The following is a 72,089-nucleotide window of genomic DNA, read 5'->3' as shown; positions in this document are numbered from 1 at the left end:
AAGAAATGATTATTTCATCATTATAGTGTATAGCACAATATAACCAGAAAGCATTTGTTAAGGAAAAAAAAATTCCCATTATTTGTTTTGCTTGTCTGTATTTAAAGCTGCATACCACATCTTACCCACCCTATTGTCTGTTTTCTCATTTGAAACATTTCAGTAAATGTGTCAGCCAGCAAAGTTTTACAAAATAGCCTGCTTTCATTCATTGTGCTTTCCAAAATATATCTCACAAATGCTAACAACAAAACACAACTTGAAACATCTGTGGATTTTTCTATTTATGGTGCAAAGAAATCACTTTCCATAATCCCTAGAATCAGCTCTTCACAGGCATTAAATGGTCTTTCACTTCCATGTTTTAGAACAGCAGCATGTAACAATGGTGTACATGTTAATTTGTTCACCACATCTGGTTTGTTTACAGCAAGGACTGACTTCATGGAAGATGGTAAAAGATGAGTTGAGCAATTATGTAGTTTAAAAAGGCTCTGAGTTGGGGATAAAGAATATCCATTTATGTGATTAATATTTAAATTTAGTTCTATAATGTATACTCCTTCAATTTTCTGGCTAACATGTTCTACACACTAAGTATTTTTAAAAGAAATATTGTACGTTGTTTCCTTGGTGACAACATAATTGGAAGACTTAAAATTTTCCTATACCATGGCCATCTGAAATGAGATGGATGTACTTAGGTTAGCATAAAGAAATTTTGGGACAGCATTGATGTTTGAATCTTGGATGGGATTTAATTGGGAATTGTGAAAGGCTTTCATAGTATGAGAAGAAAAACAAAAGGCCATACTAATACTTTTATCTGCCACATTGTTTTATTAGTATATTCAAACACACACATATAAACACACAGATACACATTATGAAGACCCAGTCAGTCTGAAAGAAAAATTTTTAATAGGAATTCCCTAAAATATTTAGTCTGCTGAGATCTGATTAGAATTTACAGAAATATCTATTGGCTTCCACTCCTAGACAAGTTATTATCATTGATGAAGATGTTGCCATTTGAATTTAGAATACCCCAGAAAGACCTATGTGTTAAAGAAAAATGACATTCCAATTCCTCCCAGACTGTGGAGCATACCTGAATAGTTCTTCTGTAGATTAAGTTATTCAGAGTGAAACTCATGAGAAAATAGACTCTCATCTTCTTTCTTCTTCTATCTTTTAATCATTCTAGGTAAAAAACATTTCTCTTTGGCATACTTCCCTCCTTGACATTGTCTTGTCACTGGCCCCCAAAGCAATAAAACCAGCTGAACATACACCGAAACATTCAATCTTGTACATCTGAGTAAGCCTCTCTGCTTAATAAGTGGACAATATCACTTATTATGGTATGTTATCAAACTAACCCCAAGTTCTAGTCTTTCTAACAATGTGGAGTATATTAAAATGTGCTTCATTATAAAATATCTAACTCCATGTTGTATATTGTGTTTTTTTTTCTGTTGATCCTAGCGCTTACAATCAGGGCCTAACTGTAAAACAGTTTGCAATAAATAATCACATTACTTTTATGATTCCATAATTTTACTTGTTTTCCTACAAATTCATAGAATAGTGTAGCTATGGAAATCAATAAATATTGAATTTTGATATCAAATTATCTATCACTGCAAGTGTTGTCAAAATTTATCTACACTGAAATGATTGCCATTGATATCTTTCTCAAGATGTTTATACTTTCAGCTGACCTTTTACAAAACTCATACCCCAAACATAATTTTTAGTTTGTTCATGCAATCATAAATATATGGCACAAAAAGTTAATTAACTTTATTTGCTGTCACTAATGGAGTATACCTAATAGAATTAAGTATATACCCTCAGGGAAATAAGATATTTCCTTCTAAATCCAGACTTGCAGGCAGACAGACAGACACCCACACCCACACACATACACACACCCACTCTCTCTCTCTCTCTCTCTCTCTCACACACACACACACATACTTACCACTCTGACTCAGGTTAGGTTCCAGACATTGGGTATCAGACAATGATCTATTAATCAAACTTTCTTGTCCAGACATAAAATACATTAATAATTCCACACATATAGAAACTCCAGATCATTCAAAATAATGAGAATATTTAACAGAACCACCCCGCTCTGAGCCATCTACTCCCTGATTTCATTCACTCATGTCGATGCATTTTTCATATCATAATTAAAAATCTTTTTGTATCTCTCTGATTAGCAGAAAATATGTTATCATATAAGAGAAAATGTAGGTAAAATTACTTTTTGCATATGAAATAATGACATTCCTGAGGATAAAACATGCCTGTTTTTCAGTTTGTTTGCCAAAATGGAACTATTAGATCTTCTGAGTATTTAACTTTATACCTGAACCTTCAAATTTCACTAGGATTTGAATTGTGTTACTTACAACATTAATGTAAAATAAAAGCATTACTAAATATAAAGAAAATTATAATTTTATCACACTTTAATCCCTGAATTGACTTTATTATAAAAACAATTACATTTATATAACATGATAAACATCCTGAAACAAATTATGAGGTATGGAAACAGAAGAGTCCGTTTTTTGTTTACTGTATGTTGTTGTTATTTATAGTTTGTGATGATTCTGTCTTCTTTACCTTATGCATGGTATATTCATTCTATGTCATCAGGAAGGTGGGGGTGGGCACAAAGCTTTAGGGAAAGGGGGAAAAAATGAAGCAGTGAAGTTCCTTGAACATTGATGAAAGTGAACTATTTAACACATGGGTGGGGAAAGAAGTGAGGGAATGGGAAAATATGAGGGAACTGAAGACATTTCATAAAAGGAAATGTACACATTACTTGACTCATGTAATTGTAATACCTCTATAAATCAACTTAATAACAGGGTAAATTTATTTTAAAAAGGCAAACAAAATATCGTTTCTTAGAATCTTACAAGTATGTTTTTTTCACTGGTTTGAGCTGGTTGAGTCTATCTCTGAAAATAGCTACATTTACATTCATTGGGCGAATTTTTGAGCTACTGGTATATAAAAGTCAATTATGATTGTATGTTTTTTGAGACTGATTCATTTATTTCTTTATCTAATTTGTATAATTTCTATCTACCAGTTTTTGAATTGGCTTGTTCCTGTTTTTCAAGGACCTAGTGGTGCATTATTAGTGCTGATTTAAGATTATTCTAATTTGTTGATGTACATACTCAAATCTATAAATTTTCCTGAGTATTGCCTGTGTTCTTGTGTCCCAGAGGAGGTAGTATTTTGTCTGTTCACTTCCACTGAATTCCATAAACGTTGGAACTTCCCTCCATATGTCTTCAGTGACTCACTGATGATTTGGAAATGTGTTACTCAGTCTCTGTGAGTTTCAGAATTTTTTGTGATGCCTTTTGATGATGAGATCTAATTTGGTCCCATTGTCGTCTAACAGGATATAGGGAGTAATTCCATTTTTATTTTTGAATTTTCACAGATTATCTTTCTGATCTAAGATATGATCTATTTTGGAGAACGTTCCATGAGCTGTTAGGTATAGCTTGTCAAAACAAGTATTTGGTTTTGATTTTTTGCTAGATTTTGACCTGCATGGCCCGTCCAAAGGTAAGAATGATGTGTTCAAGCAACCAACAATGTGTTTGGATGTATGCATATTTTTAGGGCAAGTAGTATTTGTCTGATGAATTTGAGAGATCTATGATTCAGGGCATTGATATCTAGCATTGTTATATCCCCCTGATGGAGAGTTTCCTTCATCAACATTTAATGTCCTTTTTAGTCTCTTTTTACCTTTATACCAATTTTAATTTAAAGCCAATCTTATCTAATATTAATATAACTAATCTGACCTGTTAATGAGGTCCATTTTTAGTTTGTAAAGATGATATACAGAAGGGATCCAATTACATAAGTCAGATAATGAGCACATTTCTTTTTCAACAATGTCACCTCTTCCCACATGTTGTCCCAGTTTTTCCCTTTCAACCCCCCTCCCTCCTAAGTTGTATAGTTCATTTACAAGGTAGTGTCTATTGAGTGGCAGTGCTACATTTGTTTACACTTTGTCCCACCATTTCTGTGTTTCCCTTGCCCTTTCCAAACTTATATATAAACCAAAGGTGTAGAAATTAAAACGAAATAACAGCATCCGAATTCAGATGGAAAAAGCAAAATAATAAAAAAAACTCTCATTATCATTTCTTGGAGGTCAATTTGATGAACATTATTTTATATGATAATATTCATATAGCTATTGATCCTTTGTGATCCTCTCCAAAGGGCATCCTCCTTTGATCTCACTGTATAAATATTTAGAATCCCATGTAATTTATCATGTCCAAATGTAATGTTTTCTCTTTTACCATCCAAGTGTGTTAAGTTGTAGAATTAGAGGCACATTCTAATACAACAAATGAGGGAAATCGGGCAACCTATATTGCTTTGAGTCTGACATTCTTCACTTAATATAGGTTTGTTCCAAGTCTTTCCATTTCCTTATGAATGGTGTAATATCACTTTTTCTGGGTGAATAGAGTTGCATCATACTTAAGAGTTTCTTCATGGCAAAGGAAAAAATTAGCAGGATATATAGAAAGAGAATAGAATGGAAGGAGATATTTACTAACTAAGCATTAGACCAGGGTTTACATAACTAACCCATATTTAGAGATCAAATAAATGCTCAAATCAACAAGAGCCCTATTAATATATGGGATAATGACTTAAAGAGAACTTCTTAGAAGAAAAGTAAAAATGACAAATAACATATCTCTCTCCATGAAAGAAATGTAAATCCAAACAACACCGAGATTCTTCTCACCCCTGTTACAATGTCATTATGAAAAAAAAGAACAATCACATTTACTAATAGGGATGTGGTCCAAAGGAAACTCTATTACATTGTTGGTAGAAATGTAATCTTGTTCAACGACTTTGGAAAACATTATGGAGGTTGCTCACAAAACTGAATAGAAAGCTACCTATGCTCCAGCAATTCCACTTATGGGCATTTATCCAATAGAGCAGAAACAAGGCCATACTGAAGCTGCCAGCACAATCATGTTCATTGTTGCATTATTTTCTGTAACCAACATATGGAATCAGCCTAGATGCCTCTCACTGCAAAAAGGGATCAAGAATTGTGTGCGTGTCTGTATATGAATTATATATATATATGTATATATATATATAATTTCATTGATCCCTATTTACAAATATGTATGTATATATACATACATAATCAAATTTTATTAATCAATCAGAAAGAATCATATTGCACCATTCTTTTTTGGGGGGCGGGGGGGTCCAGTCGTGGGACCTGAGCTCTAGGACTTGGGCACTGTCCCTCAGCTCTTCAGCTCAAGGCTAGCGCTCTACCACTTGAGCCAGAGTGCCACTTCCGGCTTTTTTTCTTTTTGCTTATGTGGTGCTGAGAAATCGAACCCAGGGCCTCATGCATGCAAGGCAAGCGCTCTACCACTGAGCCACCTTCCCAGACCCTACTGCCCCATCTTAAGGAAAATGAAAGACTTAGAAATAATCATATTAAGTGAAATTAACTGGACCCAGAGAAAGTTAGGTTGTATGACTTTCCTTATGTTTGGTAGAGAGAAGGTACACATAAATGTAAAGTTAAACATACTGGATGATATCCAAGGAGGTAAATGAATTATCTGAAGTGTCAGAGTCCATGGAAAGTGTAAATAGTATAGTTCTCTTCAAAGATTAAGTCAAAACCCAACAAAATAAATACCAGTAAATGCCGACTACAAGAGAGGACAGTGTGGGGCAAGGTGAGAGGGGTAGGAAATTGAAAAGGATAGAGTACAGGCAAGAATCTATTGCATACTTCCCAGAATTGAAATAAACAAAATAATGGATAGTATGAAATGGGGGTGAAGATGTTGAAGTGGTAACACAATTCCAGGTGTACTGTATACACAAAATGATTTGTTAAATGGCAAGTAATTCCATACATAACATAATGTTGAGATAAGTATGGACTTTGTTGATTGGGAGGGGTGGATGAGAATGTTGAATGGAGTGACATTAATCAAGATGAATTGTATTCATAAACTGTTTCAGTGAATGGCAACTCCTTTGTACAAATACTTAAAGATAATAAAAGTATTCAAAAGGTTAATTATGATAGTTGAATAGAGCGTTGAACCTCAATTCAATTCCCATTTAATAATATTTGTAACTTGTAGGTTTTGAGAATAAAGTTCAAATAATAAAACATTATGAATAGTTTTTTTCAAAAATTTGACATTTAAATCAATACTACTTTGCTTTTTGTCCACTATTGGGCTGTTATAAGAAAATACTTCAAAGTAAGTTGATTAAAAACATCAGGAGTATATTACCCATACTCTAGAAGCTTGAGCATTGATTATAAAAATGATTATTCAAAGCAAATCTTTGTCTTATGGGGGTCTACTCTCTGGTTCATTATAATCTGTTTGCTGGACATTCACATGGCAGACTAGTTATATTGGGCTTCATTTATCAGGATCATTATTGCAGGGTAATCTCTGAAAGGCTGATTCTAATGTCATCAGACAGGGGAATAGAATTTCAATACGTGTAATTGGAAGGAGTTACAGTGTCCAATACTTTTTGCAACTTTTTCTTTAACTCAGTGTAGTGTATCATTTGGATATTATTTCATAGAAAATAATAACTTAAGGACAAACCTATATCGTGTAAATTATGTGAATGATTCTTCTTATAATGGGAATAATTGTAGTGATGACAAAGTGAAGTATGATTGTTTTGTGGCTCTTGAATCACATCATAGGTAATCATGTAAACATGTTCAGCCTTTCTAAGGCCCTTCTGATGTATTTGAGCAATCTGCAATGAGTTAACTGATTTCAGAAATACAGATCTCCTTAGATTTTAATTGCTGTCTGCTATTAAGACTCCCACTGACACCAAAATCAGAGTATGATAATTTCTCTGATAAAACATATAATATAAATTGTTATAATTAATATAATATGAAGACTGTAATATTAATAGCACTATAAATACTAGTGGTCACATTATATAATATATTGACATCCTTTGGTAACATCAATTTTTAAAATATTTATAACAATGTAAATAGTTTGCAAATAGTTATTTGATGATGCATAGAAAATGAGAAAAAGATTTGTGTACATATTTACTTGAGATGCAAACAGATTTTTCTGGTTATTTCTGATCCTTCCTTTGTTGGTTTCATTCATGCATGGAGAACATGCAGCAAAGTGACAATTGTAACCTTGCGTTTACAAAAGGGTTAACTTACATGAAGTTTATGTTGGGCTAAATAACAGATTTTATAAATTAAATTGGTTTTGTCCCTTCCTTCCTTCGTTCCTTCCTTCGTTCCTTCGTTCCTTCCTTCCTTCCTTCTTTCCTTCTTCCTTCCTTCCTTCCTTCCTGCTGTCTTTCCTTACTCCTTCCTTCCCTCCATCCCTACCTCTCTCTTTTGTTCTCTTCTTTGTTCTTTCCTTCTTTCCTCCTTTCTTTCCTCCTTTCTTTCTCTCTTTCTTTCTTGCTTTTCTTCTATTCTTCCTTTCTTTCTTTTACAAATAATATTTCTTAAGTGTATACATAAAATACCAATGTGTTATGGGTAATTAAAAATATTAACTAGATTAATATTAATTTTAATGACCTATGTTATATCTTAAAGCAAATTGTACTAAAAACCATTTCATAAAAGTTGCAGGATATGAAACAAATATTACTATTCATGATATTGTGTATTTCTTTAAACTAAAATAAGTATCTAGACATAATATGCATGTGTGCATGTGGGTGTGTGTTATTCTTGTGATTTGAACTCAAGGTCTATGCCTTAGTTTTTTTCACTCAAGGTTAGTTTGACCCACAACTCCACTTCTGGCTTTGTGTGTGTGTGTGTGTGTGTGTGTGTGTGTGTGTGTGTGTGTGTGTGTGTGTGTGTTTGTGTGTGTGTGTGTGTGTGTGTGTGTGTGTGTGTGTGTGTGATTAATTGAGATTTGTCTCAAAAACTTTCTTGTCAAAGCTGGCTTTGGTCCCCAGCTTCCTGAGTAGCAAGGATTACAAGCTTTAGACACTCATATTCAGCATAGATATATCTAAGAATAAAATAAATTTATTATTTGAATTCTAGAGGCTCAATTTAATTAATTAACATTTAGATATTTATTTAGTTGTTAAATCTGAACCTGCACTGTGGAAAAATACTGTTCATTTTTATGAAAAAATATACACTTGAAGGTTTAAATTACAGAATCTTTGGACAAATTGAAATACTCTATTATTCAAAAGCGACAAAGAGATCATTAATCAAATTTCTCATGTAAGATAAAATCAATAGGCTCTGTCAGGATGAATGAAGCAATTTGTCATTAACTTTGATTATTATCTACTGATGTTACATGATTTTCTCTTTTTTTACCCTAAATTTTTGACATAAAAATGCAGATTCATACATTTTTTGAGTGTGAAGAAATCATAGTTACTGGTCATGTATTTCTCAGGTTTGAGTACCAAGTCATTTCAGAGAAAAATTGAATTTCATGCATTTTATGTCAACAGTCATTTTTAGAAATTGAATCAATCTTAATATAAGATAACTAAAGCAAGATATTCCATGACTTTTCCAATTATTCTTATAGACTTGAATATAACTTATATTTGAATGGCAGGAAATTCATATTATACCTACTTTCTATAGAATAATTAAGAAATAAATGATCGTGATAGCATTCATTTTTCCTTCACTAGAAAGAATGAAACTTGCTATAGACGACAAAATACTTCAATGGAAATGCCAGAAAATTATGAAAAATTCAAGTCACTATAAGTTGAATGAAATAATCATTTTTGAAGGTAACAAATTGTAATCTCTTGAAGCTTCTTTATCTGTTAAATAAAATGTATTTGCGTTCAAAATATTTCATTCATCTCTCCAACAGTGGTATAACCAAACCAACTCCATGCCAAATAGCTTATCTGATTAATTCAAGTAAATATTTAGGAAGAGAAGTTATCACACTTGTATAGAAATATCTACCCACCATTCTAGAAATTAAATCTGAAATCATAAAAGATTGGGATTAATAATTAGCTTTCACTATGTTGCCATAAAGAGGTGGCGAACCTTTTCAAGTGGGCACAGTTGTAGAGGTATGGTCACTGAGAACTTGTGATCAATGAAGATGTTAAGATAAATGTCCTTTCTTTCTCTTCCTTCTTTTCCTTCTCTGTCTCCTTCTCCTTTTCCTTCTTCCTCTTCTCCTCTTTCTCTCTCTCCCACACCTATTCCTCCTCTTCTTTACTTTTTTCTTCCATGAAAACACATACTCTATCAGATGTTCCTGACATTGGGTTCTGTGCCACCACCAACCCAAAACAATGAGGATAAGAAACATAAACTGAAATGTATAAAATCAGATGCCAAAATTAATCTATCCCCCTTATTAATTAATTTTATAAAATATTTTGTCATATGAATAGGAGACTGACACAGCATGCTCTCATTTATTATAAGGGATAGGATTTACTGGAAAAAAATCTGACTAACATCACCCTAGTGAAATGATTGATTTAATAAATATTACATTAGGACAAATCTACTTTAAAATATCAGATATACTTCAACAAGAGGCAAAAAATTCACCTCTATGGTTTGCTAAGAAAAGACATCAGAATTCAATCTGTTCCTCAAGGAAATTGACCTATAATTGGCAGTATTGTCAATTTCATAAATAATTTAAGAAGACTGAAGAACAAATTTCAACTCTAACTAAGAGATAAAATTTACTTTGTCCCTGTAAACAACCTTTGTATTCTATTTATGTTTGGTCCACAAAATGACTTGTATTCTATTTTAATCATATTTTAATTGACTTGAAGTAGTTGCATGGGAGTTGCTGTTTGACCATGCAATTTATGAATAGTGTTTAGTGAGTTATTTTCCTGTCTTTCTTCTCTCCTGAGGTTTGAACTCGGGGTCTGGGCGGTGTGCGTGACCTCCTTTCGATGAACAGTAGAAGTCTATCACTTGAGGCACAGCAGGACTTTGATTTTTCTGACATTTAATTGGGGATAAAATCTCACAGACATTCCTACCTGGGCTGGTTTCAAACCTCCATCCTCAGTCTCCTGAGTATCTAGGATTACAGGCATGAGCCGTTAGTGCCTATCTTAATACAATGCATCTTTTTCTTTTTGACCCTCCTGGGGCTTGAACTCAGGGCCTTGGCAATGTCCACGAACTTCTTTTCCTCACATTGGCACTTTATGACTTCTGTCACAGTGCCAATTCCAGCTTTTTTTGTTAATGTAGAACTGAGGAATCAAACCCAGGGCTTCACACCATTCCCCTAAGACTACTACTAAGCCATATTCCCAACTCAATACAATGCATCTTGATGATCATTATCCCTCATTCTTTTCACTCCTATCTCATTCCTCAATTTACATAATTTTGTAGAGTATTCACTGACTTGCAGTGCCATATACAGTCACTCAGAGGATATATCACGGATCATATTTTATTGACAGTCTTATTCATCAACATATTAAACGTGTGCATTATAGAATTCTGTGATTTTAAATTCTAAATTATTACTCAGATTCACCCATTACTATTCTAAAATTTTTCTTAAGGTTAATGCAAATGCAATCTGCAATTCTTCGATAAAGTACAATGATTAATAGAATGTTAAAGAGTTGGACTATGAATATCATCTTCAGTTCTAGAACATTTTATCATAGCTACACTCTAAAAGTACTTCAATATCTATTATTCAACACTTCCTGTCATCATTTCAACCTACCCTCCACTTGACCAACCATTACTTCATAGTCTACCACTACGTCTGTGTCCATTTTAAAAAGCTGATATAATTAGAAATTGGAGTCTATTTTATCCATTCTTCCCAAGTAAAATTAGCTTCCAAAACAAGTCCATATAAATTTTTCCCAGGGATATACCATATTGATTTGTATGTGTGTGTATAATTCTATAATCCCCTCAATGGGCATTTCAATATTTTATTATATGTTATTATAAAAGGTTTTCTTATGTATATAATTGTACATGTGTTTCATTGGACATATGTTGAAATATATTTTGTATAGAAAATTATAATTCAAGGGCTGAGAAGTTGGCTCAGTGGTAGAGCGCTTGCCTGGCATGCCTGAGGCCCTGGGTTTGATTCCTTAGCACCACATAAGCAAAAAGAAAAAAGCCGGAAGTGGCGCTGTGGCTCAAGTGGTAGAGCATTAGTCTTGAGCTGAAGAGCTGAGGGACAGAGCTCAGGCCCAGAGTTCAGGCCCCACGACCGGACCCAAAAATAAAAAATAAAAAAAATTATGATTCAAAATGCTGGATCATAGAGGCAATTCTATGTGTAATATCTTAGATTTCCAGTATTTATAACAAACGGACTATATCACTTTAAGTGCCAAGCACCAATATATAAAGATTCCAATTTCTACATATTGATTGTGCACTGCTATTCTATTGTTTTTTCTATTTCCATTAATCTCTATATGTATGCAGTGTATAGGTATGGTATGATTTTTCCATATATTATTTGGATTTTGGTATATCATTATAAAGATATGTATTTGGATTTTTCGATAACATATTCAGGATACTTTCAGCTTTTCATAGGCAGGATGGTTAAGGGTTTTCATAGGCATTAATATATTTCTTATTCAAGTCTCTTTAAATAAATGTATATGTATACACACTATGTGCATATGCATATATTCATACTTATATGTGTACATACACAAATACCTATACATGTATACATATATATCAATATACAGATGTATATATACATGTATATAGACATACCTGTTTATTATTATCTTCATTTGTCTGTAAGTTAGCATTTTACTTTATTTGCCAAACGTGTCGTTTATTGATTTTACTTTATTTTATTTTATTGTTAAAATGTTGCACAGAGGGATTACAATTACATAAGTAAGGCAATGAGTATATTACTTGTTGATCATTATTACCCCTTTCCTTCCTTGTTGTTATCCCACTATCCCTTCCCTCCCCCAGCTCCCACATTCCTTTCTCCCCACTCTTCGAAGCATGAAGTGGTAAGGTTCATTTCCAATATAGTCTTATTGGTATCTGTGTTGCAGTAGGTCATCCTGTTTCCTTGTTTCAGCGTTTTGTAATTCCCATTACCCTCCCCAGATTAGACATGTATATACAAGATGCAAGGTATCAAAATCGAGAAAAGTGACAACAGGGGATATTCCATAGAGGAAAGAACATACTAAGGAAACAACAACAACAAAAATGAATAAAATGACATTGTACATTTACAACAGTAACAATACAGACAGAACTCCTAAACATGTCCCTTATTACCAAGCTAGTTATTGCAATTCATGTCCTTATAATTTTTGGAACTTCACTAAAATGTATTGTAGCCTTCCATGTGGACTTATATGTTTAATTTTTCCTAAATCTATCTACTCATATGATACCAGGCAGCTCTCTTCTGAAGCCAAAAAGGCAGCCTTCTACAGCTTGGTTCCAAATCACTTGTATTTTTTCTTTGTACTAAGAATACTGATTAAAGCCTAGTGCCTGTGGCTCATTTTATAATTGTAGCTACTCAGGAAGCTGAAATGAGGATCATGGTTCAAAGCCAGCCTGGGCAGAAAAAGTCCATGAGACTCTTATCTCCAATAAACCACCAGAAAACCAGAAGTGGCGCTATGGCTCAAGTGGTAGAAACCTAGCCTTGAGCTGAATAGATGAGGGACAGCGCCCAGTCCCAGAGTTCAAGGCCGACGACCACCCCCAGCAATAACAACAACAATAAAGAGAATATTTACTCAAAAGGCAATACCATTAAGCAGTCTTAAAGATAGGCTGAAGTCTAACATTTTAGTCTTATCTTAGATACCAAGGGCCTTCTATTCTAATGAGCCATGAGCCCTCAGAATGTTGACCAAATTCTTAGTTTATTTACACAATTACTATAAGTATGTATTTTCTCATTTATCTTTCATTTCACCACAAAATCTGTATTTATCCTTTATGACATACTTGAATACCAATGCCTTTGGAAGATATTTATTAATTGGTGTATATTAATTGTACAAAGAAATCTTATTGAAATATCTTACACACTCACATATTGATCAAGGGCTTGATTAATCCATTTCTGTCTGTCTCCATTCCCATTGCCCCTTATTTTTCATCTGTTTTCTGTGAATTTCTTTGTGTCATCTCCACATATTGTCAAAATGTATTAAAGTGTTGTTGACTTTCCCTCAATGAAAATTATGCAATGCTGAATATAAAAGCAAAAATATAAGTAAATGGAGACTTATACTTTTTATGTATTGGAGGACACAATTGAGCAAAGATATTAATTGTCCCCACCCCCCTTTTTTGGGGGTCATACATGGGGCTTGAAATCTGGGCTTGGGCACTGTTCCTCAGCTCTTCAGCTCTAAGTGAGTGCTGTACCCTTTGAGCAACTGTGCCACTTCTGGTTTTCTGGTGGTTAATTGGGGATAAGATTCTCATAGACATTCATATTCCAGCTGCCTTGAACCACAATCCTCAGATCTCAGCCTCCTATCCAGCTATTATAATAATCGTGATCTAACTGTGCCAAGCTTCACAGTTTTATTTATAAGATTATGAAAATTTCTAAAAAAAACTGACAATCACTCTTTGACTCATGGACAAAGGAAAATAAACTTGAATATATTTCTCTATCCAATATTAAAGCTGCTAGTGTAAAATTGTTATATTTGTAGAGGAAAGATTATACAGCTCAATGTGTCTGTAGGGCACCAGATTAGAGCCACATAATTATTATCAAGGAATATTTAATAAGAGTGTAAAACCAAACACTTGTGGAGTGACATTGTCTTTAATAAGTGGTGATAGGTTAGACAATCTTGGGGAGAATTAAAAAGTGAACATTGACTTAAAATAATTTATTCAAATATTAACTTCAAGCAGGATTTGAAGGTGGCCTATAAAACAAATAGAGGGATGTAAATGTATAACATAGGAAGATGCCTTGACAATTTTCGAGATGAAGCATACCTAAATTTGGCATTAAAATTATAGGAAAGGAAAACTTGATATAGTAGAACTCAAAAATGTATAAAATAATTTAGACTGTGAAAGCTCATATGCAGGGGACTCATGTATCTCAACCTAACTACTTGTTAGGCTGTGATGTGAGTATTGCTGATGGATGGCAGCCCACAAAATAATGTCCCTGAAAATCTTATCTCTGATTAATCAGCAAAAAAGCCAGAAGTGAGGCATGACTGAAATGGTATATTATTAACAAGTTGCGACTAATCTCAAGGATCCTGTGTTCATGTCCCAGGACCATACATACATGTACAAAACTAATGGTAGTAATACTACTAATAATGATAATGATGATGATGATGATGATGATGATTATGGTGATGATTATTGTAGGGCACATGGGCAGCAAAGATGGTGCTGAGAGGGAGTTGAGTGGGCAGAGCTCAATTTGCTTTATGTTAAGTGTGTAACCAGCCCATGGAAGCTTAGGTTCATGATAAGGTGTGACCTTGACAGTGATTGGTTTCTCTTCCTCCCTTGTCATGCCACCTGCTCTTTTTTGCTTTAAAAATGCTGTTCTTTGTTAATAAATGAGTTCTTCCTGCTTGACTTGACCTCCTGCTGCGTCTGATTTTTTTTCCCCGCTGAGGGAGGCTGGGTAAAGGGCCAGCGGCCGCACTTACCTTTCCTCAGACCCCGTCCATCTTTCATGGGATGGACAAAGACCCAACAGATGATGATAATGATGATGATGAAGATAATGTTGAGGAAGTGTACCGATAGTCAAGGATAAAATATTTGCAAATCCTATACCTGAAGAATGTCTCAAATTAGACTCTACATAGAACTCTCAAAAACTAATGTTAAAAAGAACATCAATTAGAAACTAGCAAAATACATCTTGTGAAAAATAAGCCCAAGAAAGGCATCATCAGTCACTAAATAAAGGTACATTAAAACAAAAATGACATCATAAAACATGTATGAGAATTACTGCACATAATACAATATTGACCATACTGAATGCTATCAAGAAACAGAGAAACTGGATGCTGGCAGGAATCTCAAATGGGAAAGCCACTTCTGAAAACATTTTGACAGGTTTCTAGAATATGAAATATGCAACCACCTAGAGTATAGCACAGGAATTGAGCTCTTCAGGTTTGTCTCATAGAAATAAGCTGTAACATTCACCCAAAGGCCAAAACACAGAGGATTATAGCAGCATTATTTCCTCTAGTTAAAGAAATGGAAATCAATTCAGGCTTTCTTCAGGTGAATGGGAAACGAATTGTGCTACATTCTCTAATAACAGAACCAGAAGGCTAATCGAGTGAATACAATACAATATTACGGCATACAACAACAGGGAATAATCTACCATAGATTTGAGGGCAATCCTAAAAGCTTATTTATTGCATGACCTAGAAATCGGAGAAAAAATGTGTTTTGGTTTCCAGGATGAAACAGGTTTGGGATGGGACCAAGGGAAGTAGTGGATTTAATTATAAAAGGGAAGCATGAGACAAACTTAAAGAAACGTGTCTGTAACTATTCATATAGAGTTGATAAAATTATATTGAACTTAATGTGTGCACAAAACCATTAAAACAATTGAAGTCTACATAAGGTACTTGTGAAATATTAATGTCCTACTTTTATTCTCATGCTATAAATATTCAAAGAAACTGAAAAAACTATTCAAGGGATTCTCTATGTTCTTCTTATAACATCATAAAGATCCATACTAACCTCAATTGAATTTAAAGATATCTAGAAAACAGAAGTCAATATTGAATGTTTACAATGAAAAATAATATGGGTCCAAGCTTTAGATAAACTACGCCATGCTAATTAGAAGGCAGAGATTTAGAAGACTGATATCCAGGGCCAGTTCTGACCAAAAAAAGTCGTGAGAAAATCCAAAAAAGAAAGCAAGATATAGGGTAATTTCCCTGTTATCTCTCGTTTGTGGAAACCATAGGTAAGAGATTATTGCTCAAGGGAGGCTTGGCCAAAAAGGAATACCTCATCTGAAAAATAATCTAAAGTGGACAGAGCCTTAGCAACTTCAAGCACCAGTAGTGCCAAAGGAAAAAAGAAAAGAAGAAAACAGGAAAGGAAAAGAAAGGAGAGAAAAGGTAAACTATTTCCTCTTCATTCTTGTATTTTCATGTCAATGGATACAAGAATTGAGGGTATTTTTTTGCTGTTTTAGGATTCAGGCTTCTCTAATATGAAAGCATTTATTTCAAGTAATTATTTTATTATTTCTATTTATTAACTTATTATTAGGTCTTCTTGGAGATTGAACCCATAGCTTAGTATATATTAGTCTAGTCCTACAACTGAGCTTTACCCCAGCTCCCTTGTATAGTTTTGGTAATTGTTTTTGAGTTCTTCAATTTATAGCTACTCTACTTTTCATCTTATCTTTTCTCTCCCACATTTTTTTCTATATATTATAATTTATGTGTTCAAAACTTACCTCAATTTTGTATTCTAAACTTACAATTTTGCTTTTCAGTTTACAGAGAAGTCAATTTCCTCAGGAATGTGGTAATGCGATTCTTTTCAATAGAAGCACATATTTCCATCAATAGAACAGAATTGATGATCCAGAAATGAATCCACTCCTATAGGCACATAATCTTTGATAAGGGAGCCAGAAACACAGGATGGAAGAAAGACAAATTCTTTAAAAACTTGTGCTGATGGAATTATCTGTACACAGAAAACTGAAGTTAGATCCTTATATATCCTCCTGCACCAGAATTGATTCCAAATGGATTGAAGACCTCAATGTAAGTCCCAATACCTTAGAATTTTGCAGGAAGAGTTAAGGGAAACACGAGGGCTCCTTGGGACAGGTCAAAACTTCCAAAGTAAGGCTGGATAAATGGGATTACATAAAACCGAATCAATCATTTGTCAGACTCAAAAGACACGAAGAAAAGAGAGATATTGTAGCACAGATTTATTAGGGAGAAAACCTACAGAAGAGAGCCTCAGCCAATGGTAAACCTTTAATCCCTTTTTGAACTAGGATGTTTATAGTGCGTTTACGTGAATATAAGAGTTTTTTGGTGGGGATTAGTAAGAAAACAACTAATACTAAGACAGAGATAGCATGTGAAAAGAGTTGTAGCTGGAGAAAGGGAGAGATTAAGGCCATGGTGTCTAGTTCAACGCCTTGGCTTGGTGCCAGCTTTGTAAGGTATAGGTGCACAAAGGAAAGGGGGTACAACAGGACTGGTTATTAACAAAAGCCTCACATATGTCTGAAGCCTCAAAATAAGGACCCCAGTCTGTGTGGACCAGATAGTATCTAATATGGGGTTTTATTTAAATTAGGAAGCACAATTTTAGATTTTTGCAGAATGGGATGGTGCATAGTCAGTCATAGGCAATGTCTGCTCTGTCAGGTAATCCAATCTACTCTTTCACGTGTTACCCAGTAGCCAGGTTTCAACACAAATGAGTACAATGAGATTGTACCAATGAGACTGTGATTTTTCCCTCTCCTGAATCAAAACTCTGTCAAATGATTTCTGTCTTCCAGCTATTTATGCAACATTTCTCATGATCTTTTCTACTATTTTGTCTTCATTATTGATGTTTATAGTACTTTTTATTGTTGTCTTATGGGTCTATGCCATTTTAAGAGCTTGAACTCAATGTTTAATTTTCTTCCTTGTACTTTTTGCTCATGGCTGATCACACTCTATCCTTTGAGCCACATTCTCATCTTCTCCTTCTTGCTGGACAATTGGAAATAAGTTTTCACTTTTTTTCTGTTTAGACTGACATTGAAATAAAATTTTCAGGTTTTAGCCTCCTGAGTTTCTAGGATTCTACACATGAGCCACTAACCCCAAGATTTGCTTTACAGTTACTTTACTTATGTGGTAGAAGAAAGTGGAAGCATATTTGTGTTAAATGTGCAATTTTCAAATGCAACTTGGAATCAACTTGATATAATGTAACAGTTATCAACTTTAACAGTTAAATCAATGAATAGTTCACATTCCCACAGAAATATAATTGAAAACAAAAGGCATAATTGTTTTCCTAAAACAAGTAATGGAACCATAAACTTCTCTCACCATACAATTCATGTTTTCTATGAGTTTAATTAACAGACATCCAATACTAAAAGTAAATATATTAATTTTATACCATAAGGAGCAAAGTGATTATAGTTAAGAATAGATATTTCATCGTATACCATAAGGAGCAAAGTGATTATAGTTAAGAATAGATATTTCATCCCAGCCAAAAGATAACTTTTCGAGCAGTCTCTCAAAAAATAAATGTTACATACAGAAACTAATGGATATGATATAGCTTGATCATTACACAACATATAAATGAATGGGATTACCACTCCATACTTCATAAATGTGTAAAAAATAATTATGTAGCTAGGTGCCAGCGGTTCTTGCTTGTAATCCTACTTACTAAGGAGTCTGATGGCTGAGAATCATGGTTCAAAGCCAGCATAGGCAGGAAAGTCCTCGAGACATTTTGTTTGTTTAATTTGGTCAATCATTGGGCTTGAACTCTGGGCCTGGGAACTGTCCCTACGCTCTACAGCTCAAGCTGAGCGTTCTCCCACTTGAGCCACAGCACCATTTCCTATTTTCTAGTGGTTTTATTGGAGACAAGAGCCTCACAGACTTTCCTGCCCCAGCTGGCTTTGAACCGTAATCCTCAGATCTCAGCCTCTTGATTAGCTAGGATCACAGCCATGAGCCACTGGAGCCGGCTCCTTGACAATATTTTCAATGAGCCACCAGGAAACTGGCAGTGACTCAAGTGGTAGAACACTAGCTTTGAGGTCAAGAGCTGAGGGACAACGTCCAGGCCCAGATTTCAAGCCCCACAACCAAAAAATTTAAAAATAAACAAATATTTTGGCATAAATGTTAAAATATAATTCTAAAAATTTTTAAATCCTCACTAGATATAATAGTTTATATAAATGAGAAGTGTTTTCTGGTTTGGGTAACCATTGAATCAATTGTGTAAGTCACACATTTCTCAATCAATTCATATTTATGTATTTATATACTTACAAATTTATATATACTTATAAGTATAATTAACTGATAAGTGATAGGCAGTGCTGTTTTAGGAATCTCCCTTGGCTTTCTAACATTAACCTTCCTACCTTAAAATCAATATGCCCTCCAACCTTGTCAGAGATTTCATTGACAGTAAAGTTACTCATCTCATTGGAGCAGAAAAGTATAAGCCATAATTATTGTTTGTAATAACTGTCACATTTACATGCATTTCACTTAGTTTAAGCACCATGCCAGAAATAGCAAAATGTCTTCTGAGCTTTTCAATCTCTTAAGAGATGAAAATTTTTAATTATACATCTATTTTTTTCTGCCTAACATCCTATATTTTGGAAAGATCTTTTTGTGTAACACTGTGTTCATGATTAGAAGACTGGAACAAAGGCAATAATGAAAATAGCCAAGGAAAATACTCGGAAAAAATTTAAAAAGCAATGGCAGACACTCCTGTTTTCATCTGTTTTAATGAGAATATATATTAAAGTATGTTTTTGTTATTTAAAGAGCAATAATTAAACTTTAATTAGCAGTGAAGAAGGGAACAGAAAACTGTGTTTGAAGACAGCTTGACTTTGAAAAATTCAACAAAACATAATGGATTTTTCTTGTTTTTCTATATAGTTGCCAAAATAATAGAGAGCAACACCCAAAGGCAGGAAAACACCTAAGCCAAAGCAGTAAACTTTTGTCTGTAATATAATTGTGAGTGTCTGACTCTTTCAAAGTCAGGCTTGCAAGGAGGAAAAGTGTATTTGCTTTAGTGTGAACAATAAAAAATATAAAAATCCTTTATTAATGTTTTACATATAATTGCTAGAACTTTTCATGTTGGAGAAGAGGAAAGGTATGAAAAAGTTCAAAATTTTTTGAGTATTCCCCAAGAGCATTCTTATTTATCACCTATGGCAATGGAAGTAGCCTTTGTTACTGTTAGTTTCATGCTTGTTTATATTTAGAAGAATTATTTGTTGCTGGGTTATAAGCTGCAAAACCTTAAGTAGGAATAGAGTCATTTCCTGAGAGAGGAAAGTTGCTGTGTAAACAAACCTAAAATATCAAAGACATAGCATAGTTGAAACTATTTTCCAGGTATGTCAAAATCTGTAGGTATAGATTTTGTTTCCCATTGTTCCAGGGGAAGCATTTTTTTATATTCTTTTTCACCATCTAGTGATCCTATAAAATCCTATACCATCCTGGGATTGGTGTAACTTTACTGGATTCTCTAATTTCTGTTGGAAAGTTAGGAAAGATAGAAAATTATGTTTCTGTTACTGTTTTACTTTATTTTTTATTTCTTGAGAAACTGTAACTCAAAATGACATGAACTATCTTCATAATATTAGGAGACAGATTTCATGTCCATATTCTAACCCTAGCCTTCTACACAACTTTGGTACTTAGTGATACCCAAATGTGAAAATAAATATAGGGAGCATCTTATTTAAATATTGTTGAGAATTTCAAGACTTCCTTTATGTAAGGCCCTTAGAAGTATGTACAGCATACATGTGTACAAAGCCAGTGACAACAGGCAAATATGACTGTTTCCCCAAAAGGATCTATGAAGTCAATAGTTATCTTCCCAAGCAGATGAAAAAATGCTTCCAAAATGATTCAGTCCACCTACATTTGGGGAGTTATTTAAGTTATGGCTTCTTTGTTAGACATATTTTTTTCTTTTAAAAATTGTCAAATATTAGCTTTATCATAAACTTCGTCTAGTATTTCTTGGTTCAAAACAGAAATCTTGGTACAGTTGATGTCACTTGGCTTTCTTACTTTCTCAGTTCAAAGCCAACCCAGGCAGGAAAGTCTGTCACATTCTTATCTGGAACTAAACACCAAAAACGCCAGAAGTGGAGTTTTGGCTAAAGCAGTAGAGTACCAGTTTTGGGGGAAGTTGGCCAGGGAAGACATTTGTTCAGGGACATGGTACAGCCTCTGAGTTCAAGCTCCAGAACCAGGACAAACTAAACAAACAAACAAGCGAAAAAACGCACATATTTCTTTGGGACCATCCTTAAAGCACTGGTTTGGGAACAGGCTCCTTTTGCTGATCATACTCGCTGGGTCCTGCTTTTTTGGAATGCTAACTGCGCTGGAGAATTCAGGACAACAATAAAGGAATTAATAAGTGACTCCTGCAACAACAGAATCATCTCAGTAGTGAAATATCCATGCATAAGACAATTTAAAACCACCAAGTCTTTGTTGCCTTGCAATAGAACACTTTTAAAACAACGTTATTTCCGTTTGTTCTATGCTGGCCTTCAAATGGCACATTGTTTCCTTTTGTAATACTTTCAAGAAGAAGTTTACAGACAATTTTTATATGAATAAAGAACACACTCGAAAAAAGTCAGGGAAAGAGTTTCTTTCAAACCTTGGATTCCTTTTTTTTCTAACAATGAATATATATTTTTATAGTGAAAATACTGTACAGAGGGGTTACAATAACATGGGCAAGATAATGAGTACATTTTTTATCAAGCATTGTAGCCTACTTCTTGGTTTCCCCTTGCCACCCCTTCCCATCCTCCCCTCTGCCCCCCATCCAATCCTCCTCCCCCCACCAACAAAGTTGTAATGTTCATTTTCGACATAATGACCTGTACATCTCATTGTTGCAATGGGTCCACCTGTATCCCTATTTAAATGATTTGTTTTTTTCCGATCCCCTCCACAAATTATACCGACATCAAATGCTGTGAAAACAAGGGTTATTGTTATGCAGTGGGGAAGGGAAATACAAAGGAACAAGGAAATCACCTTATAAATGTGTTAGAAACAATCACATGAAAGAAAAAAAAAACATTGGAATACATATCTTAGGGTTCATTTCCCTAACATCAACTTATCTGACTTTTTCTGTTTGACTCAGACATATACTAGTTATTGCAAATGAAGAAAACCATGGAACCTATGTTTCTTTGGGCGTGGCTTACTTCATTTAATATAATTTTTTCCAACTCTTTCCATTTCCTAACAAATGGGGCAATATCATTCTTTCTGATGGAGGCATAGCATTCCATTGTGTATATATACCACATTTTCTTGATCCATTCATCTACTGAGGAGCATATGAGTTGGTTCCATACCTTAGCTATGGTAAATAATGCTGCAATAAATACAGTCATGCTGGTACCTCTAGTGTGGCCTTCTTGGTGAACATTTGGGTATATGCCCAAAAGTGGGATTGCTGGGTCTTAGGGGAGCTCTATGTGGAGTCTCTTGAGGAACCTCCATACTGCATCCCAAAGTGGTTGAACAAGTTTACACTCCCACCAACACTTCAGTAAGTTTTCCGCTGTCCACATCCCCTCCAGCATCTGTTGTTATTAGAATTCTTGATTATAGCCATTCTAACTGGAGTGAAGTGATATCTCAATGTTGTTTTGATTTGCACTTCTTTTATGTCTAGGGAGGTTGAGCATTTCTTCATATGTCTTTTGGCAATCCTTCTTTCCTCTTCAGAGAAGTTTCTTTTTAAGTCTTTAGCCCACTTATTTATTGGGCAGTTGTTTCTTTGAAGATTTGTTTTTGGAGGATTTAATTTTTTGAGTTCCAGGTATATTTTATATATGAGACCCTTGTCTGTTGTAGGGCTAGTGAAGATCTTCTCCCAATCTGTCTGCTTTCAATTGATCTTGCTAGTTATGTCCTTTGCCATGCAGACGCTCTGCAATTTCATGCAATCCCATTTGTCCAACCTTTCTTTGATTTGTTGTGTTTCTGGGTCTCTATTAAGAAAATTTCGGCCTGTGCCAAGGAAAACTAGTGTTTCTCCTATTCCATCACGTAATGTTTTCAGGGTGTCTGCTTTGACTCCGAGGGCTTTGATCCATTTGGAGTTGATTCTAATACAAGGTGATATATAAGGATCTAGCTTTAGTTTTCTACAAGTATATTACCCATTTTGCCAGCACCATTTACTGAAGAGGGTGTCTTTCTTCTATTCTGTTTTTTAACACCCTTATCGAAGATTAGATGGCTATAGGTCTGAAGGTTCATTTCTGGGTTTTCAATTCTATTCCATTGGTCCTGAAGTCTTTTCTTGTGCCAGTACCAAGCTGTTTTGATTACTGTGGATTTGTAGTTGAATTCAAATTCGGTATTCATATTCCTCCTGCACGTTTCTTTCCGTTAAGGATCGTTTTAGCTATTCAGGGTCTTTTATTGCTCCAGATGAATTTTTGAATTGCCTTTTGTATTTCCTTGAAGAATGAGGTTGGAATACTGATAGGTATCGCATTGAGTTTGTAGATTGCCTTGGGAAGTATTGCCATTTCACGATGTTGATCTTTCCAATACAGGAGCATGGGAGTTTTTGCCACTTTCTAAGTTCAGTTTTGATTACCTTTTTCAGTTTTTTAAAGTTTTCATCATAGAGGTCCTTCACTTCTTTGGTTAAGTTAATTCCTAGGTATTTTATTTTTTGTGGGGCTATTCTGAATGGAGTTGCTTTCCTAAATTCAGCCAACCTTTTCTCATTGTTGGCATACAGAAAAGCCATTTATTTTTGAGGGTTAAATTTATACCCTGCTACTTTGCCAAAATTTTGAATCAGCTTGAGGAATTTTAGAGTGGATTCTGTGGGATTCTTTAAATACAAGATCATGTCATCTGCAAAGAGGGAGGGTTTTACTTCTTCTTTCCCCATTTGGATGTCTCTAATGCTTGCATCTTGTCTTATTGCTGTATCTAGGCATTCCAACACTATATTGAAGAGAAGTGTAGACAGTGGACATTCTTGTCTCATTCCTGATTTAAGAGAAATGGCTTTAGTTTTTCACCATTAAGTATAATGCTGGCTGTAGGTTTGTCTTATACAGCCTTTATTGTATTGAGGAATGTTCCATGGATTCCTACTTTTTTCTAGAACCTTCACATAAAGGGGTGATCGATCATGTCAAATGCTTTTTCTATGTCTATTGAGATAACCTTGTGGTTCTTATCCTTGCTCCTGTTGATGTGATGAATCATATTAATTAATTTGCGTATATTAAACCAGTTTTGCATCCTTGAAATGAATCCTGTTTGAGCGTGGTGTATGATTTTTGGATGAATTTTTTAATGTTCTGAATCTTGGTTGTTTCTGTGGTGATGTGTCCAATCTCATCTCTGAGCTCATTTATTTGGGTGTGTTCTCTTCTTTTTCTGTTAAGATTTGCTAACAGTCTGTCAATTTTATTGATTTTTTGAAGAACCAACTCTTTGTTTTGTTGATCCTTTCTATGGTTTTTTGGATTCTATTTCATTTAATTCTGATTTAATTTTAATTATTTCTTTCCATATACTGTATTGAGGTTTATCTTGCTGCTCTTTTTCTAGGAGGCTCAGATGTCTAATTAAATTGTTGGTTTCAGATCTCTCGAATTTGTTGATGTAGGGACTCAGAGCTATAAACTTGCCTCTGAGTACTGACATTGCTGTGTCCCAGGGGAGCTGATAATTTGTGTGTTCATTTTTTTTTAATTTTTATTTTTTGTGTACACGCTGTACAGAGGGGTTACAATTACATGGGCTGGTTAATGTGTACATTTCTTATCAAGCATTGCAGCCTCCTCCTTTGTTTACCCTTCGCATCCCTTCCCAGCCTCCCTCCCACCCCCCACCCAATCCTCCCCGCTTTCCCCCCCACCAACATTGTTAAGCTTATTTTCGACATGACAACTTGTACTTTTCATTGTTGCAACAAGTCCACCTGTATCCTTAAACGACTTGTTTTTCCCCATCTTCTCTACAAGTTATACTGACATCAAATATAGTGAAAGCAGGGGTTATATTGTGGGGGAGGGACATACAAAGCTACAAAGAGATAATCTTATAAATGCGTTAGATACAAACGCGTGAAAGGAAAAAAACATTAAAATACATATCTAAGGATTCATTTTCCTAACATCACATTATCTGACCTTTTCCGCTTGAATCATACATATAGTAGATATTGCATATAAGGGAAACGATGGGACCTATGTTTCTTTGTGCCTGGCTTACTTCATTTAATATAATTTTTTCCAAGTTTTTCCATTTCCTAACAAATGGGGCAATGTGTTCATTTTTGAGGACTATCATGAATAATTGATTTTTGTTTCTAATCTCTTCCATGACCCACTCATGATTCAGCAGTGTATTCTTCAACCTCCATGTGGTACAGGAATTTCTTTGGTGGCTTTTGTTGTTGAATTCTAATTTTATTCCTTTGGGGTCTGAGAGAATGCAAGGTATGACTTCAGTGTTTCTGAATTTGGACAATGGGTTCTTTTCTTGTACAGCAAAAAGGAACACACAAACTAACTTGCACTTTGTTATTTCTCCACGTTCAATTTCTCTTTTGGTATCAGTTTCCACCTGCAATAAAAGTTCCTTCTACGTCCAGTAATAATCCATGACACTGCTCGAGGTAAAAATGAATGTTTTTAGGCTTCATTGTACTAGCACAAAGACATCTTTGGACATGAGGTAACACGCCTTTCAGACACAACTTAGTAAATACAAAATATAAAATTTAAATGGCTTAAAAAAACATTATTCATGTACATATGGCCATATAAGATAATGTTAAGTAAAATAAGCCCCAAGATAGGGATACAACTTGTTTTTTTTCTTTATTGCAATTGTTTTAAATGTATCTAAAATGTACTATGTGATTTTTTTTCATTTCTCCTCCATGTTCTTCCCCCATGATATAACTCTTGTTTTCATTGGATGTGATGTTGGTGCCCTGCAACTTGCATATACATTTTTCTAGTGTAGGGAGGAGAAGGGAAACAACAAAATGCTGAAACAAAAATTCACGATGACCTATTGTAACAATGATATGAATAAGACACTATGTAAAAAACGAACTTTACAACTTGGGAAGGGGAGGGGGAATTGGGTAGATGGGGAGGGAACAGATACCACAGGAAAAACAAAAGAGGATGTAACAATAGGAAATGTACTCATTACCTTATTTATGTAACTCTAAGCCCTCTGTACACTATTTTTACTATAAAAACATAAAGGAAACCATTATCCAGGAGTAGATTAAGTTCAAAATTCATAAGTGCTCTTAAATTAAATTTAACTGGGAGAAGATTCTCAGAAAAGTTTATTTTTGTGTGTGTGTGTGTGTTGTGCATTATTTCCCAAGTGTACACAAGCTAACAGTAGAAGAAACAATAGGAATAATAAGAGAAAGAAAAGTTCTGTGTTTAAGTATAATGGTTCAATATACTATAGAAGACTTTGCAAATAAGAAAACATTGAACCAATAAAGCCAAGGCCATTATGTAGAGTGACACTGAGAAATAATTAATACTAAGAGGAACATGAACGATGAGGCCACTCTCTTTCAACTTCTATCTCCAAATCATGGTTGATAATCACACAAATTTGTAAAATGTACAATGGAAGAATAATTCTGGTTCCAAAGCAAGTTAGATATAAGAGCATGGACTTATCTGGAAAAATAGTCCATGGTGAGAAAGCGGTAATTATACTAGCAATGAACTGGTGGCCAAAATCTCATTTCTTTTTCTTTCTTTTATCTTTTTTCTTTTTTTTTTTTTTTTTTGATGATTGTGGCAGGGTTTGAACTCGGCCTGGGAAATATCTCTCCACTCTTCAGCTCAAGGTTAGTGCTCTACCGCTTGAGCCACAGCGCCACTTCCAGTTTTCTGGTGGTTAATTGGAGATAAGTACCTCAGAACCTTTCTTTTATACTCTTACTGGATTTGAACTGCAATCCTCAGATCTCAGCCACCTGAGTAGCTAGAATTATAGACGTGAGCTCAAGTGATGGAATACTAGTCATGAGCAAGATTGCTGAATAAGGTTGCTCAGGCTTTTGCATACACACTTACAAACATACACATACACACAGAGGCACATATATGTGCAAACACACCTGCACAATTAAAACAACTCAGAATATGGAGAAATGTTAGAAAACAATAGAAAATATATCCTGAGTAGGACTAGATCAAGTGATAAAGTCCTCAAGTGAAATTTCTTCAAAGAAGTTTGAGAATATTACATACCTAGGGACCAGAGATAATAAGATTTCAAGTAATCATTATTAAAGGGATTGGATCCATGGAAGAATGAATCGGAGACCCCTTCAGGAGCATCTGAAAATGTTCATATCCTGAGTCAAATGATAGAACATCTTTGAAAATAGTACATAAACAGTTTGAGCAGTCAATCTAATGTATAAGATCATAGAAGTTCAGATTGCTAGTCGGTATCTAGATTAAATAAACCACCAAACTATGGCAGGGAAATTTGATACAAGCCTGGAATTCTAGCACTCAGACTAAGACCGGAGATCAGAGAGTGGGATTACATAGTGATACCTTCCCTGGACCAGGTAGGATAATTTTATCTCAATGAAACATGCCAAACAGGAATACATAGTTGGAAGTTTGGGCTAATTTTGTCATTATGTTTTGAGAAGGCAAGTTTCCTATTGAAATGCAACTCATATAATCCTCAGTTGTGTTTTAAATGCTCTCTTCATTACACAACATTCCTAGATGCAAAATGGCTCATGATTCCCAATCAAAAATTTGAAAAAGTAAGCATCATTCTGTTGGATTTCAAAGAAATAATGAAGGATTACAAAAGTTTAAGCCTGGAAAAATACAAAGTTCATCTAATGTAGGACTTTGTAGACCTTGCTAAATTAGAATTTAGATTTAAAATAAATATTTTGGTTTTGTTTGTAATATTCTATATTCTATAGGATTCTATATTCTATATTCATATTCTATAGGATACTACAAAATTCTTTTTAAGTAAAAGTTTTAATTTACAAATTCACAAATGAATCTGGCATTTTATTTGCCTAAAATATTCTTTCAAGCGAGGTATAATTAGAACTTAGATAATTGATAATTCCAACACTTCATGTATAAAATGATAGTGTGAATAATGTAGACAGAGTTATCAACAAATGGATGATATTAATTTATAAACTTAGAACAAACAAATTTTGAGGCTTTGGTGTAACATGGCATGAAGAGAGTAATTGTGTGAGGTCTGGGTTATTCTATCTATTCGTAATACAGGAAGAAACTTTCTTAATTACATGCCTCTGTATACAATGAGAAAAATGCTAGGATTGGAGTTGGTTTTTATTTTTTGATTTGTCCTCAGGTTTGAACTCTGTGCCTGGCCACTCTCTTTGAGCTAGTTTGAGCTCAAGGCTCATGCCCTACTACTTCAACCTCAGTGCCACTTGAGTTTGGCTTTTCCTGAGAAGTTTATTGGAGATAAGAATCTAAGGAATCTTCCTGACTAGGTGGGCTTTGAACCATAATCTTCTCATCTTAGCCTCCTGAATATCTATGATAGATAAAAAATATAACTAATATTTGCAAGTGTTCTGATTTCTAGAAATCAGAAAAATATTGCAGCAATGTTTAGTGTAGTGTACTTTCCACAATACGAAGGGCATCATATTAGCACAAGTGTAGTATTTTTTCACAACAGTGATAAGTTATTAATGATGTGAATTAAGGGAATTTTAAGGTGCACCTTACATATTGGAAACTGTTGGGCTAGGAAGACTTTATGGCATAAAAGCTTGGGCTTGATGGTCACAGAAATAATAGCTTACTCTGATGAACAAATGTTTACTCTTGAGGAATTAATTATTACACATACTTCGTAGTTATAAACTCCACCAGAATGTGGCTATTTTTTTCTGTTGATTTCTCAATATCTAACACCCCTTTAGAAACTGCAGCTATTGCAGAATTAAATAACATGCAAACAGGTACTGTTTTGAATATCTCTGATATGGAATGTTCACAATTTGAAAATGAGTGGTTAGTATATGTAAGAACTTTGAAGAACACATATATTCTGTCCTTTTAACAATTATTCAGTTTTAAAACTTAGGAGTTTCCAGAGAATTAAACTGTTTTCTGTTTTACTATGAGACAATACTAAAATTATATTTTTTTTGAAAATTATGGCAGGTATATTGTGAAAATATTGTATATTTGGATAACAAATCAAGTTGATAAACCTCTGATAAAGAAAGGTGTAATTAATTCAAATTAGATGCAAATAGTGTTCATTTTTAAAAAGGTAATGCACATAGAATAATATTTACTATAGCAAAACAGTGAAATTATACTTTATGTAACTTATTTTTAGTTTAATTTTATTTTTAAGGTGATACATACAGAGGTTGCATTAATTGTAAGGTAGTGAATAATGACAGGTCGAAATTTTACCCACTACCTCATTTTTCTCACACTTTTCCTTTCCCCCCAAACCCCTTACAAGTTTTAATGTAAATTTCCAACATGTTGTCTTGTGAGTATTGCTATTGCATTGGTTTGCCCTTTGTCCTTTGTCTCCCCAATTTGTTGTTCATCTTGCCTTGTCAAATTGATATAAATGCATGTGCAATACACACAGTACTGAAATCAAATACAGAAGGGGATGAACTATAGGGGAAAACACAAAAGAAAATAGAAATCACATAGTACAATAAAAAAAAAAACAACCACTAAGAAAAACCTCTATTTCCATATCTAGGTGTTCATTTTGTTAAACATGATCTTGTATGATCGTATATACAAAGCTTTTGAACCATTCTGCTCATCTGCTAGTGTAATTCTATACATTTCCTATTATTACAAATGAGGGAAACTATGGAATCTGTTTCTTTGAGTCTTGCTTATTTTATTTAGCAGGATTTTTAAAAATCTTTCCATTCCCTTTTGATTTGGAAGCATAGAATTCAACCACATTTTGTTAATCCATTCATTTACTGAATGGCATATTGGTTTAAAACAGGTTTGCATGTAAGTATCACTTAGGGTCATTCAAAAATGACAGATGACACCTCCCCAGAAATACTAAAATCATGATTTCTACGTAAAAAAAGATTTTATGGTGGTACAAATGTTGAAATATCTGGATGAGTGTAATTGATATCTTGCACTGAATTAGGCAGGAAGATATCTGATATCATATGGGATAAAAATGGTAGTGACAAAATATTCCCTTGAAAAAGATATAGGAGGCTGCCAGAAGTATCAAGAAATTCAGATAATTTTGAAGAATTTAGAAATACAAGCTCGAATATGTTTCTTTAAATAAAAATTATGTAAGTGGAAGGGCAAAAGAAGGAGAAGAGAAGAAAATAACTGACATCAGATCATTGTCTCAAGTTAGAGTATAAAAAGTCATAATCTAGAGTTTGGAGGAAGATGGTAGAAGGTCTAGGCTAAAAAAAGTTTCGCATAGACAACAGTTTTAGTGTTCCAGTCAACAGTCCTAGGCTAGAGAATCACACCCAGTGTGCCATCAGAGTACAGTGAGTTTGGCCAGAGATGGAGTATCTAGGCAAGGAAACAGATCTGAGCATCAGAGGGTGGAGCCACCATGCCTACAGAGAGTGTCCAGTCAAAAAGATGCCAGACACTGTGTAACCAAGGCTCTGGCATGAGTAGAACCCTGACATCCTCACTCCTTCTCAGAAAGCAGAGGAGGGAAGGCGGACCCTCTCCCACCACCAGAGAGCTCCATATTTGATACTGACAAAAGCCCAGACTTTTGACTGTGCAACTACAGGACTTTGGTTGATGCTTGCCTTAAAATAGAGTTCTAGCACAAAAATGGTGTTACTTTCCTACCAAATAGAGGCATTCATGGAATCCAATAAGAGACAACTGAAAAAAGTCAGGGAGACCGGAAAGGGAATGTTGAATAGAGCCCAACAGAAAGAATTGGAGTCCAAGGAAACCATAACCGATAAACTAAGTGATTTGAGAATAAACACATCACCAAATTAAGGAAGTAATGAAGTTCATATAAGATCTAAAACAAAGCTCCAACAAAGAATTTGAAGTCATCAAAGCTGACCAAATAGAAGGAAAAGAAATTAAAACAAAGTGGAAAGTCTTGAGAGCAGGGTAGACCAGGCAGAAGATGAAATCTGATGGATTGAAGACAGCTAGGTTATTATAGAGAAAGAACATACAACAATCCAAGACAAATTCAAGAAATATGATAGATCTATTCAACATTTGGAAGACACCCTCAGAAGGCCTAATCTGAGGATAATGGGTGTAGAGGAGCACCTAGAGTCAGAAGTTAATGATCTAGGAAATTTGGTTAACATTTTCCAAGCAGAGAACTTCTCTAACATGCAAAAACATAGGCCTATTCAGATTCAAGAAGCTTTTAGAACCCCAAATAGACCAGACTAGGACAGGATATCCCACTGTGACATTTTAATCCCCAAGGGATCAATTCCAAGGAAAAAATCCTTAAAGCTGTCAAGGAGGAAAGATCAACCACTTACAAAGGGAAACCAAATAGAATAACCTCAGATATCTCAGCAGAGAAAATTACAGCAAGAAGAGCCTGGAATGATATATTCCATGCCCTAAAGACAAAGAACTGTCAACCAAGAATACTGTATCCAGCTATACTCTCCTTCATAACCGAAGGCCATATAAAAAACCTTCCATACAAAGAACAACTGAAACAATATATATATATACCAAACGAGCCCTATAAATGAAACTTAATGATATCATACACATAGAAAACCAACAAGACTACAATAAAGGCCAAGATACCACACCCAAACTGAGAATCCAAGAACAATAGGAAGAACCCAGGTGATGCAGCCACCAAGAAGGGGCATAAAATGGTAGGAACTCACAAATAGCTCTCAATCCTAATTCTCAAAATTAACGGATTGACTCTCCAATTAAGCGACATAGACTGTCAAGTTGGATTAAGAAGCAAGATCGTTCTATCTGCTGCATTCAGGAGTAACATATTGCCCATACAAACACATTTTCAATGTGAAAGGCTGGAACAAAATCTACCAAGAAAACAGCCCCCATAAACAGGTAGAAGTTGCACTCCTAATAACAGATAAAATAGTCTTCCAATTAAAATTAGTGAGAAGAGATAAGAAAGGTTGCTACATACTAATTAAGAGATCTTTCCTTCACGAGAATATTACAATTCGAAATATCTATTCGCCAAACAACCAAGCACCCAAATTTATTCAAGGAACACACTTTCCCTCAAATCTGACATAGATCCAAAGACATTAATTGTTTGGGACTTTAACACACCACTTTCCCCACTAGATAGATCAACTCAGCAAAAACTCAACAGAGAAACAGAGAAACAGAGAGTTCTAAACAACTGCATAGATCACCTAAATTTAACATCTACTGAATATTTCATCCAGCAGCATCAGAATCCACGTTTTTCTCAGCAGCACATGGAACATTTTCCAAAATAAACCACATTTTAGGTCACAAAACAAACTTTTCCGAATTCAAAAACATTGAAGCTATACCTTGCATTCTCTCACACAACAAGAGAATAAAATTAGAACTCACCACCAAAAGCCACCAAAGAAAGTCCTGTACCACATGGAGGCTGATAAACAAACTGTGGAATGACCAGTTTGTCATGAAAGACATTAGAAAAGAAAATCAAATATTCATGTATTCAGCAAAGATGAACACACAAATTACCACCTACTCTGGGACACAGCAAAGGCAGTACACAGAGACAAGTTTATAGCCCTGAATTCCAACACAAACAACTTGTAGAGATCTGAAACCAACAATTTAATGAGACATCTGAGCCTCCTTGAATAAAAGCAGCAAGAGAATCCGCAATGCAGTAGATGGAAAGAAATAATTAATATTGAATAAGAATTAAAGAAATAGAATAAAAAATGTAGAAAGAATCAACAAAAGAAAGAGTCGAATCATCGATAAAGTCAACAAAATTGACAGAACTTTAGCAAATCTTATCAGAAAATGAAGCGAACACACCCAAATAAATAAACTCACGGAGGAGAATGGAAACATCACCAGAAAAACAACCAAGATTCAGAACATTATAAGGGAATATTTCTCAAAACTTTATGCTAATAAGTTTGAGACCTTGGAAGAAATGAACCTTTTCTTATCAAATATTGACATGCTGAAACTAAACCAAGACGAGTTAAACCATCTTAACAGGCCCATATACAACACTGAAATAGAAACAACAGTCAGAGTCCTCCCATCTAACAAAAGCCCAGATCCCGATGGATTTACAGTGAAATTCTACAAGGCCTTCAAAGAAGAGCTCATACCAACACTCCTCTAAATCTTCAATGAAATTGAAAGAGAAAGTTCACTACCTAACTCATTCTATGAAGCCATCATAACCCTCATTCCAAAACCAGGCAGGGAGTCATCAAAGAAAGAGAACTATAAACCCATTTCTTGGATGATCATTAATGCAAGAATTCTCAACACACTTTTGGCCAATCGACTTCAACAATTCATCCAAAAAATCATACACCACGATCAAACAGGATTCATTTCAGGTTTCATTTCATAAAAAAATTGTCTCAATATATGCAAATCAATTAATACATCACACAACAAGAGCAAGGACAAGTACCACATGGTTATCTCAATAGATTCAGAAAAATGATTTGACAAGATCCAACACCCCTTTACTTTGCAGATTCTGCAAAAATTAGGAATCCATGGAACATTCCTCAGTACAACAAAGGCTATATATGACAAACCTACAGCCAGCATTATACTTAATGGTGAAAAACTAAAGCCATTTCTTCTTAACTCAGGAACGAGACAAGGATGTCCACTCTCTCTACTTCTCTTCAATTTAGAAATAAAATGCCTAGTTAAACCATAAAACAAGATGCAAACATTAGAGGGATCCAAATAAGGAAAGAAGAAGTAAAACTGTTCCTCTTTGCAGATGACATAATCTTATATTTAAAGAATCCCACGGACTCAACTCTCCAATTATTCAAGCTGATTCAAAATATTGGTAAAATAGTAGGGTGGAAAATTAACCTTCAAAAATCAATGGCTTTTCTGTATGCCAACAATGAGAAAAGCGTGCTGAAATCCAGAAAACAACTCTATTTTTAATAGCCCCACAAAAAATAAAATACCTAGAAATTAAAATGCCCAAAGAAGTGGAAGATCTCTATGATGAAAACTTTAAAAACTTGAAAAAGGAAATCAAAACAGAACTTAGAAAGTGGCAAAAACTTCCATGCTCCTGTATTGGAAGGATCAACATCGTGAAACTTGCACCACTTCCCAAAGCTATCTACAAATTCAATGTAATACCTATCAATATTCCAACCTCATTCTTCAAGGAAATAGAAAAGGCAATCCAAAAATTCATATGGAACAATAAAAGACCCCGAATAGAAAATACTATCCTTCACAGAAAGAACAGTGCTGGAGGAATATCAATAACAAATTTCAAACACTACTACAAAACCATTGTAATCAAAACAGCTTTGTACAGGAACAAGAACAGACCTCAGAACCAATGGAATAGAATTGAAAACCCAGAAATTAACCCACAAACTTATAGTCATCTAATATTAGATAAGGGAGCTAAAAAAATAGAATGGAAGAAAGACAGCCTCTTCAGTAAATGGTGTTGGCAAAATTTGTTAATCACTTGTAGAAAATCAAAAATAGATCCATACATGTCATTCTGCACCAGATTCAAATCCAAATGGATCAAGGACCTCGGAGTCAAAGCAGACACTATGAAATAATTACAGGTCTGAAATCATTACTAGGTCTCCTTGGCATAGGCTAAAAGTTTCTTAAAAGAGAGACAGAAACACAACAAATCAAAGAAAATTTGGAAAAATAGGATTACATGAAATTACAGAGCTTCTGCATGGCAAAGGTTATAGCTAGCAAGATCAACAGAAAACCTACTTATTGAAAGAAGGTATTCACTAGCCATACAATGGACAAGGTTCTCATATGTAAACTATACCTGGAACTCAAAACATTACATGCCCCAACAACAAATCCTCAACGAAATAACTGCCCAATAAATAAGTGGGCTACATTGCAACAATGAGATGTACAAGTTGTCATGTCGAAAACGAAAATTACAAATTTCGTGGGGAGAGACGGGGAGGACTGGGGGTATGCAGGGAGGATTGGGGGAGACGGGGGGAGGATGGGAAAGGATGGGAAGGGGAAACAAAGGAGGAGGCTAAAATGCTTGATAAGAAATGTACTCATTATCTTGCCCATGTAATTGTAACACCTCAGTAAAATATTTTCAAAATAAAAACAAATAAATAAAAAATAAGTGGGCTAAAGACTTACAGAGAAAATTCTGTGAAGAGGAAAGAAGGATTGCCAATAGACACATGAAAAAATGACCGACCGCCCCAGCCATAAGAGAAATGCAAATCAAAACAACAATGGAGATACCACCTCACCCCAGTTAGAATGGCCATAGACAAGAACAATAACAACAGATTCTGGAGTGGATGTGACCAGAAGGGAACCTTACTTCATTGTTATTGGGATTGTAAACTTGTTCAACCACTTTGGAAAGTTGTATGGAGGTTCCTCAAAAAACTCCTAGAGCTCTACTATGACCCAGCAATCCCACTTTTGGGCATTTACCCAAATGATCACAAACAAGACCATACTAAATCTTCCAGGACAACTATGTTTATTGCAGCATTATTTACCATAACTAAGATATGGAACCAACCCAGATGACCTTGAGTAGATGAATGGATCAAGAAAATGTGGTATATATACACAAAGGAATTCTTTGCCTCCATCAGAAAGAATAACAATACTTCATTTGTTAGGAAATGGAAGGACTTAGAAAAAATTATATTAAGTGAAGTAACCCAGCCCCAAAGAAACATAGGTCCCATATTTTCCCTTATTCAAGTACCACTTCTTGTTTGCACACACCCAGTCTATGTGTGAGGGTACTTTCTCCATGTTAAGCAATAGGGTCGTACTCACTATCTGAAGGGGAACATTCCACAGTATAACCCTATGCCCACAATAGCGGGTGTATAATTTAAAGTATTTTGAGACAAACAGTGATACTAGAATTGAAATGCTCCTTTGGGACATTTTCTTGGAGCTCATTAGTTTACACAGGAGAAATGTAAATATCCATAAATTTTGGAGCTAATTAGTAAATATCCAAATTAACACTAGATCCTAGAAGTTGTGTTATTACAAGTCAACATTGTATTATTGTTACATCAGAATCCTTCCCTACTTGCCAATATGTAAGAGAAAATGAAAGAAGGGCATTAAAGCAAAATGTCTTATCTTTTTAGGAATTTAACCCTAGTGGTGAGGGTAAAGTCTGAACTCTTCCATTCAATAAAAGCTTGAAGTTTATAAGAGCTCTTCCTGCATATAAGAAATTGTGGCAGTTTGATTGACAGGGTTATTTCATCATGGAGATATCACCAAAACACTTTTCTTATTGAAATTGTCTATATCTTTTTAGTTTTCAAATCCAAATAGCATATTTCCTTTAATATCTCTGCAACAGTTTTGACCTTTTCTTCCTGCACATTCTTTCTTTTCTTTACTTCTGTAAATCTGCATTTATTACTTTCTTGTTTCTTTATTTATCTCATTCTTCCAATCTTGTCCACACTGGTACTCACATTGTTCAGAATTGTGTCAGAACTTTCCTTTTCCTCTTCCCTTTAATAATGCCCCGATTTTATTATTCTTTTTCATATTCATGGTCACGGATATTTTATTAATGTCTAAACAAACCTATCTTTGCATCTGCTTAATATAAACTTTGGAACTATCAGAATTTTTTTCCCCTAAATTCATCGTTTCCACCAGCAATCTCTATCACCAAGAATAGCACTAACACAGTTGCCTGGCCAGAGATATTGAACACTTTAGATTTCTTCTTACCCTTCTGCTACCACCCATTAGATAAAATGAATGATCAAGATTTTCTGAGTTTCTGTCACTAATATGATTTCTATGTACTACTTTTTATGCCTCTGACACCAGCCTGTTCATGTAATCATCACTGGTCACCTAGATTTAAACAACCTTTTACAAAGTATGTTTTTCCCCATAGTCTTTTCATATTGGTCCTTTCCATCACCAAATTACTTCTGCTTGTAAGCACACAGAGTGAAGAGCTCAGACACAAATTCTAGTATCATTATTTACTCATTACATTGACTACTGGCCTTACATTTCTCATCTGTAAATAGAGCTAATCTACCAGAAATATTGAAGAATATATTTGTTGACTTCTAGAGCAAAAACAAGAAAAGTGAAGAGTCCTTACGTTTTTCCCCTTAGCTTACAAATAAGGAAAGAGTCAAATTCAGTTTGTTGGTATAAAGTCACAAATTGTTTCATGCAGAAATAAAACTAAATTTTCCTCCTGGCTCTAAGGACGGGTTCTTTTAAGTTAACTCCAGATATGTATGTGGTATTATATAAATTGTGTCATGTGTTTACAGCTATATTGAAGAATATGTCATTGGAAAACATTGGTTATTGAATAGTGTCTTTATGAGAATTGTATTTGAAATAATCACACTAAGTTGAAAACTACATCTTAGTCCATCAAAATATTTCTTATTGTTTTATTTGTTGCCAAGTGTTCTTAATAAATTTATACATAGATTTTCTCTAGTTAACTGGATGGAAACTAAAACTGATCATGGATTTCTGCCTAATGAGTGAAGCATGCTTGAGGCATGTGTTGTTAACTTCTAGGGATATATAACTAAGCCAATGGCTATGTGGGTAGTGAAAGGCTTTCTTCTAAATTCTCAAGGCTAGAACAAACAAGATCATTTGTAACAGAAAACACTCAGCTTATTAGATTTTATCTATGTGAGATAATCAACATGTGAAAATAAATGATTTTATTTATAAGAAAACAATAGTACCAAGAAAAGTGAGTATATTTAGAGAGACTGAAAGAATAACATTAGCGTTTTTAATGTCTCACCTGTTTATGTGATTGTATTTCTTGATATTGAAACTCTCCTCTTGTTATTCTTATTGTATTAACCCAATGCTGTTTAGTACTATGTATTCAATGTTGGAAATCTGGCTTAAAAGATGTCTAAAAATTTTTCCTTTCCAATCACAACCTTGACATTATCAGGTTACACTGTGGTCATCATCATCTTCATCGAAATTATTATTAGAATCATAAGTGCTAACTATTGAACATATGATACCTGTCTATGATTTTGCAATATTTGTATTTTGATTAATAATTTTAATGTTACCACTGTGCATGCATCCATGTCAAAATTTTGAATAAATAAACAAAAAAGCTAAGCCATATCAGGTAACTTGATTATGTGCTTATAAAAAATTATTGAGTAGATTTTTGAGCCATTGCAAATTCCTAACCAGTATGAATTTTCTTCCTCTCTCCCTGTCATTACACACAAATATTTAAGAGTTTGAACAGAATTTTTTCAAGTAATATACTATAAACCGTACTACAATATCATGTGTATATCTAAAATTCCCTTGAAATAAATAAACTCTACTTTCTATTGAAAGATTAATTATTTTACACTAGGAAACTTTTGGAAAAATAGACTACCTATCTTTGAAATGAAAAATAGTTGAATAAAAGTTTCAGAGGGAGTTCCGGGATGATGGCGGAGGAGAAGCTGGAGGCTAAACAAGCTGTCACATAGAAAGCATTTTTTTTGTTTTTGTTTTTGTTTTTTTGTTCCAGTGAACAGTTCTAAGCCAGAGAATCACACCAAGTGTGCCATCACAGGACAGAGAGTTAGGCCAGAGAGGGAAAATCCAGGCAAGGAGACAGATCTGCTGCGGCAGCTGGGCAGCAGCTGTGGTGGCTCTAGCCGCCATACCTGCACCACAGAGAGTCCAGGATGAAGGTACCAGAGGCAGAGGTGGCAGGTGAGCAGATTCTACTCAACAACAGCAAGAACTGACAAGGAGCAGATATCTTTATCCTGCAGTTCCCAGACCAGAGACAACACAGGAACCAAGATTCCGGCATGAGTAGAAGCCTGATATCCTCACTCCTTCTCAGGGATCAGAGGAGGGAAGGCCACCCCTCCCCTCCCCACTACCGGAAATCTCCATCTTTGATACTGACAAAGGCCTGGATGAGCTGCTACCTCCAACTCAGGCATTGGAAGAAACCAAGAGTACTTTAGTAGGTCACAGGAACCTAACCTGACCTGCTTGGCTCAGCTCCACCCAGGGAAAAGTCACCCAGCACAGGCCGCAAGCCCCAGGAGTGGATTTCTTCACTGGGTACACAGAGACAGAGGCTGCCCCTCCCTACAGCAGCCTTGAAAATCAATTGAAATACAGTAAACATAAACCCTTTAAAAGCCTCCAGGCTGGGCTCTGTGAGTGACTCAGAAGCTAGTCCCTCAGGGTAAAGCTACTGTTTGCTGAAAGGGCTCAACTCTACCCAGAACCTAGCCTTATCACAGCATCTCTAAACTAGAGCAAACAGCCATCTCCCTCTTTTGTGATACTCAAAGCAGATCTCCCTCCCATTGTACTAGCCTGGGAAGAGGATAAAAAAATCCTGGGTAAGCAGAGCATTTTTCTGCCTGCTCATATTAACCGACTTAAGAAACCAACCAAGCTACAGCAAAGTAAAACACCACAAGCAGACCAGAGACTCCAAATAGAGACAGGTTAAGGACACAAGGGAGATACAGGATCTTCCCATTCCCCCCCCCAAAAAAAATCAAAGAACTTTTTTGTACGTTTTTTTTGTTGTTGTTGTTCTGGTCGTGGGGCCTGAACTCTGGGCCTGGGCACTGTCCTTCAGCTCTTCAGCTAAAGGCTAGTGCTCTACCACTTGAGCCACAGCGCCACTTCCGGCTTTTTTCTTTTTGCTTATGTGGTGCTGAGGAATTGAACCCAGGGCCTTGAGCATGCAAGGCAATCACTCTACCACTGAGCCACCTTCCCAGCCCCTGTATCTTTTATTTAAAAAAAGTTTTCTAAAACTTTTTAAAAATTTTTAATATTGAACATTTTTTTGAAAAAAAAACTGTTTTCTATTAACTTTTTTTCTTCCTCTTATAATTTATATTTTAATGGTATAACTGTGTGCTTTTTTCTCTTCTTTCTTTTTTTTCTTTCTTTTCTTTTCTTTTTTGTTTAGCGCTACTGACCTCTTGATCCTTTTTTTCTTTCCTTCTCATTCTTTTCACCTTTTCTTCTCTTTTGTTCTTCTTTGCATGACTTAATTGCTCTTCTGCTCATCCTCAGGTATACCCGTAGTAGATTATTAAATCTTATCCCCCATTGTGTACACACTTAATCCAGAAATGTCTTACTCAAGTCAAAACCTTTTAGACTTAAATTCCTTAATAGTAGTACTACATCTTTATATATATAATATTTTAAGCATTTTTAAAGTTTTCCACATCTCCTTTATATCCCTACCCTTATCTTATCCTATCTACATCCTACTCTGAATATTATGTTTTTATTTTGCATGATTTTTAAGTTTTTAAGTGTTCCTCATTTTAATTTTTAATGGTTGTTTTTCTATTTTTTCTAGTCTCTTTTTATATCTTTCTCTTCTTTTCTTTTCTCTCTTTCTACTATCATTCTATTTATTCTATCCAACCTATTTCCTGCTTTGAGATTAGGACTTAGTTAAGTTAACTCACCCTCTGCCTTTCCATATCCCTCTATCCCTATTTTTACCTACATCTCTCCCTAAACCTAATAATTAGTAGTTTGCCATATTCTTCTTTGCAGTTCGTAACCCATTAATACATAGTTGTTTGATGTTGAATAGATATATCTGTTGAACTAGAGTGTATCTGCAGACTTTGACTGAGCAACTACAGACGTTGGTTGATGCTTACCTTAAGATAGTGATCTAGCACAAAATTGGTGTTACTTTCATCCCAAATGGGCAGGGCAAGCAGGAAAAACACAAGAAAAATGGCAATTCCGGGTATCTCAAATGCCACTCATGATAATCAGTGGACAGATCAGATAATTAATAATCCAGAGGAGAGTTCCCAAAAAGCTCTACAAATACTACAGGCAAACATGGTAAATGAAAAGATTGAAAACCTGCAACGGACTCTGTATGAGGGTGATAGGGAGAGAAAGCAGGCAAAAGAAAGGCCAATACAAGAATATCATGAGCATGAGGAAGCTACTCAAAGATTGATACAGGAATTGCGTGAGCAGCTTGAGAGCACTCTACAGAAATAAAGGAATGGTGTGAGCAGGCTGAGATCAGTCAAAGAGAGGTACAGGAATCGCATGAACCAGAGGAAGATAATCAAAGAGTAATACAGGAATTGAGAGAGCAGGATGAGAATGCACAAAGATCATTAAAGGCATTCATGGAATCCATAAATGGAGAACTGAAAGAACTCAGGGAATCCACAAAGGGAATGCTGAATGGAGCCCAGCAAAAGGAATGGGAGTCCAAGGAAACTATAACCAATCAACTAAGTGATTTGAGAATAAACAGTGAACACCAAATTAAGGAAGTAAAGAAGTCCACACAAGATCTAAAACAAATCAACAAAGAATTTGAAGCCATCAAAGTCGACCAACTTGAAAGAAAAGAAAAGAAAAACAAAGTAAAAGTCTTGATAGTAGGTTAGAACATGTAGAAGATTGAATCTCAGGGATTGAAGACAACATCAATATTATAGAGAAAAAACATATAACCATCCAAGACAAATCCAAGAAATATGATAGATCTATTCAACATTTGGAAGACACCATCAGAAGGCATAATCTGAGGATAATAGATGTAGAGGAGCACTTAAAAACAGAAGTTAATCGTCTAGGAAATTTGTTTAACAGGATCCTAGCAGAGAACTTCCCAAACATGAAAAAAGATAGGCCTATCCAGATACAATAAGTTTTAGGACTCCAAATTGACCATACTGGAATAGGACATCCCACTGTCACATTATAATCTACACTGGATCAATTCAGACCAAGGAAAAGATCCTTAAAGCTGTCAAGGAGAAAAGATGAATCACCTATAAAGGTAAACCAATTAGAATCACCTCAGATTTCTCAGCAAAGACAATCAAAGCAAGAAGAGCCTGGAATGATGTATGCCATGCACTACAAACAACTATCAACCAAGAATACTGTACCCAGCCTTACTCTCCTTCATAAGCGAAGGTAAACTAAAAACTTTCCATACCAAAGAACAACTGAAACAATATATCTCCACCAAACCAGCCCTACAAAAGATTCTTAATGATTTCCTACACAGAGAAAACCAACAAGACCACAATAAAAGCCAAGAAACCACACCCAAACTGAGAATCCAAGAACCATAGCAAGAACCCAGTTGCTGCAGCCCCGAAGAAGCTGCATAAAATGGCAGAAACTCCCAAATATCTCTTAGTCCTATCTGTCAATATTAACGGACTTAAGCAATTAAGCAACATAGACCACTCAGTTGGATTAAAAAGCAAGATCCTTCTATCTGTTCCTTTCAGGAGTCACATCTTGCCCATAAAAACAAGCACATTTTCAACATGAAAGGCTGTAACCAAATCTACCAAGCAAACGGCCCCCATATACAGGTGGGTTGCAATCCTAATATCAGATAAAATAAACTTCAAATTAAAATTAGTAAGAAGTGATGAAGAAGGGGCTGGGAAGGTGGCTCAGTGGTAGAGCGCTTGCCTTGCATGCATCAGGCCCTGGGTTTGATTCCTCAGCACCACATAAGCAAAAAGAAAAAAGCCGGAAGTGGTGCTGTGGCTCAAGTGGTAGAGTGCTAGCCTTGAGCTGAAGAGCTGAGGGACAGCGCCCAGGCCCAGAGTTCAGGCCCCACGACCGGACCCAAAAAAAAAAAAAAAGAAGTGATGAAGAAGGTTGCTACATACTAATAATTAAGGGATTTCTCCTCCATGAGTATATTACAACTGTAAATACCTATTCACCAAACTACGGAGCACCCAAATTTATCCAAGAAACATTACTTTTCCTCATATCCCACATAGATCCAAAGACATTAATTGTTGGGGATATTAAGACACCACTTTCCCCACTAGATAGATCAAATCAAGAAATTGTATAGATCAACTAGTTTTAACAGATATCTACCGAATATTTCACCTAGCAGCATAAGAATACATGTTTTTCTAAGCAACACAAGGAACATTTTCCAAAATAGTATACATTATAGGCCACAAAGCAAACTTGTACAAATTCAAAAACATTGATCTTATACCTTGCATTCTCTCAGACCACAAGGGAATAAAATTAGAACTCACCACCAAAAGCCACCAAAAAAAGTCCTGTAACACACGGGGGCTGAACAACAACACACTGCTGAAAAACGAGTGGGTCATGAAAGAGATTAGAAAGGAAATTCAAATGTTCATAATATTCAACAAAAATGAACACAAATTACCAGCTCCTCTGGGACACAGCAAAGGCAGTACTCAGGGGCAAGTTTGTAGCTCTTAGTGCCTACATCAACAAATTGGAAAGATCTGAAACCAACAGTTTAATAAGGCATCTGAGCCTCCTTAAATAACAGCAGCAATATAAACCCCAATGCAATATATGGAAAGAAATAATTAAAACAAAATCAGAATTAAATGAATTAGAATCCACAAAAAACCATAGAAAAAATTAACAAAAGAAAGAGTTGGTTCTCTAAAAAAATAACAAAATTGACCGACCGTTAGCAAACCTTATCTGAAAAAGAAGAGAACAACCCAAATAAATAAACTCAGAGATTAGAACAGAAACATCACCAGAGAAACAACCAAGATTCAGAACATTATAAGGGAAAACTTCTCAAAACTTTATACTAATAAATTTGAGAACTTGGTAGAAATGGACCTTTTCCTAGCAAATATTGACATGCCGAAACTAAACCAAGATGAGTTAAATCATTGTAACAGGCCCATATTAAGTATTGAAGTAGAAACAGCAATTAGAGTCCTCCCATCTAAAACAAGTCCAGGACCAGATGGTTTTACAGCAGAATTCTACAAGGCATTCAAAGCAGAGCTCACACAAATACTCCTCCAACTCTTACACACTCAAAGTAAACCAAATTGAGCTCTGCCTAATCAACTCCCTCTCAGTGCCATCTTTGGTGCCCATGTGCTCTACAGATTCTCCTTTTTTTTTAAATGGCAGACCCACCTCCCAATTAGTTATCCTTTCCCCTCCTCTTTAAACGTTATTTTAACAGGATTACATTGGTAAGAATAGCATTGGCCACGTTGGGAGTTCGAGGCAAGTCTGGGGGGCCTGATTCGCCAGACAAGGATATGGAGGGCCCTCGTGCATGATCCAAGAGCCTGTCCCAGTTACCTCCCATCCCCACCTAGCACAGTAATAAACATCAGTCCCACCACAGTTAGAAATGTCCAAAGCAGTTCAAGTAGTTCCTGGGCATATATAAAAGTCAGTATCTTGTAAGGTCGTTCTCTTCAGAACATGGGAGCAGGCTGGGTATTGGGAGTTCTACACATGCGGCATGGTGCATCCTCATGGGCCCCCACACTCAGGCCATTCTACTATAGTCCAGAAAAACATGGAAAATATAAAACAAACTGCAGCCGTAGCAAAGTAATCCTGGGCCCCTGGTGTCTTTTAAGTAAGCCAGTTCCTTGTATGTGCCTTTAAGCAAGCACAGGGGTCAAGAAGACTTTTGAGCTTTACTCTCAGCTCCCAACGGCTCCTGACTTCTCCCCCTTCTTTGTTTAAAGAAGCAAACCCACCTGTCTTAGGTTGGGTGGATTGCCTTGTCTGCCTTACCCATCATCAGGAACTTCTTCAGAGCGAAGCTGAAGGCCCTGTCTTTGGTTGGTCAGACTGACACCCCCTCTTACCTATCTCTGGCTGCGATTCCTCTCGAGGGAAATTCATTCCCTTGGAGCTTGATCTTATGTAACTGGCTGGCTAAGCTCATAAGAGTTTTGCAGTGCATGTGTAATGCAAGGAAGGCATAGGAAAACCATCAGCAAAAGCATTATTACCAGGCCAAGAAATGTCATTAGCATTACTTTAACATTAGTCAAGAATGGGATAGCAGTCTTTGCCACTTCAGAGTCCAGAGGTAGGGCTTGTTCTAATCCAGCTATTTGCCTGTGTGGTTGTAAAAGATCTAAACTGGAAGTATAACAAAAGGTGATTGTTTAACAATAAGTATGGATTCAATAATGCCGTTATACAAGCAATTAGTAAAAGGACAATTAAAGCAGGTAACATTAAAATAATTAGCTCTTACAGAAATATTAAACGTCGTCCGTACATAATGACATAGGGTGGTGATCAAAATGAAGGTCAGGCCACCATGTCTAAGGGACAGCTTCTCTTGAGGTGCTACTGATGATTTCTGCATTGCCAGCACTGATCACTGCCCAGGTCACCCATTGAGGTTGATGTAGATTCCGTAGGGCCATTGCCAGGACTGGGAGGGTCAGGACAGCCAACAGCTGGAGTATCACCATCTGCAATTAGAGAGCACAAGAGCTTCTCAAGGGCAGGTTTCCCTTGGGGATGGTTAATGGTTATCTTTCTGGCTGTCCTCTTTTAAACACAAGCCTCGCCCAACATAGCCATTTTTCTTTTCTTGTTGGCTAGTTTATTCTTGGACATCCTTCTGTATAGAGGAAATGGGTAAAAACTTAAGTTTCCTGGCAGGTATCCAAATGGGCATTGTCTCCCTTATTGGAAAAAACGCATCCAAATTCCCTGCCCCTAGTAACTAGGGGGTCAGGTCCTCTCCATTGTTGTGTCAGGGGATCCTTTCACTTGACTTTTACTTGGGGCTTAGTTGTCCCCAGTGTTTCTGAAATCTGGATTCAGTTGCTCTTTTTGAAAAATTTAAAATATTAATGGTAAACAAAGCTATGGAACTGCAAAAATATTGCCTGATGGCTTTCTGTAATTGTAAAACTTCTTGGGGCATCCTGTCTTTTAGTAGGGCAAATAAGGACACAAGACTATCTTTAGGGACAGAAACCCATGGCAACATCCAATTGATTTCCCCTAAAAGACTCTGAAGTTGGATTAAGTTTAGAGAGGCTGGAATATCCAGCAAAGGCTTAAGGGAGCTGGCCTGAGTCAAGGTAAGGTGGGACCCGAGCATTTTAAAAGGAGGTATCTTTTCAATTTTATTGAGGGCTATGGTAAAACCTCCCTTTTTTTAATATGGCGAGATCCTGGGCCAGAAGGCCCTCCAGGTGTCCGGGGTCTTGTTGCCCCAGAATTATATTATATTATCCATGTAGGCATAAGCAATGGAGTTATCTAAACCCAGCACAGGCCCTAAAAGTGTGCCCAAGTATTATTGGCAAAAGGCCTGGCTATTGGCCATTCCCTGTGGCAACACCATCCGTTCAAACTTCCGATCAGGCTGGGAAAATTAAGCGAAGGGATGGAGAAAGAAAACTTCTCGTAGTCATCTAGATGCAGGGGGATATAAAAAAAATTAATATCAATCCAAACCAAGATATATTCTGAAGGTATAGTGGGAATCCAGGGCATGTCTCTTAGGAGCGTTTCTACTAGCTCCATCCTTTCATTTACTTAATGTAGATCTTGGAGCATATGCCAAGCCTCAGAGGCTTTTTGAATAACAAATATGGGTGTGTTCCAAGGACTCACAGTAGGGCATATGTGCTCAAGGTTTATGTGTTCCTCCACCAGAAGGTTGAGGGCTACAAGTTTAGATATGGTTAATGGCTGATGCTCCACACAAATAATGCTTCTAGTATAAATCAAACATGGATCGACAATCCTTTTTCCAAAGGTATCCCTCCCTGCCCTTGGGGCAGGGTGTAGGGGGCGGTTTACACCCCCCCCCGCCCGGTTGGCACTGATTGTTGTAAACAGTCCCTCTTAAAATGCCCCTCCTGACCACATTTTTAAAAAAAAGTCCCTCTTCCAGATGGTCTTGGGGTTCCTTGGCCTTGGGGTGCCAGCATCTGGTAATAGCCTCAGTCATTGCAGATGTCTGAGCCTGTAAAGCTAAAGCTAATGATTGAGACAGTTGCTATTGTGTTCCCACATCCTGCGAGACTACCACCCATCTGCTCAAGGAACTCTTTCTCAATCTCGTGCAGGCCATGCGATGGTCTTCATTCATTCCTTCCCAGACCAGCAGCTTTACCAACTGATCTCAGAAGTTCCCTGCTGGCAGCTTGCAGTGAACGCTCTGTTGGACTTAGTCTACAAACTCAGCTAGAGGGTCACCAGGTTTTTGTTTCACTCTGCTACGGGGGACTCAGTAGGCCCATCATCCAGTTTGTACCATGCAGGAAGTCCTGCCTGCCTCACCTGGTCACCGTACGGGCCAGGTATTGGGGCCTGTTTGACTCCAGTGGAGTACCCTTCCCCGTCCCTGTTAACATGGCATAAGTAATAGGTATCTCGGGTTGAGCCTGCCATATATTGTTTGCTGCACTCCGTATTCCTCCTTAAAGAAAGCACATCACTTAATAAACTGAGAACTGGTAAGGAAAGCTTTGGTCACATCCAGCCACTCCTTAGGGACACATGTGTGATAAGCAATATCCTGGAAAAAGTTCTGGGCCCAAGGAGAGTTTGGGCCATACTCCACCACCGCCTTGTGGAGCTCTTTAAGATCTTTCGCTTCCCATGGATATCATTCCCAGGGCCTGGTAGATCCTGGTGCCAGATTGACCAGATACGCTTGGGGAAGTGAATCCTGTAGCCTAGGGTCCAGGCTCTCAACTGGCCCTTCCCTTCCAGGGTAGGCCTCTGAGTAGGTTACTTCCCAAGGCCTTGGCCCCTCCACAGAAGGTTGGTAAGGATCCAGGTCTTGCAGCTACCTCTTGAGGGTCGAGGAGGGTACCATAACTCCTCCCAATCGGGGGAGGGGGCCTAGGACTGTCAGGAACACCTGAGTCAGTGTGAGTAACTTTCATCCTCATTTTGACTTCCGCTGTGCATGTTTCCATGTGTTCTCCATCAAATTTGACCCATTCTTTTTCCTTCTCAATTCCCAAGTCCTCCTTTACTCCTTCTATGCCTAATGTTGCCTCCTCCTCCTTCTTCTGTGAGATAGCATTATACATACTAAGGGTTTCACTTACCCTGAAAGACCATTTAGCCTCCGCTGGTATCTTTTCCTTTCAAGCCCCAAGTTGGGTGCCAGATGTCCGGTCTTTGCCATTCCCACAAAAGGTCGACAGGGTCAGAGGAAAGGTAACACAGATGCTAGCATGTTCCTCAGCCTCCCTTAGCCTGGTATACAATCAGACCCAGCGGGGAGTCAAGTCAAGCAGGAAAACTCATTTATTCACACAGAGCAAGTCCTTTTTAAAGCAAAAAAATAAAAAAAAAAAGCAGCGAGTGGCATGGCAATGGAGGAGAAGGAAACAATCAATGTCAAGGTCACACCCAATCATGCACCTAAGCTTCCTCGGGCTGCTTACGCACTGAACTTAAAGCAAATTGGGGTCTGCCCAATCAAATCACTCTCAGCGCCATCTTTGCTGCCCATGTGCTTTACAATAACCCTCATCCCAAAACCAGGCAGGGACTCATCAAAGAAAGAGAACTGTAGATCAATTTTTTTTTTGTAGACCCATTTCTTTACTGAATATTGATGCAAAATTTCTCAACAAAATTTTGGCCAATCGACTTCAACAATTCATCCAAAAAATCATACACCACGATCAAACAGGATTCATTTCAGGGATGCAAATCTGGATCAATATACACAAATCAATTAATATAATTCATCAGATCAACAGGAGCAAGGATAAGAACCACATGGGTATTTCAATAGATGCAGAAAAAGCATTGGAAAAGATCAAACATCCCTTTATGATGAAGGTTCCGGAACAATTAGGAATCCATGGAACATTCCTCAAAACAATAAAGGCTGTATAAGACAAACCTGCAGCAAGTATTATACTTAATGGTGAAAAACTAAAGCAATTTCTCTTAACTTAGGAAGGAGACAAGGTTGTCCATTGTCTCTAGTACTCTTCAATCTAGTATTAGAATACCTAGCTAAAGCAATAAGACAAAATGGCAACATAAAGGGGATCCAGATAGGGAAAGAAGAAGTAAAAGTCACCTCTTTGCAGATGACATGATCTTGTATTTAAAGAATCCCACAACCTCCAATCCAAAATTACTCAAGCTGGTTCAAAACTTTGGCAAAGTAGCAGGGTATAAAATTAACCTTCAAAAATCAATGGCTTTTCTACATGCCAACAATGAGAAAAGTGTGGCTGAAATTAGGAAAGCAACTCCATTCATAATAGCCCCACAAAAAATAAAATACCTAGGAATTAAAATAATCAAAGAAGTGAAGGACCTCTATGATGAAAACTTTAAAAACCTGAAAAACGAAATCAAAACAGAACTTAGAAAGTGGCAAAAACTCCCATGCTCCTGGATTGGAAAGATCAAAATCCTGAAAATGGCAATACTTGCCAAGGCTATCTACAAATTCGATGCAATACCTATCAATATTCCATCCTCATTCTTCAAGTAAATAGAAGAGGCAATCCAAAAATTCATGTGGAACAATAAAAGACATCGAATAGCTAAAATGATCCTCAACAGAAAGAACAGTGCTGGAGGAATATCAATACCAAATTTCAAACTCTACTACAAAGCCATAGTAATCAAAACAGATTGGTACTGACACAAGAACAGACCTCAGGACCAACGGAATGCAATTGAAAACCCAGAAATAAACCTACAGACCTATAGCTATGTAATTTAAGATAAGGGAGCTAAAAAAATAGAATGGAAGAAAGACAGTCTCTTCAGTAAATGGTGCTGGAAAAATTGGTTAACTAATTGCAGAAAATTCAGCTAGATCCTTATGTATCACCCTGCACCAGAATCAACTCCAAATTGATCAAAGACATCGGAGTCAAACAGACACCCTGAAAACATTACAGGATGGAATAAGAGAAACCATTGGACTCTGGAATAGGCCAAAATTTTCTAAATATAGACCCAGAAACACAACAAATCAAAGACTGGTTGTACAAATGGGATTGCATGAAATTGCAGAGCTTCTGCATGGCAAAGGACATAGCTAGCAAGATCAATTGAAAGCCCACGGATTGGGAGAACATCTTCACTAGCCTTAGAACAGACAAGGGTCTCATATCTAAATTATACCTGCAATTCAAAAAATTAAATCCCCCAACAACCAGTCTTCAAAGAAACAACTGTCCAATAAATAAGAGGGCTAAAGACTTAGAGAGAATCTTCTCCGAAGAAGAAAGAAGGATGGCCAATAGACACATGAAGAAATGCTCAAACTCCCTCTCCATAAAAGTAATGTAAATCAAAACAACATTAAGATACCACCTCACCCCCGTTAGAATCGCAAAAATCAAGAACTCTAACAACAACAGATGCTGGAGGGGATGTGGACAGAAGGGAACCTTACTGCATTGTTGGTGGGAGTGTAAATTTGTTCAACCACTTTGAAGAGCAGTATGGAGGTTCCTCAAAAGACTCCACGTAGATCTTCCATATGACCCAGCAATCCCACTTTTGGGCATTTACCCAAATGATAACAAACAAAGCCACACTAAAGCTCCCAGCACGACTATGTTTATTGCAGCAGCATTTACCATAGCTAAGATATGGAACCAAACCAGATGCCTCTCAGTAGATGAATTGATTAAGAAAATGTGGTAAATATACACAATGGAATTCTATGCCTCCATCAGAAAGAATGACATTGCCCTATTTGTTAGGAAATGAAAAGGATTGAGAAAATTATATTAAGTAAAGTAAGCCAGGGCCAAAGAAACATAGGTCCCATGGTTTCCTTTATTTGCAATAAGTAGTATATGTCTGAGTCAAGCAGAAAATGTCAGATAAGTTGATGTTAGAGAAATGAACCCTAAGTTATGTATTCAAATGCTTTTTTTCTTTCAAGTGATTGTTTCTAACACATTTATAAGATTATTTTTTGTTGCTTTGTATGTCCCTCCCCCATGATATAACCCCTGCTTTCTCTGTATTTTAGGTTGGTATAATTTGTGGAGGAGAAGCGAAAAAACAAATAGTTTAAATAGGGATACAGGTGGAACCATTGCAACAATGAGATGTACAAGATGTTATGTGCAAAACGAATTTCACGTCTTTGGTGGGGGGGGAAGGAGGATTGAGATGGGGTAGGGGGAGGATGGGAAGGGATGGAAAGGGGAAACAAAGAAGAGGCTAAAATGCTTGATAAGAAATGTATTCGTTATCTTGCCCATGTAATTGTAACTCCTCTGTATGGTATTTTCACAGTAAGAAAAAAAATCAAAAATAAAATATAATAAATGAATGCTTGAAGACCTTAAAAAAATTGTAACTCCTCTGCAGGTATTTTCACAATAAAAAAATTTATTAATAAAAATTTATTTTAAAAAAAGAAAAAGAAAAGAATTAAGAAAATTATTCCAGGGCTGGAAGGTGGCTCAGTGGTAGAGTGCTTGCGTTGCATTCATGAGGCCCTGGGTTCAATTCCTCAGCACCACATAAGCAAAAAGAAAAAAGCCGGAAGTGGCACTGTGGCTGAAGTTGTAGTGCGCTATCCTTGAGCTGAAGAGCTGAAGGACAGCGCCCAGGCCCAGAGTTCAGGCCCACCACCAGACCCCCTCAAAAAAATATTCCAAGGCTGGTTTGCTCTAAGACTATATTTCTTTTCTTGTTCTAGTTTTCATATGTTTGTCGAAATTAAAATTCCAAAAATCCAATGGATGTTGACATTCAGAAACATCTTCATAGACACTAATATTGGAGGCCCTTAAGTGGAATTGTTTTATTTCATTTATTATTTTCCCAAATAAATCCCCATGATTGTGTATTTTGTTTCTTTTCACTGTTACTGGCTCTTATGTTGAGAATACTTTTTTTTCCTAGCAAAGTAGAGAAAAGCAATTTGATTGAGCAAATAACATATGGCTTTCATAAAATGCAGATGCATATATTTGTGTCTTCTGTCATTTCTAAAATTTCTACCAGAAAAAGTTATTAGTTACTCATAAGAGATACCTAATTTCAAGGTATTCCAGTTATTACATACACATTTTGATTAAGTTATCTCTGTATAAACTCAAAATAAACAGAAATCACATCTTCGTTTTAAAAACTGTAGTTTGCAGTCTTTAGCCAACACCGAAAATATTTCTAGGTATTCTGCATTTTGTGTGAAGTATTTTTAACAATAGTTTTTTTTTGATGTCATGTAAATCACGTGCAATATATTATCTCTTTTTATTGTATACATTTAAGTGGTTCAGAAGCGAATTGTACAATCATGGGTTTTTCAAGCCAAATTTTCACAAACTTGCATTTCTTCAAATAGAAAATCTGTAAACTTTAGAACAGACATTAAAATAGATATAAAATTCAGTTACAGGTATTTGTCCAGCATACATCCTCTATAGTGTGTCTTTTCAAAATTTGTTTTTGTAGATTATTTCTAGGGTCTAACATAGACCGTTCCAGTGTACTGTCAATGAAACACATTACATGTGCAAACAAGTTTTTTACTTCTCTATACATTCATAGAAGTGTAATGCATGGATCCTATACAATTCTCTTTGACCTTTTGAAGACTTGAAAACTTTCTTGCTAAAATGATTGCACTATTATACAAATCGAACTGCTATGTGGAGTAGAGCAATTTCTCCGCAAATGCATTAATATATTTTGTGTCATCTTCTTATATAATGGTCACGCTAGTCACTTTTCTTTTTCTTTTTTCTTAGATGCTAAAGAGGATCTTATTTCTTATGTTTCTCCTATTGACTATTAACTTACATATGTTCTTTAAAGAAATATCCTATTCAGAAATAATTATATAGAATTAGAAGATATAAAAATACTTAAGACTCAGGATCATTGCAGCATTAATATTGTAGCACTAACAAATATATGCCCTCTATCTGTTGCATATATTTTCACTTCTGTTATACTTTCCTTTTTTGAAATATGAAAGGTTACCAGTTGATGTTATCTAGTTTATTCTTGCTTGTCTTTAGCCACTAATGAGCCTCCTGAGCATCAAGGATTACCAACTGGTGCATGTTTGTCTTTCAATATTTTAAGTATTTTCCTTCTTCTTTTGAATTCAAATATTTTCCTTTCAGGAATTCTGCAAATTCTCAGACTGTTGTTCTCAACTGTCAAGATGGTAAGCATCTGTTTGATGGGTAATTATCCTTTTTATTATGTTTGACATATTTTTCATGATTTCTATTGTTTTATCCTTCCTAATTATTGCATATGATGATTAGAATATTTAATATATAGATTTCAGCTTTACCTGTAAGGAGATGGTAAACGTCATGTCAAAAGAATGGTTGAAAGAAGTGGCGCTGTAGCTCAAGTCGTAGAGCGCTTACCTATAGCTGAAGACCTGAGGGACAACGCTCGAGCACAGAGATCAAGCCCCATGACTGACAAAAAAAAGAATGTTTGAAAAGATTCTTATAGAGACAGCATTTTGAACTTTATACATAAAAATGACAAAAAAATTTAGTTGGTCTTTGTTTCTATGAAGAAATTTTAAAAATAGGCTTTCAATTATATAGAAATATATTTTAAATGCCAACTAAACAAAAAATTAAAATATTATAATCAGCAAAGTTATCCCTAGATGACTGTCCCATTTATTCCCCCCCACACACTCTTTTTCCTGTTTTAGAGCCTAGAAAGGAAAAGGAAAATTGGTGTTGATTATTAAACATTGTAAAATTCTCAAACTAGTTTTTCAGAAGCTCTACAGGCTTGGATGTAGAACTGTGGTAGAGACCAAGCCTAGCGTGTGCAAGGCCCTGCATTGGATCTTCAGCACTGAGAAAAGAAGAAGACGAGGATGACGATGATGACGAAGAAGAAGAAGAGGAAGAAGAGGAATAAGAAGAAGAAGAGGAAGAAGAGGAAGAAGAGGAAGAAGAAGAAGAAGAAGAAGAAGAAGAAGAAGAAGAAGAAGAAGAAGAAGAAGAAGAAGAAGAAGAAGAAGAAGAAGAAGAAGAAGAAGAAGAAGAAGAAGAAGAAGAAGAAGAGGAAGAAGGAGGAGGAGGAGGAGGAGGAGGAGGAGGAGGAGGAAGAAGAAAAAAAGCAAAGAGGAGGAGGCCGAGGAGGGGGAGGAGGAGGAAGAAAAAGATCAAAGAGGAGGAGGCAGAGGAGGAGGAGGAAGAAAAAGAGCAAAGAGGAGGAGGAGGAGGAGGGGGAAGAGGAGGAAGAGGTACAGAATAACATTTATCGACATTTTATTTAGTGAATAATTATGTAAAATAAGAGGTTCAAGTTTCTTTTTGATCTTTATAGTAGTTCCTGCTTAGCCTCCGGATATACATTCCAAGTGGATACCTGAAATCAATGAAGTACCCTCTGTATTCAGAATTTCCACATTAGGTGTTCACCCAACCAGAGACTTAAAATATTCAAGGAAAAAAATTCTTCCCCTCACATTCAATATAACAACTATTTATATACTGTTACATATTTGTTGGTAATAGATTTAACCTTGACGTGATGTAAAGTGTAACTTACTTTGTATAACATATTATGCTATTTTCTATATGGGCCTGGAGCCTATGCTGATTTTAGTACACTCAATCAGTTCTGGAAGCCACCCTATAAATACCAAGGTGACCATTTTGTGCTTTTACCCAGACAAATGTAGCTACAATAAAGCTTAAGTTATAAATTAGGTACAGTAAAACAATAATAACAGTAACTAATAAAATAGAAGAATTGTAACAATATACTGTAAAAAAGTAATGTGAAATAGGTATGGAAGTGCACACCTGTAATCCCAGAATACAAAGTCGAGGCAGGAAAATAATGTGAGAGATTTACAGTGAGACCTTACATCCACAAAAAGCAAAAAAGGTATTATGCGAATGTGAAATCTTTCAAAATGACATTTTTTTTCCTTTTAATCTTTTCAGAGCACAGTTGAGCACAGTTAAGTAACTACAGATGGGGAAATTACCGTGAAGGGGACTACTGTATAATTAAGTGTTTTGTGAAGAGAAAAATGTATCCTATTTAAAAGTTCTCTTCTGAGAAGAAAACCCATGCACCATTCTTTTGCCTTTTTCTGAAACTAAGACATTGCTCCCCTCCCACCTAACCACATTCCCACCTAGGTTGTGGAAAGGACAAGCCCTTTCAAACTAGCTTAGCTGTGCCATCAAGGCTTTCCATGGAATTACAAACATCTTTTATTCTTGAACAATCAATCTTCCTGTAGACTGTTTCACACCTATTTTGCTTCCTGATGCCCAGAAGACACTCCTTTGAACACATATTCGTTATTTTCAGGTGAGTAAGATAAATGACTTCCGAAGAAGAAAATGTGAATTTGAAGATTGAAATTGAGAAGGGAAATCAAACTCTTCCATCTTTTGTTTATTAAGGATCAGAAAAAAATGATATGTGCTTACATGCTGAGAGTAAGCAACATTTTTTTGGGGGGGGTACGGTCGTGGGGCCTGAACACTGGGCCTGGGCGCTGTCTCTTAGGTCTTCACCTCAAGGCTAGCGCTCTACCACTTGAGCCACAGTGCCACTTCCGGCTTTTTTTCTTTTTTACTTATGTGGTGCTGAGGAATCGAACCCAGGGCCTCAGGCATGCAAGGCAAGCGCTCTACCGCTGAGCCACCTTCCCAGCCCAAGTAAGCAACTTTTGCCACCTGTGCTAATGAATTTAATCTTGATGCTGAAGTGAAATGTCTGCCATGTGTCCTGAACCCAAATTCCTTATTTTCTGAGAGTACCACTCCTTCAGAAACTCTGATTTGTGCTCTGAATATTTACTTCCTGTTAAATGTAGTTGCTTGGATATTTTGATTTTGTGAAGGCTGGGTGAATTTGATGTTCTTTCAGTTAAATTGTAAGCATGTAAAAATGAATTGAACCTGATTAAATGAAGTCCTTTCTGCGCATTTTCTCTGGTACAGATTTTTCTGATTTAGGAAATCTATATTTTAAGTCATTCTGGATGCCTAATTAGGTCTGTGTATGTGGATGGGTCCATAAGAAACGCAGAATTCGCCACATTGATTTTGGAGCAAATACTCACAGCTGGTAACTGGGCAATGATTCAGAAGACAGCTGAGGCTGAAGCCATGAGCGCTCCTGCCTGTGTTCAGCTCCCAATCTCTTCTAAAACGCCCTTCGCTTCCCATGCGTTGCTATCTTTTTCTGTCCAAAAAGTTTCTGGAGCTTCATCTTATTCTGGCCTCTTAGTATTCCAACATGAAGGGAGTGAAATCAAGCAAGGGAGATGTGTCAAAGGGATTTTTTTCGGGTTCGGTTGTGGGGCCTGCACTCTGGGCCTGTCCACTGTCCCTCAGCTCTTCAACTCAAGGCTAACACGTTACCACTTGAGCTGCAGCGCCACTTCTGTCTTTTTCTGCTTATATGGTGCTGAGGAATTGAATCTAGGGCCTCATGCGTGCAAAAAAATCACTTCACCACTGAGCCACCTTCTCAACCCCAGCAGAATGATTTTATCTCAGGATCCATCACATTTGGGAGCTTCTGGTTGAAAACCCCAGAAAGACAAAAGTGAGGTAACACCTAAGAGATAATGTAATATAGGAAGCTGCAATGTTTAACCCTAAAAACAGTTTCTTGGATAAGGAGACTCAGGAACTGGTGTCACCTGAGGAGAAGCTGGTAGAAGAGAAAATAGTCAGAAGAATGAGAAGGGGTGTGAGGAAGTGGAGAAAAAGAGGCCTAAATTATCTAGAACTGGGACCTGAGTGTGAGCTTAATTTTACTGTGGGAAACCAAACACAATGACACAAGAGTTTACAACTTTGATTACCCTCTCTCATGCTACCAAGCCTTTCCCAGGTCCACTTCCACTCAGCATGGTGTCCATTCTGGGATTCATTGACTGCTGGAGGTTCCCGGGGAAAGAAAAGAGTGGAAACCACAGGACTAAAGCTCAGAAAAGACAAATGTCATCATTTCTCACATGTCATTTGTCAAAGTAAGCTATGCAACCAAAGCCTGGTATCAATTGGGATGGGAATACATATTGTCAGCATTATAGTAATATCTATTATTATTGTCATAATAATCTAACATCTCTTGTTTTCACCAAAGGGAAAGGGATGGCATTTCTCCTTTTTCAGGAGTATGGGACAGGACATTCTGTAGAATGTTCTTCAATTGGGGGCTCTCTGAATCTTTTCTCCTAAGATTGTGGCTATGAGGTTTCAGGGAGGAGTATTACAGTGCAAAAGTATGTTGTCAAACTGGGAACTGGTGGCTCATACCTATATTCTGAGCCTGAGATCTGAGGATTATGATTCGAAGTCAGCCTGGGCAGGAAAATCAATGAGACTCATCTCCAATTAACTAAATAGAGCCAGAATTGGAGCTGTGGCTCAAATGTTAGAGCACTAGCTTTGAAAGAATGTGGGTGAGGGGAAGCTCTGGGACAGAATCTTGGCCCTGAGTACAAACCCAGGATTGAGGGATGGAGGGGAAATATGCTCTCAGTGCATGAAATCAAGGGTGTATGTCAACATAAATATTGATGATAACTTTGGGGTAGAGTTGATCAGTTTTATTCAGGAAATGATTTGTTCCACTCTTCTCTGTTCTGTATGCTTTAAAAAAAACAGCTATGTGCAATATGTACCTAAGAGGTGTGGATTGCACTGATGTATTGGTTACACTTTTTTCTAATTAAGAAATTATACATAAGTAGTGTAAAAAGGTGTTTTAATTTTTAATTTTGAGGAGTTTTAATTTAATGTCATTTTGTGAGTACATCTTGATTGATGTCACCAATTTTATCATTCTTCTCTGTCTCTCCCAACCCACCCCTCAATTTACCTGATTACACTTTCACACATTTACATTATGACTGTATTAGCCTACTGCACCAGTTTTGTAAAGAATTTTCTTCATTGTACAGGCAAGGAAGATGAAGATGAGGACTACAAGCCCAAGACAGCATAGCTATTAATTGGCATCAAGATTATTTGACTTACAAAATCTTCACCAAAAGAAGCATTATAAAAATGAACATGGCCAGGAAAACTAAAAGCATCTGTATTTGTGTGTGTGCTAGTTCTGGGGCCTGTGTGCTGTCCCTGAGCTGCTTCGCTACCACTTGAGCCACAGTAACACTTCCAGCTTTTTGGTAGGTAATTGGAGGTAAGAATCTCATGGACTTTCTATCCTGGGCTCGCTTTAAAACACAAACTTCAGATCTCAGTCTCCTGAGTAGCTAGGATTGCTGGTGTGAGCCACTGGCAGCTAGCAAAATATCTATTAGTTGTCCCACTTAAACATATGGAGCAGTAGTAGGTCGTTTGACACTGGTGAAATGCAGATAATGATTCCTCTACTTATTTTTCTCTGGTGTTTTGACTAGTGTGATACTGCTCACTCTGGTTTATATGACTGTACAATCATTGTTCCATTTTGTTCAGTAAATAGTTTTTCAGGACAGGAGAACTGTAAGGGATTGAAGTCAGCCTAGATATTATAGAGAAAGAACACACAACCATCCAAGACAAGTCCAAGAAATATGATAGATCTATCCAACACTTGGAAGACACCACCAGAAGACCTAATCTAAGGATAATGGAAGTAGAGGAGCACCTAGAAACCGAAGTTAATGGTCTAGGAAATTTGTTTAACAGGATCCTTGCAGAGAACTTTCCAAATATGCAAAAAGATAGGCCTATTCGGATACAAGAAGCTTTTAGAACTCCAAATAGAACAGATCAGAATAGGACATCCCACCATCACATTATAATCCACACAGGGTCAACTCAGACCAAGGAAAAGATCCTTAAAGCTGTGAAGAAGAAAGATTAATCACCTATAAAGGGAAACCAATTAGAATCACCTCAGATTTCTCAGCAGAGACAATCAAAGCAAGAAGAGCCTGGAATGATGTATGCAAAGCCCTAAAAAGAAACAACTATCAACCAAGAAAACTGTACCCAGCTAAACTCTGCTTCATAACTGAAGGCCAAATAAAAACCTTCCATAACAAAGAAAAATTGAAACAATACATCTCCACCAAACCAGCCCTACAAATGATTCTTAAAGATGTCCTACACATAGAAAACCAACAAGACCAGAATAAAGGCCAAGAAACTGCACCCAAACGGACAATCCAAGAACTATAGGAAGAACCCAATTTTTGCAACCTCAAAGAAGGTGGATAACATGGAAGGAACTCCCAAATACCTCTCAGTCCTGTCTCTTAACATTAACAGACTTCACTCTCCAATTAAGCGACATAGACTGTCTAGTTGGATTAAAAACAAGATCCTTCTATCTGCTACCTTCAGGAGTCACATCTTGCCCGTAAAAACAAACACATTTTCAATGTTAAAGGCTGGAGCAAAATCTACCAAGCAAACGGCCCCCATAAACAGGCGGGAGTTGCAATCCTAATATCAGATAAAATAGACTTCAAATTAAAATTCATGAGAAGAGATTAAAGAAGATTGCAACATACTAATTAAGGGATCTCTCCTTCAGGAGGATATTACAATTCTAAATATCTATCCGCAAAACACCGGAGCACCCAAATTTATCCAAGAAACACTACTTTCCCTCAAATCCCACATAGATCCAAACACATTAATTGTTGGGTATTTTAACACACCACTCTCCCCACTAGATAGATCAACTCGGCAAAAACTCAACAGAGAAACTGCAGATCTAAACAGCTGCATAGATCAACTAGATTTAACAGACATCTACCGAATATTTCACCCAACAGCATCAGAATACATGTTTTTCTCAGCAGAACATGGAACATTTTCTAAAATAGACCACATTTTAGGCCACAAAGCAAACTTGTCCAAATTCAGAAACATTGAATTTATACCTTGCATTCTCTCTGACCACAAGGGAATAAAATTAGAATTCAAAACCAAAAGCCACCACAGAAAGTCCAGCAACACATTGAGGCTGAACAACACACTGCTGAATCTCGAGTGGGTCATGGAAGAGATTAGAAAGGAAATTCAAATGTTCATACTATTCAACAAAAATGAGCACACAAATTACCAGCTCTTCTGGGAGACAGCAAAGGCAGTATTCAGAGGCAAGTTTATAGCTCTGAGCTCCTACATCAACAAATTGGAGAGATCTGAAACCAACAATTTAATGACACATCTGAACCTCCTTGAAAAAGAGCAACAAGATAAACCATAATCCAGTAGACGGAAAGAAATAATTAAAATTAAATCAGAAATAAATGAATTAGAATCCAAAAAAACTATAGAAAGAATCAACAAATCAAAGAGTTGGTTCTTTGATAAAATTAACAAAATTGACAGACCCTTAGCAAATCTTATCAGAGAAAGAAGAGAAGACATCCAAATAAATACACTCAGAGATGAGAATGGAAACATCATCATGGAAAAAACCAAGGGGTGGGAGGCCTGCCATTCTCCACCAGAAACCCCACCCCTTACTAGCCCAAGTCTTCCTAGTGTTCCCCTGCCCTCTCAAAGCCAGACCCTGAAAAGCCTCAACCTCATATCTCCGCATTCCTGCACCAGAATCCCCACCTTCTGTCAGCCTCTTGCCTCCATTTCCTGCCCTGCCTTATGGGAAACCTCACCCTACATATCCCACAAGGGCTCACAGTGCTCTACCCCTTCTCTAGCTAACCTCCTCCATTGTAGCCTTGTTCTTTCTTCTCAAAGCTCTGCCGCAAACAGCCTCCTCCACAGTGACCAGTCCTTCCTTCACTGAAAACCAGTTCACCTGCCAGGCCTCCACCAGAAACCCCACACCACCTTCATTCATGAAGGTCCCATCTAGTAACTTTTATTACAAATGTGATTTTATACTGGCCATAGAATTCATACTAATCAATATGATAGGAAAGCAGTATTGCAAAAAGGCAACAATAATTAGATAGCTCTTAGATGCCTTAGTCTAGTTTGGGGTTCTGTTGCCCGGCATATACATATTGTGTGAAAATATGTGAATAATTTCGGTTGCGGTGTCTTGTTCTTCTATATATTAATTGTAAATATTGCTCTTTGTTAAGCTGTGACTTAAAATAGGTCTCAGCAGGTATTGGCCCAGTTAATTCTGTAGTTAGTCTATTTCATCATTTCAAGATTATCAAGATGAAAAACTCCACACACCTTAAGACACACCTGCAACAGTACTAGACATACCCTCCTATTGGTCCAAAAGTGTAAACTAGACCTGTGTTTTACAGAGCTTTGTATGTGGTATAGTATTGTTTATTCAGGCTGAAGAGCTAAAATAACTCCAATTTGAGATTAACCCCACTATCTTTTGCTAGACTGCCCTCAGAATAACGCCAATAGACAATAAAAAAACACAGGCTGCCACCAGCCCTGCCCACCCTTAAGAAAGCCTAGCAGTTGCCCAAGTGTTCCAGGAACAGAACATAGTAGTAGTTCAGAAAAAGGGCAGAGCGGTTATTGTGGACTCAAAATAATCATGTAACTATTTGTGCGAAAATTCCCTAAACTTGTTTGTTTAAAGCTGTGCAGATTTTGTGCTCGGGGACTCTTAGAATCACTGGTTGCCCGGTGTGTAGGGGACCAAGCTTAAGCTTGCAAATATACGACTCTTTGGCTATTCGCATTGGTCATGGTCTCCGGTGATCTTTGGGGGTCCCAAGTTCAAACAACATTTCTGGGGGCTCATCTGGTACCTGCCTCATAGGACCCTCTAGACGCTCCTCCACAGAATCCCAAAAAACCCAGCTCTTGAGTCAAGTCATTGCCTTTCTGTATATTTGGTTGCCAGCAGGTTCTGTACCTGTAATTCTGGATTCCCAAGGGGTCTATTCTCTGGTTGGCAAGGTGTCTTGGTAGACATGCTATAAGACTGCCAATGGGGTCTGTGAGTAAGACGTCCTCAGACTCCTCTGGGTAGATTGCTGTTTAGGACGGACATTTTTGGGAAACTCTAAGTCTGTAGACTGGCACTTTTTGGTTGGCAATTTACAAAGCTGCAGTGTGCCTTTGTAAGTTGTGTCTTTGTGTTGACTGTTCTGTTTGTCATTTGGGGTTTATTTTAGCCTTAGGCCATGGCCCAGGGAGGTCGGAGTATGGGGGAGATTCTGCCAGTCTGAGGGGATAGCCTCTACGGACTGATTTCCCTAGCCCCAAAATGACTTGGACTTCTCTTCCCCCTTGGAAGGCCCTTGGGTCTACAAATATTGATGAGATGTCAGCCCATTCACTGAGACCTGATTGTCCTATGTTGTATGTTTCCAGAGATAGGGAAGTTCTGGTTGAGTGTGGTAGGCTCACTCAGCAGACTCTGGATTCAGCTTGCTGAGTGAGAACGGCACAGAGTTCTGGTAGGGATAAACTCAGCCTTTGGTTATTGTCTTCTCTAGTTCTGTTTTAGAATTTGTACTAGTTTTAAATGTGGGTTTTTGGTTTTAGTGTTTTTGTTATTTATTTGAAAATCTCTGGTGAAATAAAAGTTCCAGGCTCCAGCTGAGTTCAGTCATATAGAAGGATATGTACCAGTTTTGACTTTTCAGCTAGTCCAAACAATGGAAATTGCTCTTGTCTAAAATTGGATAAAAGTGGATGAATAAGTTTACACACCAACCAACAATGCAGTAAGGTTCCCTTCTGTCCTTATCCCCTCCAGCATCTGTTGTTATTAGAGTTCTTGATTATACCCATTCTTACTGGGGTGAGGCGGTATCTCAATGTTGTTTTGATTTGCATTTCTTTTATGGCTAGGGAAGTTGAGCATTTCTTCATGTGTCTTTTGGCAATCCTTCTTTCCTCTTCAGAGAAGTTCTTTTTAAGTCTTTAGCACAATTGTTTATTGGGCAGTTGTTTCTTTGAAGATTTGTTGTTGAGGAATTTAATTTTTTGAGTTTGAGGTATATTTTAGGTATGAGACCCTTGTCTGTTGTAAGGCTAGTGAAGATCTTCTCCCAATCCGTGGGCTTTCTATTGATCTTGCTAGCTATGTCCTTTGCCATACAGAAGCTCTGCAATTTCATGCAATCCTATTTGTCCAACCTTTCTTTGACTTGTGTTTCTGGGTCTCTATTAAGAAAATTTCGACCTGTGCCAAAGAGACCTAGGGTTTATCCTATTCCATTCTGTAATGTTTTAAGAGTGTCTGCTTTGACTCCGAGGTCTTTGATCCATTTGGAGTTGATTCTGGTGCAGAGTGATATATAAGGATCTAGCTTTAGTTTTCTACAAGTAGTTAACCAATTTTGGCATCACCATTTACGGAAGAGGGTGTCTTTTTTCCATTTTATTTTTTTAGCTTCCTTATAGTAAATTAGATGGCTATAGGTCTGTGGGTTCATTTCTGGGTTTTTGGTTCAATTCCATTGATCCTGAGGTCTATTCTTGTGTCAGTACCAATCTGTTTTGATTACTATGGCTTTGTAGTAGAGTTAGGAACTTGGTATTGATATTCCTCCAGCACTGTTCTTTCTGTTGAGAATTATTTTAGATATTCGGGGTCCTTTATTGTTCCCTATGAATTTTTTGATTGCCTCTTCTATTTCCTTGAAGACTGAAGTTCGAATTTTGATAGGTATCGCATTGAATTTGTAGATATCCTTGGGAAGTATTGCCATTTTCACTATGTTGATCTGTCCAATCCAGGAACGTGGGAGTTTTTTTTTTTGTTTTTTTTTGTTTTTTTTTTTTACCACATTCTTAGTTCTGTTTTGAATTCCTTTTTCAGGTTTTTAAAGTTTTCATCATAGAGATCATTCACTTCTTTGGTTTAGTTAATTCCGAGGTATTTTATTTTTTTGTGAAGGTATTCCAAACGGAATTGGTTTCCTAATTTCAGCCACATTTTTCTCATTGTTGGAATACAGAAAAGCCATTGATTTTTCGGGATTAATTTTATACCCTGCTACTTGCCAAAGTTTTGAATCAACTTGAGTTCCCCTATGACCCAGCAATCCCACTTTTGGGCATTTACTCAAATGTTCAAAAACAAGATCACACTAAAGCTACCAGCATAACTATGTTTACTACAGGTTTATTTACCACAGCTAAGATATGGAACCAACCTAGATGCCCCTCAGTAGATGAATGGATCAAGAAAATGTGGTATATACTCACAATGGATTTCTAAGCCTCCATCAGAAAGAATGACATTGCCCCATTTGTTAGGAAAAGGAGAGACTTGGAAAAAATTTTGTTAAGTGAAGTAAGCCAGGCCCAAAGGAACATAGGTCCCATGGTTTCCCTTATTTGCACTAACTAATATTTGTCTGTGTCAAGCAGAAACGTCAGATAATTTGAATACATATTCAAATGTATTTTTCTTTCATGTGATTGTTTCTAACACATATAAGATTATTTCTTTGGTGCTTTGTATGTCCCTCCCCCATAGTATAACCCCTGCTTTCACTGTATTCGATGTCGGTATAATTTGTGGAGAGGAAGGGAAAAAACAAATCGTTTAAATAAGGATACAGGCGGACCTATTTCAACAATGAGATATACAATTGGTTATGTCAAAAACGACCTTTACACCTTGGGTGGTGAGGGTTAGAAGGGGAGGAGGATTAGGTGGGGGGCGGGGAGAGGATGGGAAGGGATGGGAACTGGAATCAAAGGAGGAGGTTACAATTCTTCATAAGTAATGTACTCATTATCTTGCCCATGTAATTTTAACCCCTCTGTAGAGTACTTTCACAATTTAAAAAAACATTAAGAAGAAAAAAATAAAAATAAAAATTGGATAAAATTCAGGACAGTTTATTTTCAGGTGACCACCTCCCCCCCTGAGCCTTACTCCAACAGAAGTGAGTGAAAAGATCAATTGGTGAAATGACTTGCTAAAAAATCAATCCCTGAGAAAATGAAGCTGTAGAAAATTACCTAGTTTAAAAGAAATATTGTCTTAACGTTTTGTTTGAAGACTTTAGAAAATGTATGTACAACTGATTTGATTTTTGGGTGCTTAAAGATGTGAGTGTGTTTTGTATGTGTTTGTGATCATATTCATGATAGAAATTTCCAGGGTGATGTAACAATTGGGTGAAATTGAGTTTAAAATTCAAAAGGTTATGAGGTTTGGACATTACCAAAACATTTTAAGGCATTTTCAAATGGTTTTAAATAGCTTTTTAAGGATACTTTAACTTGAAGATTAGAAAACCTGGTATTTTAGAATGCATAAGGCTGTTTATACTGTAATCAAGATATCGGGCTTAACAAAAAGGAGAAACTTAGAAGCTAACAAAAAACCTATTTTAGGAGTGAACAGTGAACAGGCAGAAGTGCAGTTCAGCTCGTCATGCATGGTGGAACAGGCCATGGGAGGAGTCCTCCCATGGTGAAAGTGGGCAAACTGGCTCAATAGCAGTTCATCTAACCCTAAAGTGTCGGAATGTGTGCGTACCTATTCCACAGGAAGGGCCAAGTGGCCCATCTTTATTCTGTCACTTTTCCCTTCACATAGACACTGGAAACATGATGGTAAAAATGAGTGATATAAAGATCTGATTAGCATTGCTAAAACTGCCCCTTGGATGTGTTAAAATTAAAATTAAGAAGGCCTTAAAAAGAGGGTTAAAATTTTATTTGTATAATGTTATTTGCTCTCAAAGATATTCTGCCATTGTGTATGTTTTTTTTTAAGGCATAAAGGTGTTAAGTCTAGTTTCTTGGTACAGTGATGGTAATTGTAATTTTTGCATTAAGAAAAAATGTTATTTGAGTTTAAAAGTTTTCATGTGTATCTGTTTTAAAACAAGCAACCAAGAGGAAATTGGTGACACACTTAGCCTTGAAAGTTCAAGGGATTTTTCAAAATGCAACTAAAAACTAAAGTATAGAATATTAAAACAGAGATTAATAGGAGGCTTAAAATTAGAATGGGTTTCTGTATATAAAGTTTAAAAGTATAATTGTTCTAAACATTTGCCTCAAAATACAAAAAGGAAAAATTAGGATTACCAAAATAATTGATTAATTCCTATTTCAGTTTGTTGTCATGTTTTTTTTGTAACAGTTCTCATCAGGCCCACAAAAAGGAGTGAGGATTCTTGTCAGATGTAACTTTTGCTCTTAATATGTTTCATGTAAGAATATGCTTAAAACTACTTCTATGTTGACCACCTTGTTGCTTTTAATTGGAGTAAAGTGGCCTTTTATGAGATTCATTGATCTGTAACTGGTTTGAATCCAGCCCGGGCAGAAAAAGTCCGTGTGAGACTGTCACCTCTACTCAGTCACCAGAAGGCTGAAAAAGCAAGCAGACCTGCTTTAGGATTCAATGTGACAGAGTGCTAGCCTTGACCTGTAGAGTTAAGGGACAGCAGTCTGGCCCTGAGTTCAAGTCCAACAACCAACTAAGGGAAATGTCAATAAGGCATTTTTCCCCATGTGGAGAGAACATTCCTTGTATGAAAGCAATGTAGGAGCATCCAGATACCGTAAGCCAATGCTTGGATGGCAGAAATAATGTAAGATCCTAGAGTCATTTGTGTGTGGCCCTTCAAATATTGGTCAGAGCCAGGAGGTCATGGCAAGATAGTTTGTAAGCATGTCTAATGTCTATGACTATCTACCTTGTAAGGGACAGGAACTTGTCAGTCATCTGTGATAGTACTAAAAGTCTAAGGTTGTAAAATGTGGAGGATAGTTTAGATCCCAACGCCTGTATGTGCCAAAAGCTCTTATTGGCATTAACTTTTGAGCTGACACCAGCTACAAGAAATTCATCTGCTCAGGAAAGTTTTATAACTTGAGTTTTTTTTTCTATTAATATCTGTCTGAAGGCCTGCAGAGAAAACTCAGACATTGTTAGGATTACAAGAGATCACATTCGTAAGCCATCCTGGAAGATCTTTTTTCAAAGCAGATGGCTAAATAAGCACCACTGCTGTAGCCAGAAAAAATGTCTGTGCATTTTTCAAAAGTTAAAATGTTGTTCTTAATGACATCTAACCTTGGTAACCTCTTTGTAAAATAGGCTAAGATTATATGTTCCTGGTTAGGTAGGATCAACACCCCTGAGTCAGTTTGAAGAAGTGACAGAAGATGAATCTTCGCCCATTATCTCCATTTAAGAACAAGGGACCAGAGTATCTTTTTTAAAAATGTGACAAAATAGAATAGATAGAAGGAAAAGGCATGGGAAATAATAGTACAGGCCTGAGCCCTCTATATCTGCTTAGAAAATCCTAATCTTATTAAAAGTACAATCTAGTTTAAAAAATTGTCATTTTGGTTAATTGTCCTGGGCTACTATTTAAATAGTCTAAAAAACTAGGTGAGTCATAGCCTGCCAAGCCTATGCAATGAATCCCTAACCAGTCTTTGTAGGAATTTGCAGCCCAGAACGAGGTGTGACAGTCCCTTGAATCCACAGAGAGTCCCTGCTGCTGCTGCTGCTGCACACCCTAATGAGTAAAGTTCAACGACAACTTGACAGTCACCTGGAGGAAATCTATATCATCACACAGACCATCTCCACCCTGGTAAAAGTAGACTGAACTCCTGCCTGATTCCATTACCTGAGAATGCTTCCTGGTTGAAAGCTGCTAAAACTAAGATCTTGTGGGACATTCTTTTGGTGATATCAAGTAACCTCTCTACTCCCACAGTGGATATTTGGGGCAAGGATATTACTGCCTTGCCTTAGGCATTTCAGGGTCACAACCTAGTTTGGCTCTGGTATGGTAATTATCTGCTTCCTCCTGGGTGTATTTTAAAGATAAAGGAGAGAATTATTTTAATTAATGGAGGTAAGAGGAGGAATGACACCCAGCCCTAATCTTAGCCTTAAAATCTTGCAAGTTTTTCATCCCACGGGTGCCTTGAGGCTTTCTGAGATAACTTGGTTCCACAAATCAAAAGAAAAATGTGCAGTTTTAAACTCTAGCCACAAAGGAGCGCAAGAAATTGTAAAGAATAGGAATGTAGTAAAGAAAGCCTTAGGAAGGAATTGGGGGAAAATTGGTATCCACTAGATAAGAAAGGATTTAAAAAGTAAGGATTGTCTTAAAATGTTTGTAAAGAAGAAAAACCTCAGAAAGTTTAAGTATGTAGTAAATGGTATTAGTATGTCTTAAAATTGGAGCTTACGAGTACAGCTGGTATAATGGTAAGTTAGCTGTGGTATATGGAGTCAGGATTGCTGGAAGAAAATATAAGGACCTTTGGTACTGTTAATTTTTGTTACTCACAATTGGACCTTGTAGACCTTGTAGATCAGCACAGTCCATCTATTAGTTCTGAGATCCCAATACCAAACTGTAAATATAGAAGACTGTACCAATTAGGGGACCATGATTGGTCCCTGATGCTCTAGAAGAGGAGAGAATGAAGAGCCACAGTAACTCCAATTTGAGATTACCCCCACCATCTTGTGCTAGGCTGCCCTCAGAGTAACTCAAAGAGAGAGAAAAAAAACGCAGTTTGCTAACAACCCTGCCCAACCTTAAGAAAGCAGAACAGTTGCCCAAGTGTTCCAGGAACAGAACATACCAATAGTTCAGAAAAAGGGCAATGTGGTTAGGGTGGACTCAAACCAATCATGTAACTGCTTGTGTGGAAGTTCCCTAAACTTGTTTGTTCAATACTATTAAAGCTGTGCTGATTTTGTGCTTAGGGACTCATAGCCTCACCGGTTACCCGATGTGCAAAGGACCAAGCTTGAGCTTGCAAATATACGACTCTTTTGCTGTTTGCATTGGTCATGGTCTCTGGTGGACTTTCGGGAATTCCAAGTCCACACAATAGGGCTTGATTCAAAATGTCTCTTCCCAGGGAATTAAATGATGGCAATAATAGCTAAAATGACTTAGGGTCATTATTAACATCGAACACATGCTGATGTTTTTATTTATATCTCTCTTTGTCCCTCCCATTCTTTCTTCCACCATTTCTTTCTTTTCTTTTCTTTTCCTTCTTCCTTCCTCCCTCCCTCCCTTCCTTTCTTCCTCCCTTCCTTTCTTCCTTCTTTCCTTCCTTCCTTCCTTCCTTCCTTCCTTCCTTCCTTCCTTCCTTCTTTCCTTCTTTCTTTCCTTCCTACCTTCCTTGCTTGCTTGCTTCCTTCCTTCCCTTCTCTCCTCCTCCTTCTCTACTCTCTTTTCTTTCCTCTTTTTTCTTCCTTTTTTTCTCTTTTAGGAAGTGAATATGAATTTAGATACTTTGTTGTTTGAACAAGTATTCTACCATTAGAACAATCTTTTTTCAATTTAGTTATTTGCTCATAGGTTATCAATTGTGCTGAGGGCTGAACAGAGGCTAAGTTCCTCACCTCTGTCTGCCAAGTAACTCGATCACAAATGCATTGCAGCATGCCAGGCTTAGGATGATATGAGAATCTTACTATGTTCCTTGCACACTGGTTCTGAACTGTGATTTTCTCAAATTCTAGTTAGTGATATGATCTCCAATAGCCTGCCCTCAGTATAGATTGTCTAAATGAATGATTGAAGGCAATTTCATTTTAATCTTTTTTTTGCCAGTCCAGGGGCTGTTATAATTTTATTTCTAGACCATTTTTGTGCACATTAGCTTTAAAATATTGCTTTACTGCCTTTTTTTTCCCTTTTTACTTTTCTTGGTCATTAGGCTTGAACCCCAGAGTCCTTACATTTTCCACCTTATCTTATAAAGTATATGGTATAAAGCCACTAATTGTTTCCTGCAGAGAGAAAAATAAATTTCACCTCCTGGCTCTAAGGTCTATGTCTTTTTAAGGTAACTACAGATAAGTAAGTGGTATTATGTAAATTGTGTCATGTGTTTACAGCTGTATTGAAGAACATACTCTTAATATATCATTGGAAAACAGAGTTATTGAATAGTATCTATATGAGAATGTTATTTGAACTAATCACACTAAGTTGAAAACTACATCTTAATCCATCAAAATGTGGAAATTAACGATTTTAATTATAAGAAAAAAAACCACCAAGAAAAGTGAGTATACATTAGAGAGTCTGTAGGAATAACTTTAGGGTTTTTACTGTTTCTACCTGTTTAATGTGGTTCTATTTCTTGCTATTGAAACTCTCCTCTTGTTATTCTTACTGTACGTAATCCAATGCTGTTAATTACCATGTATTCAATGTGGGAAATCTAGCTTCAAAAATGTGTAAAGTTTTTTTTTCCTTTTCAATCACAACATTGTAATTATTAGGGTACACTGTGGTCACTATCATTTCCCCCAAAATTATTACTAACATCATAAATGCTAAATATTGAAAGTCTGATATGTATCTATGATTTTGCAATCATTTGTCTGTCGATTAATAGTTTTAATGTTACCATCGTGCATGCATCCAATTTAAAATTTAAAACAAATAAAGAAATAAAAAAACTTAACCATAACAGGTAGCTTGACTATATGCTTATAACAAATTGTAGAATAGATTTTTGAAGTATTGCAAATTCCTCACCAGTATGGATTAACTTCCGCTCTCCCCACCACTACACACAAATATTTAAGAGTTTGAACAAAATTATTTCAAGTAATATACTGTAAATGTTACTACAATATCATGAGTATTTCGAAAATTCCCTTGAAAATAATAAACTCTACATTCTATTTAAATATTAGTTATTTTATTCTAGGAAACATTAGGGAAAATAGACTGCATATCTTTGAAATTAAAAAAGGTCAAAAATAGTAGCATAAAGTTTTATAGGGAGTTTGTCTTCAGAAATATATATATATATTTATATATATATTTATATATATATTTATATATATATATTTTTTTATATATATAAATATATATATATATAATATGTAGAAAGACATACATTTTTGGAGATTGTCATCAGAAATATATACATATATCTAAATATTTGTGTAGAACGATGTTCATTATAGTGAAACAAAAATCTTAAGACATAATTAAAATTAAATAAATACATCAAACCAAGTGCCAGTGACTCAAGCCTATAATTCGAGCTATTCTGTGTAATTAGATCTTAGAATTGTGTTTGAAACTAGCCCAGACAGAAAAGTATTTGTTAGATTCTTATCTCCAATTAACCACTAAAAACATTAATTAGCTCTGTGCCTCAAGTTGTATAGTGCTGGCTTTGTGCATAAAAAGGTTTAGAGACAATGCTCATGCCTTGCAAACAACCACAACAAAATATGTCAAATTAATTCCACATTAATTTCACAAAAGCATTTTTTAACTGCTGTGAACATTTCTTAGAAACATTAATACATGCCTCTGAAAAATGTTAAGTAAAAATTATAGAATAATTACGTCTATGTTAAAGACATGACTTTTTGATTGAGTTATCTAGGTAATGATTAGAAATTAAGAATATGATAATATATTTGGATTGGTCTTTTATTCTACTTTATGATAGTAATAAAACGATACTTGTAATGATTATATAAAATTACTCTTGTTTTGTATTTGAATTATAATAAGTGATAAACATTTTTAAATGATTTCCATAGGAAAGGATCATTTCCTCAATGGTATCAATTCTTTTGTAATTTCAAAACAATTAAGAAAATTATTTCAAGGCTGGTTTGCTCTAAGATTATACTTGTTTTCGTGTTCTACTTTTCATATATTCGTAGAAATTAAAACTAAAAAAAAATCAATGCATGTTGGCATTCAGGAACATCTTCATAGATACTAACATTGGAGTTTCTTAAGTACAATTATTTTATTTCATTTGTTATTTTCACAAATAAATCAACATGAATGTGTATTTTGTTTCTTTTCACTGCTGTTGGCTCTCATCTTGAGAAAACTTTTTCCTAGCAAAGGAGAGAAAAGCATTTGGATTGAGCAAATACCATATAGGTTTCGTAAAATGCAGATGCATAGATTTGGGTCTTTTGTCATTTGCTAAAAGTTTCTTCCAGAAAAGGTTATCAATTACTTATAAGTGATGCGTAATTCCTAGATATTCTAATTATCACATACACTTTTTGATTCGGTTATCTCTGCATAAACTCAAAAAAACGGATCAAAAAACTGAAAATAAACAGAAATCACATCTTCATTTTAAAAGGTGTAGTTTACAAAGAATTTTTAGCCAACACCGAAAACATATTTTCAGGTATTCTGCAATTTGTGTGAAGTATTTTAAGCAATTTTTTTGCTGACATGAAATTCAC

This window comes from Dipodomys spectabilis, unplaced genomic scaffold (genome assembly GCF_019054845.1).
Source record: "Dipodomys spectabilis isolate Male_0828 unplaced genomic scaffold, ASM1905484v1 ptg000228l, whole genome shotgun sequence".
NCBI lineage: Eukaryota > Metazoa > Chordata > Mammalia > Rodentia > Heteromyidae > Dipodomys > Dipodomys spectabilis.
The sequence above is the reverse complement of the archived record's forward strand: the minus strand, read 5'-3'. Positions refer to the sequence as shown.